The sequence below is a fragment of the Lissotriton helveticus genome, chromosome 1_1, assembly GCF_964261635.1.
Source record: "Lissotriton helveticus chromosome 1_1, aLisHel1.1, whole genome shotgun sequence".
In the NCBI taxonomy this organism is placed as follows: domain Eukaryota; kingdom Metazoa; phylum Chordata; class Amphibia; order Caudata; family Salamandridae; genus Lissotriton; species Lissotriton helveticus.
In genome coordinates this window covers 1,990,249,610-1,990,321,698 of record NC_136057.1, presented here as the reverse complement: position 1 = coordinate 1,990,321,698, position 72,089 = coordinate 1,990,249,610, and positions in this window count along the sequence as shown.

The following is a 72,089-nucleotide window of genomic DNA, read 5'->3' as shown; positions in this document are numbered from 1 at the left end:
AGACACATAGATAACCTTTTGCAGTTCAGGCAAAGGGTAAAAACTTGGCTTTTTTCCTGGGCGTGCTCTCTGGTGTCCTGTTAGTTCTACCTGACAGGAGTTACAGTTCTTTTACAGTTCTTTTACACTCAGTTTACCTCTTTATCACAGCGCCAGGTTACCCATAGGGTGTCAGCTGCGCTTTGTAAGCAACTATAATAATAATAATAATAATTACATGTACACATGTTCCTATACTTGTTGTAAGAACACCTGTCTGCTAGGAGCCACTCGTATTGTGTTAATATTAAATGCAATGGCAATTGCTTTTTACACTTACACTTGTGAGTGCAAGGACATGGACGCCAAGTTTAGGTAGCATGTTTTGTTTGTTTTCTTCTTTTTATGTTTTGTGATGTGTTTTTAGTATAAAACTATGAACAACAAAGTAACCATCGCACCAACAAGCCCAGCCCCGATGTATTGACTTTGCAAATGCTTGCCCTTTATGGGACATGGTAAGGAATTTTTATCTAAAGTACAGTACTGTCTGATACCCAGGTCCCAGTGACTGCTTTTGGGTTTACTCTTCTAGGTACCTACCATGGCTAGTTAGGCAGACCTTCCCTTGTCTGCGAGAGGGAACAGATCTCTCTGCTGGGCCTCCCCTGAGTGCAAAGAGTTATTTGCATTACGGACGTTACTATTTTGTATCTCAGTTTATCACGATTTAATGCATTGACATATGTTAGCCTTCAAATTACATTGTGGTGTCTCTTGAATTTATTTCTTCTTTGCATAGATTCTGACTGGATTAATATTTTTAAAAATACTAATTAAATTCAAATGATTGATTATTGGTTGTTGTGGAGTCACCTTCGCTAGCTTCACAAGTTTGAAATGTACTTCTCATGTTAACTCTCTTACAGTGCTTGAAGTCGACTAACAAAGGTTCCATGGAACATACGACCTGTGGGGAAATATATTTGATGATTTTACCAGAAGATTGAAGTGAAGATCCCAGCATGCCATCAACAGCAAAGCAACTCTGTATTTCATCTGAATATGTTTTAGGCATTTCTCTACTTATGAGTTGCACGCTTCAAGGGAGGGACTCTGGAATTGCCATTTTCTGTCCAGTAATTCCACTCCTGTGCCATGCAATTACAAGTTAAACAGGCTGAAACATAGAACAAGTATGCAAACACTAATTTTCTGGGTGAAATCTGCATTGTTGCCCTATTCTGGCCTGTTTAAAATTATCACTTTCCACCTGCTTTGAGCATGTGGCAAAAAGGGGGCATCAGGGCCTGTGCGGGTTGAAAGGTTGTGGTGAGCTCAGAGACTCATATGGCTAGAAGAAACTGTGGTTGCCACCCACCCCCAGTGGCTCTCATGGTCGGGAACTCCGCGTCAGGGCTAGGTCTCTGTCTCAAACGCTCCTTAGCTGGGTGTGGGGTCACTGTCTGCCTTATTGCTGTGGTGCTTAGGGAGCACCCTGCATGGTGGGGAGGAGACATTAGAAAGCCAGTAGGATTTCTTGTGTGCCTGGATGTCTTCCTTAGGACTGTGACACTTGCTGTTCATGGGGGTTCTGGGGGCCAGGCGTGGGATTGGACAGGTACCTGTTAGTCCCAGACGCTGTTTATGACCTGATTTGTTTATGCCACACTGTGGTGTGTTGGGGGTGGGTAGTGGGTGAAGTTCTGGGGGAGGTGACAGGAAAGCAGGGAGGGATTAGGACAGCTTTTTCTGTGGTGTTGTGAGGGGGCAGGCTGTGCTCATGCCTACAGCTGTGCCCTTCACATGCACCAGGCTCAAAACCAGTAAAGTTTACTGGGAACAGAATTGCATGTGTAAAGTCAGAATGTTTGCTTCTGTGCCTGGGATTATTTCATATGTAAAATTACCCGTGGCAGTTCCAGATGCAGAAACAGTGGACCACTTGTAATGTCCCTTAGGTGTGTCATACATTGATATTACTCCAAGCCACTCATAATAGCAGTGCATAGGTTTAGCTCACGTGCTGTTTTACAATGTGACGCACATTATTTCTTCTTTATGAGTCTGGGGTCGAGTGTTGGTGGAGCAAGGGCTTTGATTTTCAAATGTACTGCAACAAAATCTACTTCAATTTAATGATTTTGAAAATCATTCTATATGTAGAAATCAGCAAGAACGAAATATGAGTAATGGAAGATCCACAGAAGTAAAATAAACCCTTGTTTATATAGAATAAACTAATGCTAAAAAATGAACCCTATGTGTGACATCACTTATGGTTCATCCTTTTGGGGAGGTTAGCTCACAGAGCGAAAAACTGTTAAAGTCTAATTTTACAGCAACATTTCTCTAAATAAACCATTGGTCGGTGAAAATAATTTTGAATTGATAGGTCTGTGTGAACAGATTGTTAACTGTTTATCACTGTTGCTTTAAGAGAAAAATATATATCGTAACTTCATGAAAAATACTGTCTATTGTGAGACTAGGAACTTAGGACCCAGTTCACAAATATTAACCCAAATATTTACCTGTGACGTAGGGCCTGATTTAGATATTGTCAGGACTACCATCCTCCTTCTACTGTTGTGGTTCTAAGTACTCCGTCAAACTAACATTGGTAAGCCTGCCGTATTTAGATGTGTTATCAACACGCTGATTCCCTTTGCGGCGGCGGTTTTCTAAGCTGGCTAACAGTACTTTGTCGCTGTCAGGCAAGCATGTTTGTGCCAAACCGATTCAGTGCTGGTGATGCCCTGGCGGCGGACTCCTGACAAAGTTAGTCCATGATGGTATGGATACAGGTCAGTATTACTTATTATTATCTCACTACACATATATGTTGTGAATCTGTGAATTTGCATATATAGGTAATGCATAATGATATTCATTTTACATATAGCATTGCACACAACAACATACACACACTATTGTGTGTACACCCACAGTCACCATAAGTACAACACCCACAACCACCACCACCAAATAAATATTTCTTTAGGTGTCACTGTAGGTCACTATAGGTTTGTACAGTTTACCACGATAAGTCGTAAGATGAACACTTGTGCATGACACATACATTTTTCTTATGTAAGAACAATGCAAAAATACATGAGGTGAAACCTAATGTTAACACATGATTCATAATGAGACATGTGACACAGAAGCCTACCTAGGATTCCAGTGACAATAGGGTGGCTGGGCGTCTTAATCAAGTAACAGCAGCACCAGGAAGGACCTGGACAATGGAGTTCAAGGTGGAAACGGAAATTGGAACCCCAAAAAAGGTACATTTTCACCTCTTTTTCTTCATTTCTGCCAATCAGAGTTTGGAGGTTTCCTCGCCACAGTTGCCTCAACAGAAAGGCACATCATTATCAGCTTGTTGCGTTCTTGATGGGACTCACTCCTGACAGCAGTTTCTGCCTTTGACACCGTCGACACAGTAGGAAGATTCTTGCGGAGTGGCGGGACTCTGACTGTCTTCCCTCCAAGGACATCTAAATACAGCGGGCGTATCGCAAAGCTGGCGGACAGGAAAACTATTGGAAAAGTGACAGCTGGACCAGATCGGCCAACATCTAGATCAGGCCCTTAATCCCTAGTCCATACTGCATTCCAGAAGTCAGCAAGACTCATTGGGAGTAAGTCACACACATTGATAAGTATGTGACAAGGCAATGGGATTTTTTTGTGGTCGAGTAGGGCTGGGGATATCATTTCTCCATTTAGTTGTAATCATTGAGTAGTTTTATATTTTTGTTACTGGTGTTTTACAGTTTTTGTCTTTTGAACTATTCTGCTTTATAATTAAAATCTTTTAATAAAAAATTGCTAAACAAAATAAAGGGATTAAAGATATTCTGCTTTATATCTTTAATCCCTTTATTTTGTTTAGCAATTTTTTATTAAAAGATTTTAGATGAAAATACAAAAATACATACACATGTAAATAGATAATAAAATAAGATATGAAAATGACATAATTATACATAGGATATTTTAAATGTGGAAAAGCAAAAATATCAAATATTCAATGAGCTATAAAGCAAAAAGAGCAGAAAAGAGGAAAGCGAAAGAATGAAGGAAAGAATAAAAAAAAAAAGAGAGAATCCCAGAGTAACAAAAGAAAGGAGATAAGAAGAGGGAAGAGGTGACCGAGACAAATGAAGAGGGTTAAGGAGCATGATAAAACCAGGAAGAGTACACAAGCGCAAAAATAAAAGGAAAAATAATTAAGAAGTGATAGCAGACGTTGGGGAGGAAGGAATGGAAACAGAGTCACTATCCACCGTGGCTTCTATGAATGGGGACCATGTTTGAAGGAAAACAGAAGCCTTATCCTGTAAGTTATAAATTACACGTTCATAAGAAGCTGTTTGTACCGTGGCCACCAGCCACTCTTCCTGGGAAGGAGATAAGGGAGACTTCCAATGGCGTAATATACAGATTTTGGCCGTAGCCAAAGCAGTATGAAGAAGACGAGTTTGTGGTTTAGACAATGTCGGAAGACCTCGAAAATCATGTAAAATAATATTTGCAGAAGTAAAGGACAATGGTAATGACATAGTAGATGCCAAAGTCTTTCTAATAAAAAGCCAAAATGATTTAGTACGGGGGCATTCACAAATAATGTGTGTAATATCACAGCCAGAAGCAGAACATCTCCAGCACAAAGAGTGTGTTATCAATTTGGCATGATGTAGTTTAGATGGAGACCAGTGCCATTCATGGATGATTTTGAAAATGCAAAATTTGAGACGAGCTTCTCGGACACCTTTATGTACACCTTCCAGAATTTGATCCCATTGAGTAATGGAATATGTAACTGATAAGCGAGATTGCCACTTTAATTGAAGAGCTTTCGAGAGGGGTTGCGAAAAAAGAGGATGCAAGAAAGTTTTGTAAAGACCAGAAGTCACACCTTTAAGATTTCCCCACAGATGTAAATAAGATAAAATAGGAGATACGGCCAACAAATCGGGTGGAGAACCTAAGTGTTTTCTGATGGCGTGTTGAAGTTGTGCATATTGATGGGATTGTGTGGATGGTAAATGGAATTCCTCACTGATTTGAGAAAAAGATTTAAAGTTATTGTCATGGAATAGTTGTTCCAAAGAGTGAACACCAGCCTCCTGCCACAAAGGCCATGATATCATGCGACCATGAACACGAATAGCCGAATTGGACCATAAAGGAGCTTTGACGTGAAGCCGCAAGTTGGATTTAAGTAAGCGATGGCTTCTTTGCCAAGATTTATGCATAGCAGATAAGATAGGGTTTTTAGGGTCGGAAGAACTAGAACCACAACCATTTAAAAGGGACAGGCCAAGACTAGAAGATAATAAGTGACGTTCAAGTGGGACCCATTGAGGTATGTCTTTAGACTTGGGCAAAAAGAAGGAAAGTTGTGAAAGATGGAGGGCGAGTGAATAATGCTCTATAGAGGGAAGACCCAAGCCACCATGTAATTGGTGGGATTTGAGTTTGGCCAAGGTAATACGCGGCTTAGCCGTACCCCAGATAAAAGATTTTATTTTGGAGTCAATGGACCTTAGAATAGTCAGGGGAATGGTTAAAGGGAGCATACCTAAAACATAAAGGAAGCGCGGTAGAGTGACCATTTTAACCGCCTGAACTCGCCCCCAAAGAGATAAGCCGAGGACTTTCCATTTATCGAAATCTCGTTGCATTTGTGCAATCAACGGTGTTAAATTGTCCATAACCACATTATCCAATCCTCTGTTAATAAATACTCCTAAATATTTAAGGCGGGAAGATTGCCAGTGAAGTGGAAAACCTAAAATTGCAGATTTTGTAGTACCAATGGACATGGGCAGTGCTTCACTCTTATCCCAGTTAATCTTATAACCGGAAAAAGAAGAGAAATTATCTATGATGCGAAGAAGAGCAGGGAGAGATCGGGGGAGATCGGTAAGTGTGAGAAGAATATCATCCGCGTATAAATACATTTTTGAGTGACCAATTGGAAGAGCAACACCAACCACTGCAGTTGATTGACGTATTGCAGCAGCCAAAGGTAACATTGCCAGAAGGAAAAGGAGAGGGGAAAGAGGACAGCCTTGACGAGTACCCCGTCTGATTGGAAATGGAGTAGATAGGAAACCGCCACAGTTAACTTGAGCTGAAGGACTATCATATAGCAGACATACTTTAGCTATAAATTGGTCGCCTAAGCCAAATCGTTGCATTATGGTAAAAAGATACTCCCACTCAATACGATCGAATGCTTTTTCGGCATCCAAAGAAAGGAGTATGGCATCACTAGCAAGATTTTTAGCTGACCATAAGGCATGAGAGAGAGTACGTAAATGATTCCGAGATGAACGACCAGGAACAAAGCCTACCTGTGAATTGTGGATTAAAGAAGGTAAAACCTTACGAAGACGTGATGCAAGGATACTTGCAAGGATCTTAACATCAGAATTTAAAAGAGATATGGGGCGGTAACTACCACACAGCAGAGGATCCTTACCAGGTTTTGGTAAAACAGCTATGATGGCCTTGTTGGAAATGGAACCAAGAGAGGATTCCTCTGTGGCTTCTGCAAATGCGGCATGTAGAGTATCAACCATACTCTGACCAGTCCACTTGAAAAATTCAGGGGGGAAACCATCCTCACCTGGTGCTTTATGATGCGGTAAGGTAGCAATAGCTGAGGAAATGTCCTCCTTCGTAATAGCTCCGTCAAGCAGAGCTCTACCATCATCAGAGAGTAGTGGAAGATGAACTGTATCCAAAAAATTGGACATCTCGGACGTGTCTATTTGAGTACTTGGTGAATAGAGAGATCTGTAAAATGAAGCAAATTCATCAACGATTTCCTGCGGTCGAGTAAGCATATCACCAGAACTTGATGTAATAGCGGGAATTGCCATAGCAGCCTCCCTCTGATGCAATTGCGCAGCTAGTAGACGGCCAGCTTTTTCACCTTGCTCGTAGTGATGCCCTTTCAACCTTTGTAAGGCATATTCGGCCTTAGAAGTAAAAAGACTGTTGAGTGACATGCGTGCCTGTTCCAACAATTTACGATTTTGAAGGGTTGGTTTCGAAACATATAATTGGGAAAGTCGGCCAATATCTTTTTCCAAATCAGCCTGTTTGGCAGCATTTTTCTTGTTATATATAGCAGCGTCTCGCATAAGTTGGCCTCTGATAGTTGCCTTAGCAGCTGCCCATACCGTTCTTTTACAAGGGATTGAGTCCTCATTATTCAAAAGGTAGTCCCGTAGGTGCGACTGTAGGAGAAGCTTACCTGACGGTGTCTTATATTTATTGATGTTTAAACGCCAGGATTTGCGCCCCGGACTGGAAAGACCCAAATCAAGAGACAAGAAGATAGGGGAGTGGTCGGAAATGGCTGCTTCTAGAATTTTCGATTCTGTAACTAGCCGTACTGTATGTTGCGAAAGAAGAAAGTAGTCGAGACGGGAGAATGTACCGTGAGTAGAGGAAAAGAATGTGTATTCTTTATCCTGAGGGTGACTGAGTCTCCAGTGATCAACCAGACCAGTATCAGTAAGAATGTCACGCAAAATAGCCCTATCGGATGCATTGACGGTATCAAGGCAACCTGTTCTGTCAAGGGCAGGATCTGGAGCCAAGTTCCAATCACCTCCAATAAGAAATTGGGTAGCATTTATTTCTGTGAGGAGGCGATTGAGTCGGAGAAAAAATTGCTTTTTGGAACCTAATGGAGCGTAGACAGAACCAAGACAAATGAAAGAATTCCCAAGTTTCAACTTAACAAATACATACCGACCATCTGGGTCAGTCCATGTCTTGATAGTCGTAAAAGGAAGTGACTTTCGAAAAAGGATGGCAACGCCACATTTACGAACAGGGTTGGGATTAGTGGGGTCCGGTTTAGAAACACTGCTATGAATGACTTTACCCACCCAATCCCTGCTAAATTTACTAGATTCGATATCGTCCAAATGGGTTTCCTGCAGTAAGGCAACGTCTACATGTTTAGAATGCAAATAAGAAAGAACCTTCTTTCGTTTAATATAATGAGTGAGGCCATGAACATTCCATGAGATCACAGACAACGGATGGGTAGAAGACATGACAGTAAAATTGAACAAGAAGATGAAAGAGGAAAAAGAAAATAAATAAAAAGAGGAGGTTTGTTACTCTGGGTAAGGAGGAAGAAGAAAGAAGAAAAAGAAAAAGAAAAGTGGTTTATAAATGCAGAGCGAAGAGTGGAACAAATAAAGCAAATATGAATAGAGAGAGAGAAAGTATTAAAGATGCAAAGAAGAATATGAAAAAGAAAGAAAAGAAGAGAAAGAGAAGAAAAAAGAAACCAAGACTGTTAACTACGGGTCTGGGTGCACCTACAACAGCACCAAGGGAGGCCGGACCCCCTCCGAGCAAAGAAGAATGGGGATTCGGGGAACAAGTAATGAAACTGAATATGTATTACATAAGAAAGGAGGTGCGAGAGATAGAATGAATAGTGAGTACAGATAATAAAGCATGGAAATAAGAGCATAGGAAAATATCAGAACCTATTTTAAGAAGTATATGAAAGTATCCAAAACGAAGTGAGCACTAAAGGAAATGAATAATGTCACGTTAAGTAACATGTATAATATAATAGGGAAGGAATACATTGGAAAAAGGACCACCATAATAAAGGTAACAAATTGGAGGCAAGCCTACAAACAGAAATATACACTGAGGAGATCAAACGCATATTATAAAACCATGAAAGAACATGGAGGTAAAAACACAGTAGGGAACAAAGAACCGAAGTGATCATACCCCAAAAAGAAAGACAGCGACAGAATAGTACCTAGATGAGGGTATTAGAATGAAGAAAACACGAAAAGTATACAAACCAATAATAGCACCGAAAAAGAGGGAAAGAGATAACATGTAAAGACCGGATGGAAAACCATGAGATCATGCAATGGAAGGGAAACTGAAAGAAAATGATCAGAAACAGACTAAAGATAGAAAACAGTGAAACAAATAGACAACATTCATAAGCGAGATAATCAATAAATGGAATATTGAGTGATTACCCGAACAATAATAACATCACTATAACAGGGAGAATGGACATGCGGAAAGAAAACTACGTGTGGAAAGGTAACAGCCTAATAGTATATAAGAAACAAAATCTGAAAAATGATTAAATGACTGTAAAACTGAAAGTCACAGATTAACAGTGAATATAGAATAACAGTAAGACATAAGGCATTATATAGAACACTAAATATAAGGAGCCATGTTATACAATGCATGAAAGGCTCAGTAAACTAAACAAACAGCAAAAGCATTATGAGCAACAAATACTGCTTATAAACTCATAGAATTAGAAAACCTAGAACATAAAAGAAAATTCAGTCCTCATCAGAAGGCAACATTAGCCAAGATCATGCAAAACAATAAATACAATTATGAAACCCAGTGAATAAATAAAGAAAATGATGAAACGCATAGTAGAATTACTGTACAATAAATAATAGCTTGATAAGGAAAGAAAGAAGACTAAAGGGGGGTGAAGTAAATGAAGGAATCCCTATAGCATACAGTAAAGGAGACAAATAAGATGTAATAAAGAAACATGGGAAATAGTGTATGGGAGGGAACAAAGCTGAGAATACAAGACAGAAAAAGAGAGAGAGAGTTAGTAAGTAAAAGAAAAAAAGCATCCATAAGAAAACATGAGAGCGTGAATAGAGACAGCATAAGTATAAATGAGTAGAGCAATACAATAAAATTACATTATGCCAAAACCCAAGTATCTAACGAGGCAAATGAACAGTGTGAATCTAAACACAATAACCACAACATGTAGAAGGGCATGAACAGAAAGCGAGCCCCGCATGTAGAAAGTAATGCATATGCAACATATAGTGAGCAAAACCTAAAATGAGTAAATACAGCAAAATTTTGTTAAAAATTCACAGGGTAACAATAAGAGATAAGGCACAAAATAAAACAGTGCCACAATGCATATATTGTATAATACTATAGATCCACAGGCAAGTAAGGAAACAGGTAAAACATCAGATAATAGGAATTATCCTAATCTATAAGACAGCAAAAAGGCAACAAAATAGAAAAATCAGTCAGCATCTGAAGGCTGTTTAAGAGGTGACCTAGACTTGTTCCTTTGTGGCATGTTAGTTAGGGAGGAAACTGAATGCAATGCCGAGGCCTTATCATCCTGAGAACGAGGCAAACGGGTAATATCCCTGCCACGTTGCCGAGGGTCATTAGAGGGTTCCAAAGGAGATGCTGTAGGACCTGCCGACGACGCCTTGGACTGAGAGGTCTGAACAGAGGAGGAAGGTTGAGTGTTCATATCATCAGTCGTGATGGTATCTAAAAATTGCTGAAGAAGAGCAGGATCGTAGAAGTCTTTGGAGTCGCCATTCCTGGTTATGCGAAAACGTGCAGGTTCGAATAGACCATATTTGATGTCCAATCTGCGCAACTGAGGCCGTAGATAAAGGAACGCCTTCCTTCTTTCATTTGTCTCTTTGGAGAAGTCCGCCGCCATGTGAATAGTATGACCTTGGAATTGGAAGGAGCCACGTGAACGAGCCATTGACAAGATCTGTCGAGTGTGCTCATGTCTAAGAAAGCAAGCAATAATTGGTCTAGGTCGAGCAGAAGCATCAGAACGTGGAGGCCCTAGTCTATGAGCACGCTGTATTTCAAGAGGAGGAGTAAAGGAAACACCAGTTAGCAGAGGAAGAGTCTCACATAAAAAAAGTTTCATGTCTTGCTTTTCAACATTTTCCGGAAAACCAAAAAATCGAATATTGTCTCTACGGGTGCGATCCTCCAAATCAATGATTTTACTATGCAAAAAGAGGAGATCTTGGTCTGAACCATGGACAGTATCCAGTTGAGTTTCCATATCTGATATCTTAGAGTCAATAGCATCAATCCGTGTATGGAAGGTAGTAAGCTCAGCACGAATAGACTTAGTCTCGGTAGCTAAGGACGTCATTGTGATGTCCAGCCCCTCCAGTCTGCGATTGACACCAGAAAGCTCCAGCAGGATACGCTGCATAGTATCTGACAGAGACTTGTCGCTCTGAGATGAGGCAGCTGACGATGAGGGGGGCGATAAGGAGCCAATTCCTTTCACCATAACATTAAAATTTTGTTTCAGCACTTCAGTAAAAAGTGGCGGTTTGGGACCGCGACCCCCATTTCTGTTATTGGACATTGTAGCACACCGTTGCAAAGAAGGTCTACAAAAACGTATTGATAAGGTATTGGAGTGTGAAGCAATGATGAGACCAGGAGAACAGCAAAGAATTAAATGCAAGGAAGTGTATGCAAGAAAGCAGCGATCATCATGTGTAACAAAACGAAAAACGCAGCAAATTGAGGAAGCACTCTGATGTTACCACAAAATAATAAGCAGTGCAGAATGAAACAAATTCAAAGGAGAGCAAAATGCCATGCACACCAAAAAGTCCCCCCTCCTGGTGAAGAAAAGCATGTGAGTACAATGAAGTATTAGAGCAGCAGGGCATTCATCCAGGGCAATGTCAGAGAAAACAATTCACATGAACTAATGATATATAGCGGTGATTGTAAATGAAGGTTCAGCCCTTTTTCAGTTACCCTTCCTCTTCTTTCTCCATTAGAAGTGGAACTGGCAAAGCGTCGCAGTAGAGAAATAGGAGGTAAGAAGACTGATAGGGTCAAGTAACTCTGACTCAAATGTCATATGTGCCTCCTAAAGCGACTGGATGAAAGTGCCAAAGCCAATTAGTTAGAGTCAAGGTGGAAGGTGAAGCAGTAGTCCTGCAAATAAATCTGCCTTCAGTATTTACGTTGACTCTTCAATGAGTAATCATAACTGACTGCTGCATGTATGAGCAATGCTTAAAAACAAGAAGTTATGTAATTGCAGCCTTGCAAGCAATGCTAATCCACCTGGATACTTGCTGACATGTGACTAGAAAGAAAGGTCTGTCAAGTGTACAAATGACAGCTCCTCTTCTTCATAGTGCCGGTATTATTGAAAGACTCTGGCAGCTTAGAAAAGAAATAATCAATTAAATCCAGCGGAGGGCGCTGTTTACTGGGAAATGCAGGCAGAAGCATTAAAGAAATCAGGTTATAACCACGATGAAGCGCGCCCCCACCGTCTAAGGGGGCGCGGCCTACAACGTGAAGAGGTGCGGTCCTGTAGTTTGAAGGACGCCGCCCTCGCTGAGGAGAGGTGCGGCGTCGGATGCACGCGATCACCGCAGTGCGCGTCACAGGATCGGGCGGCTCACCATTATGCAGCTAACTCAGGGACGGAAGCCGCCTGCCAGAAAAGAGAAGTACCGCGGTAATCCCCATGGGTCACCGAAGACTGCCATCCTCAAAAAAAGGACCCATACGAGCAGGTAAGGTAAGGAGGCTCATCGGGGGTCCGTCACTCGGCGGAGCTCTCTTAATAGGCGGCCATCTTCCTGCGTGGCCAGACCACGCCCCTTTAATCCCTTTATTAATAATTTAAATTGGGTCTTTCTTGAACATGCCTAATTTGACACTGTTATTTCTCCATGTGCTTCCTGGAGGTCATGGAGTGGAGGGTGTGTGTGTGTGTGTGTGTGTGTGTGTGAGAGAGAGAGAGGGAGAATAGGCTGATTAATGTTTATTTTGTGCAACTTTTAAAAGTTATTTTTCATTTTCAGTTTAATTGATTTTGAGCATTCTCATTCCTACTTCACTAGTGAGGTTTTGGCCTGTGTGGTCACCAGTAGGTAGTTATAGTTAGGACCTAGTTTCCATAGGAAAAGCATTTTTTGATTTGCCAATATCTTTGGCGGCGGTAGATTAATCTTCGCAAAAGTTTTAAAACTTATGCAGCTCCTGTCTTGAACATTTCGGGGTGATTCATGAAGCAGGGGCTGGGAAAAAAAGGGGGGGGTCCCAAAATACGTTTTCTCCTTGTTAATTTCCATAGGAAAATTTTGTCGCAGCTACAGACTGAACTGCTGAACAGAATTATATCAAATTTGGCAGAGAGGTAGCTCTTGGTACACAGTGCACTCTTTGCTTTACATGGTGTAAATCCACTCATCAGTTCCTGAGAAATTCAAAAATAAAGAAATATCGATATTGGGTGACCTAGGTGGATCTGTGTGCCCTCCCGACCACAAGCTTCATTCTGATTGGCTGCCAACACTCCAAACCAAGAAGTGTTGGCAGCCATCTTGTGACTCGGTTGAACTGACTCACAATCAAAAGGGTAAAAAAACTATATATATAAAAAGAAGATAAGGGGGCAGTGTAGAAACACCCTGACCCCCTAGGCCTGCTCAAGGGGTCCCAAAAAAGCATTTTTTTTAAAAATAAATTCAGCGGATTCCCGACGGAATTGCTTCATTTTGTGGAGGCCCCTGGGTGGGCAGGGTCCGGGGGTAAATGTTATTAATATTTGAGGGGGCCATGTGGGCCCTCGCAGCCCTAGGGACTGCCACCTCTCCGGGGCATGAATAATAATATGTGGGGGGCATTTTTTATTTTTGGTGGGGGGCCTCGTGGGGCCCCGCAAGCCCTGGGGACTTCCACCTCCCCGGGCTTTAATGTTTAAATGCAGGAGGTCATGCCCCCGCAGCCCCGGGGATCACCAGCTCCCCGGAGTAACATAAATTGAAAGTAAGTGTGGGGGCTGCCTCCCCCTCTACTCTGTCCTGGGGACCACCCCCCTGTGTCACTAATTAAGGTATTGTGGGGGTCTGTTGAAGACCCCTGACCCCAGGGATCACCACTTCCCCAGCGCTATGTAAATGTTGGGAGGGGGGTCGCGCCCCAGGGCAGGCTCCAGCAGTGTTTCGAGGTGCCTACCCCTGGGACATTGAAGTTTGCAATGACAGGGCGGGAGCGCGGCTCCCACCCTGTCATTGCAAACACTACTTTGGTTTGTGGAAGCAAGAGCAGAAAACCTGCACTCGCTTCCACAAAGCAAAGCAGATTGCTTTTGGATTGCCGGAGGTGGGGAGCTGTCAGGGACTGCCATGGCCACCCCAGGGGATGGGGTCCCCGGGGCCACGCCGCCCCCCTCTAAAATTAAAAGTAAAGGCTGGCCAGGCCCAGGGGGATGGGGTCCCCAGGGCCAGAAGAGGTCATGGGAAGGTGGTCCATGCATCCACCTTCCTGTGTAGATAATAAAAAAACTTAAAAAGCGAGGCAATACCCTGGGGGATGGGGTCCCTGGGGCCATCATTGGCCTAGAGAGGGGGGCCCCAGGGGATGGGGTCCCTAGGGCCCACAGAATATTAAGAAAAGGGGGCCACACAGCCACCTTCTAACAAAAAAAAAGAAAAGTCGACATATTGCCGGAGGTCCCGCCCCTCCTCCCTGTACCGTTCTGCAAACGCACTTCCTGGTACCTTCTAAGCTGGGGGAGTAAGTCCTCTTGAATTCTGTTGGTCCCTGGGGCCTAACTAGCCCACCAGGTACCTCCATTAAGTCCCACACAGTGGGATTGCTGGGAGGTTGTCTGAGGCTATGCCCCTTTTTACTCCACTCTGCAAACGCTCCACTTGGTGCATTACTGAAGTGTAAGGGGGCATGGCCTCTGACCACTCTCAGCAATCCAGCTGTGTGGGGCTTACAGGAGGTAATAGGAGGGGTAGTTGGCCCCCAAGGTTTACCTTGGGATGCAACTACCCCTCCTGTTACCTCCAGTAAGTCCCACACAGTGGGATTGCTAAGAGGTCTTCGGAGGCCACGTTCCACTTTCTTCACCACTCTGCAAACGCACCTCCTGGCCCACTACGGGTTGGGGATGAAGTCCACTTTACTCCTAAGGGACTTTGGAGTGCAAATAAGCTCTCCTGGTACCTTCTGTAAGTCCTACGCAGCAGAATTCCTGAGAGCTGGTTCGAGACCCAGCACCCTTTCTGCACCACTCTGCAAAAGCGACTACTATGTTATAGTTAGAAATTAGCATTTGAAAAAGCTTAGAAATTCACCTAAAAAAACAGAGGTTTAGGGACGTTATAGTTAGTAATTAGCTTTTAAAAACCTTTTAAATTCACAGAAAAAAACATAAGTTTGAGGGACATTATAGTTATAAATTAGCATTTAACAAACCTTATAAATTCGATGAAAAGATCACAGGTTTCAGGGATTTTATAGTTAGTATTTAGCATTTAAAAAACCTTGGGTACTCACTGAAAAACACACAGGTTTCAGGGACGCTATAGTTAGAAATTAGCTTTTGAACAACCTTTGATATTCACTGAAAAAAACACAGGTTTCAGGGACGTAATAGTTAGTTGGACATATCACTAGTACAAAACCAGAGAAATTCTGCGTTATAGTTAGTTGAGCTAGCTATGACTTGCGCCCCATCAATGCACTGTTGCACAGGAGATCCCTGAGTAGCACTTGTGCTTGTCCACAATTCTCTCTCACCGGTTTCCAGAGACGTCTGTAGTTGGGTGGGATTGGCATCCTATATTTGGGTTTTATAGGTTTTTTAAGCTTGTAATGTAAAAGGTTCTTCTTTCTGTATTGACCCGCTTTTGCGCTACCGAGATATTGATTTGTTATTCAGATTTTATTATGACGGTTGCTATTGCGGTGCCTAACCGTGCTGCCATTAGTGCCCATTTGACTCAACATGGAGCTCCTAATGCAGAGGCTGATTTTATTTTTGTTGTCGACGCGGCTGCAGCTTACCACATCAAAGTGTTCTATTCTTGGGTTACATTTCCAGCGGTGAATGGAAATAATTTGTTTCATGAATATACAGTGGCGGCGATTCCTCAGAATTATCACCCTTATTGATTACTTGAAGTTGAGTTGACAGCCTGGGAGCATACCATATGGTTTAATTGCGCCCTTATTCACCCTATTTCTGTGGTCCATTTAGGCACCTTATCAGTTGATGGGACCACGTGGCCCACCTTGGCTGATCTAACACCACATCCAAATTAGCTTAACGTTCCTGTCACAGAGCAATTACATACAACGTCGATTCATATACATAGAGCTGTTATTCAGTTCTTGGCTCGTAACATTCAAGTGTCTCCGGCTGGAGCCACTGCTCAACCACCGGGACACGGTGGTAGTCTTGTCATAAGTCCCATCATGTCCTGAGAATAGCGATGATTTCCTTTACTGGTTTGCAGAAAACTTTGAGCAACTCAAAGCTGTTTTTCCCCATACTACACCTGTTGAGAAACACAGGATCCTTACAATGAGTTTACCGAGTGGTATTGTTCCTGCTTTAGCTGATTTCACCACCTGAGGGATGGTGAAATTCCAGCCCTAGAATTGGGGATGAGATTAGTGGGCATGTTCCCTATTGTCTCTGATATGATTCTAGCCAATTTCAAAGGTGAAACAGTTAGCTTGCAAGTACGTCAACGCCTTTCGGAGGTGGCGGATGTTGATCAACAGAGGCAGTTACTGATCATTATTGCAGATGCAAATACATCATTGGGTCACAATAGTTTGGGAGTAAGACCTTATCCTCCGGTACAAAGCAAACTCCCTCTAGACAAGGTGGGTCCTCCAGTCTTTCCTAAAAAGGCCAGGAATAAATATAATCAGCAGCAACAACAGAATCCTAGTTCTCATGCTGGGTCGCCAACACCGGGGTCTTCTGACCGTAGATATGATTTGCGTGGCTGCTCTAAAATAAAACAGCCAAGAGGTTACAGGTCCCTGATCACCGTTATCCTCATTCCTTTCGGGAATCATTGGAACAACAGTTTGGAGGATTGCAGACTAGGCGAGTCCACGCATACACGCTGTGACCCACAGTACCAAACAGGAGGGACCACCTCAGTACTGTGCCCCTTTTCAGAAGAAGAAAGTTGCTGCACTTACTGGAAAGTATGCCTCTGACAGTGGGAACCCTGCTCCTTGATTGGAGATGGGCGGTAACACTCCTTGACAGCGCAGTAGAAGTTACCATAGTGTGGGTGGCACTCCACTAGTGTCTGAAGGCGAAAGCAACTGTCACGTTCATTACAGTGGAAACAGCTGACAACAAGTTGCACCCCCTGATAGGCTTTATGAAATAGGCCTCCAAATTGGAGGTGATATTAAACACACAATTATGGCAGTCAACCTTACTTCTTCCTATGATATTTTGTTAGCCGAGGTTGAATGGCCTCCCCCAATTGTTCTAGCTCCTTCTAGTGGGAAAGATGTTATTCTCCTTAGTTTCTCAAGTTATGTCTCGGAGGAGGCTAAACAAGCATACACAGCAGAGTGGGCGCTAGCACTTGCCCAAGCTGTGCAGCGTAATCAGGTGGGTTGGAATATGGAGTCCACAGCACATGAGATTCCTTTACGATCTATGCCACAGCCCCAACCACAATATCCATTTAACCGTGTAGCTAAAGCTTCCATCAGTGATGTCTCGACCCAATTGGAATATCAGGGTGTAATTGAACCCTGTGTTTCATCCACGAAGAATCCTCTTTTTCCAGTATCGAAACCGGATGGCCCATATCACATAGTTTTGGATTACTGTCACCTGAACATTCATGTTCGTACCTTTGCGGTGCAGAAGATCCACAGCTCTCTCAGGTGGTCAATACCATTGTCCGTAAAAAGTATAAAATGACCCTTGATATCTCCAATGGATCACTGACAGAATATCAAGGAGCAGAATATCGAGCTGCCAGAATATCGATGGGAAAATATCGAGTGACAAAATATCGAATTCTTTCTACAAACAGGTAAGTACAAAAATATGAATCCTAAATATCGTTGTCAATAATATAGTTTGCTCAAATTTCGACTTTTTTAAATGTTCCAAAAGTAATATAAAATTATTTAAATAATAAATATAATTAAGTAAAACATACTCAAAAATACTTAAAAAACGTTAAAATTAATAAATAATAAATGTTAAAAAATAAGCATGTATATTTATTTTTTATCATATCTGTTTACTTAATAATATTAAAAATAGTTAATATTTTTAATTATACAATGTAAAAAACATAATTTAGAATATAATTACATATATATATATGTATATATATATATATATATATATATATATATATAAACCTATAATATTAATATAAAAAATGAAATATAATGTAATATAATATTAAATATAACAATAGTAAATACGTTACATAGCGTAAAGTATACAATTACTATTTCCACTCCAACAAGTGGTACAGTATAATGGTTTCATACGCAGTACTATTTCCGTATGCCCATAATGTGGATAAAAAATATTAAAAAAATAAAAAAAAAGAAAATTACCATATTGTGATAATTCTACACTGTCAAACTACTAAGGTTCCTCAATAAAGTTTGTTAAAAAATATAAGTGGTACAGTAGGGAAAGTGTTGGATAACTTGTGGATATAAATTACTATTCCCACTCCAGCGAGTGGAACAGTAGAGGGAGTGTTGGATAGCGGGTGGCTAAAAATTACTATTCCCACTACAGGGGGGAAACAGTAGGGAAAGTGTTGGATAGCGAGAGGGTAAAAATTACTGTTCCCACTCCGGTGAGTGCAACAGTAGGGAAAGTGTTGGATAGCCGGTGGGAATAATATGCTATTTCCACTCCACCGAGTGTAACAGTAGGGAAAGTGTTGGATAGCGGGAGGGTAAAAATGACTATTCCCACTCCAGGAAATGCAACAGTAGGGAAAGTGTTGGATAACTGGTGGATATAAATTACTATTCCCACTCCAGTGAGTGCAACAGTAGGGAAAGTGTTGGATAGTGGGTGGGTAAAAATTGCTATTTCCACTCCAGGAAGTGCAACAGTAGGAAAAGTGTTGGATAACGGGTGGGTAAAAATTACTATTCCAACTCCAGTGAGTGCAACAGTGAGGAAACGGTTGGATAGAGGGAGGGTAAACATTACTATTTCCACTCCAGGGAGTGCAACAGTAGGGAAAGTGTTGGATAGCGGGAAGGAATAATTTAATATTCCCACTCCAACCTGTGTAACAGTAGGGAAAGTGTTGGATAGCGTAGTGGAATCATTAAGTATACCCCTTAATTAACATTATTTAACAATTAATTTTTTTTCAAAATTAATTTACCTCCCACCATTTTCCCCATTAAACGTCACCTACAATATTGTAAAATATTAATAAATCAAAATAATTAACAATTAAATAATTAGATAAAAACAATTGACAATAACAATTAATAACCATCATATCTAAATTAAATCAAACAATTAACACAAGAAAATAACTTTAAATAAATATAATATAAAACATTATAAAAATTACATTAGAACTAAATTACTTCTTACCCTACTCCCCTATCAACTCTCAACCTACTCCTAAAAAAAGTACACAATTAACATATTTACAAATTAATTATTAATAATTAATAGCTAATTAATTACTAATTAAGAAAAATAACACACGATACATAATTACCAATTCATTATCAATTGTCATTAATCAATATCTAATTAATTACTAATTAATAAAACACAACATAATGACCAATTAATTAATAATCGTTATTAATCAGTTTATAATCACTTAATAATACATTATTTAACTTAATTAACAATATAAATTATTAATTAATAAATTAATTAATTACAATTAAATTACTTCCCACCCTATTCCCATAAAAACACACAACCCGCTACAGAATTAAATTACGCAAAATGTAATTAATATAAAATTCATTACTTGAAAAAAATTCAAACATACAAGACATAAATAGACATACTTTTAACACTTATACTAACACGTAACCCCTTGCATGCGCGGCGAATGTTCGCGCTGTGCGGGTCATTTACATTGTGGGTGGAATTTGGATGGCCCCCGGCCGCCATGAGCACATGTCCACCATGACTCTTGACGGCCGGGCGCAGTCATGAGCATGCAAAGGGTTAAAACACAAAAAAAACCATGATATTTTTAACAACTATATTATAACTGTCATTATTACAAACTTCGATATTATTATTTCTTACCTGCATTTTGATATTCTGCACCACTATATTTTTAACAGTCGACATTATGACCACTGGAAATTTTAAACTCGATATTTTGCCATATTGATATTTAAAATTTGTTATTTTGACTGTTCACCATATCCAATGAATTTTACAGTCACAATTTGGCTTCTGAAAGCCGTGTTTGGACTGCATTCAGCGCCCTTGGCTCTCACACAAGGTATACTCGATTGCTTTTGGGGTATAAGAATAGTCTTGGCGCTTTTGCATGATATTGACCCTGATGCATCTATTTGACAGATGATGAATTGATACAGCATCTTGTTCGTGTAGATCACATCATATTGTCTTTTTGCTGACTTGGGATACAAATTAAACTTTGCCATGTTGCATATTGCCTGTTTGGCAGTTCTTTTTCTTGGTTACAAACTCACCAATGAAGGTAGGGCTTTGGCCTCCCACTTTCTGGAGCAATGTGCTCAATTTCAACCTCCTTCTACTCTTAAAAAGTTACAATCTTTTGCTGGGTTTCCTGATTTTCTTACTTGATGTTTAATAAGGGGGACACGGTCCCCATTGCATATAAATATCATTTCTACACTGCGGCCGAGATGCGTTTCTCTCCTACAGAAAACATTTTTGATTTTTGATTGCTGTCCAGATGGCGATTCAGAAAGAACGCACTCTGGCTCAGGGTATACGCAGTTTCATGGTCTCTCCGGTAGCGGCTTTAGAGGCAGTTATGAAAGCTAGTGTCCTGAACTCTAAAGCTTTGCATCCACAGTGGACACAAAGGGCTAGTTCTTTCATGTTGGCTGATGTCAATGTTATCTTTTGCCCTTGTTTGCAGACACAGGAGTTCTTACAATATAAACATGTTCACCACCCTCCTCTTTCATTGTTTCCTCTTGATCAGTATGTACACTGATGGATCTCCGAGGCCAGCCTTTGGTTTTAAACATACTTACCCGGCAGCATGCGTGATTGTGGCGGAAAAATTGTTGATGGGGATTTTAAATCCTCCTTGGTGCACACACAGTCCCGTTGTGACTGCTCGGCTGAATTGGCGGAGCTACGTGCTTTGTTTTGGCTCTAGGATTTGCTGATCCAGAAATTCCTACACTTACAGTGTGTACAATTCCTTTTACTGTGTACAATCCTTCAACAACAACTTATTCTTTTGGAAACAAAATGAGTTCCGTGATTCAAAAGGCAGCGCGATTAAGTGTGAAATGCTTTGGGTTCGGGTGGCTGCTCTTAAGGAACATTTCCCATTTACACATGCTGTCCATACTTTTCGGCCATCAATGTGTGGGAGGCAAATTTGCAGTAGCCGCTTGTTATATAGCCGCAGTCACTAGGTCCATGACTAAAATTGATGATATCTTAGCAGCTATTACTGCTATGAAGGAGGGAACAGAGTTTCCCCAAGGTTTTCATTCACTTTATACATACCACTTGTCAATAGATCAAATTTTATTTGCTACTATTCCATCTGTTGGGGATCAGCTGATTCCCAACGAGGACCACAGGCTTTCTTTGATCATTGTCGCACATGGAGGTGTTGCTTCTGCACATGCTGGCGTGAATGCAACAGTTTCTTTACTACAGCAGCATTTTTGGTGGCGTGGTTTATACCAACAGACACACAAATATTTTCCTTGTTGTGACATTTCTCAACAGATTAAGCATTCTGCTGTTGCACACCCACCACATAATCAACTTTACATCTCTAGTCAGCCTTTTGGCTGTATTTATCTTGATCACTGCGGTCCGTTGACTTCTGACACTGCTTTTAAACACATCTTAGTTGCAGTGGATTTGTGCACTAGATTCCTTTGGGTTTGGCATCAATGTAGTGCTGATGATCGAACAGTCATTAAAGATTTGCATTTCTTTTTCGGGACATTTGGTTGTGGCACCTTCCATTCTGAACAAGGTCCTGTGTTTGCCCCTAAGGCTTACCAGGAGGCGATGAAGTCTCTGGGGGTGCATGTGCAATATTCTCCATACCGGCCCGAGGGCAATTCAGTTGTGGAGAAGATGAACTGTGACTTAAAGCAATCTTTGATAGCTAGACTCTTAGGCACTGGCAGGGGCTGGCTGACTCATTTGTATGGAGTCTAACATGCACTAAATAATCTCCCTAGAAGATCTCTGGGAGGGTGGACCCCATATAAAATACTCTTTGGAATTAAAATGTTTGTGTGAGACCTTGATGGTCTAAACGTTATGGCGGCTGCTGCAACGTTTGACGTAGATAATCATTGTGCTATGTTATAGGATCTACAAAAAGCTTGTGTTTCACAAGGAGGAGCCCAGTTACCTTCTTCTGCAGATCCAGTGGTACTGATTCCTGTTTCTGGCTGACTTCCTAAAGTTAGAGATCTGGTCTGTGAAAAGGTAGAGAGCAAAAATGAATTTGGTCCATCCTACCGTCCACCTGTCAGAGTCCTTCGGCATGAAAGGCACCCATACAATGATCCTGCCGCATTTACCTGGTCGCAAGGAGAATTGTTACATTTTAATCGAAAATGCCAAGTTACACCATATGCTGAATAGTATGCCTCAAAGCGTTTCACATCGAGAACTTTCACTGAACCCAATGACTTCTGTTTCTTCAGTTACTCCCTAGCAATTACAAGGGGAGATGGACACTTCAATTGATTCATTGCTAGATTTTTCTTCTACATCCACTCCTGCAGATATTCTCCTCCACTTGAAGTCATAATCGACATTCCTGAGAGTACCATACCTAAAACATTGGATGTTGCACATGCACCATTGTTTCAACTGGTGTCCAGTGGTTATTATATGGCTTGTAATAGCTTCTCCTCTGGCACATCTTTCTCGTCATCTTCTGTGCAAGAGATCCCTTCCTGTACCAGTGTCTTCATCTCCTGGTCAAAAAGACTTACTTGGTCCCACCCTGGACATATATCTGGAGGATAGTGTTTATGATGATATTCCACTTAATGTAGATCGAATTTGCAACTGTGTTTTTTCTACTCCTTAATGGCCATTATCTACTTGAACGCTCTGCTGTGAACTTTGTTGTTAGGGTTCTAGCTCCTCACACATCATCCCACATTATGAAAAGAGACCAAGCCCTTTTCAATATATCAGTATTCCCTGATGTTGATGGCATCATCTGGGATAAAGTTGCATTCGATATCCATGGCCTCAGTGGAAGTTTTGAACATTCTACACGTCTTCTGCATTTCCTTTGGAGATGTGGTCTTGTCCAACATCCAATCTGATGACTGGGGTGTTAATGCTGTCCATTCGTTTTTCTCTGATTTAAAATACTATGCTGCATTTGATACTCAAGATTTGTATTTAAATTCAGCTAATTAAGCAGATTTATTTTGTTATCAACATTATGGCCCTCATTTTTTACACAAGACAAAAACACAGAGACGCTTTATTAATTATAACCAATGTGAGCATTGCCCAACACCATTACTGGTAAGTTAGAAGAGACAACAAAGTAAATTTGTATATTTTTCTGATTATAATCTATCCGACCCACAGTCCTATTTTTATAACTAAAAGATCTAAATTTATGTTAACCTAAACTAAACTAGTTTACTCCATGTCATTCAGGAAGGATTTGTCTGCGACGGGTTGTGAGCATTGGAGGGACACAATTGATTTAAAATCGATTTGGGGTACTAAAGATTAATACAGATTGGCAAGAGCAGGACACAGAAGCTTTACATTGTGCTTGTTTTATACCATCTCACATGTTATTTTTAAATGACACCATACAACAGACTACTTGTTTGCCTTTAACAACAACCAAAAATCTGAATTTACCCTCCATTCCATCATTAGCTGCATATGGTCCATGGCAAAAACATACCAACTATACAATTGAAGACTTAGAGGTCTTATTTCAAAATGGCAAACTAAACTCTTCCAATATTGATTCCTTGGGATGGTTATTGTGGCAGACAACTTCAAATGCATGTCGATTACGTTTTCTGAATGCTACAAAGGGTTTTACTCAGAGTAGGCCTGATCCATGTTTCTCTCATTTGCATAGAGTTACCACATATTCCGTGGGTAAATGATCAGCAATGGTTGGAACATTCCACACTGTTGTCTGTGAAACAACACATTTCTCACGTATCAGGTGACATTGATTTAAATGATTTTCTTTTAGGTCCAAAAGCCAATCAAACGAAACGTTTTACATATTCAGCATATAATGAAATATGGAAACTTTCTCAGATAGAAGCTGCATTGCGCCTCTGTCAAATTGACCAGGCTAATTTGGAAAAAGTCCTTGCGGTTGTCCATAACAGAATAAAATACTGTCTTTCTGTATATATACTTTAGAGAATATTGTTTCGTCTGTCATTGATGTTGTTCAACTGGAAGTGTCTGTTTTGTGTCATGGTCAAAATCAGTTATGTTCTGTGATGCAGTTTACTTAGACACTGCAAACACTCAAAAATGAAAAGTACCATGGGATGATTTGAATGTCTCTGAACTATTTTTACCGTTTAATTTGACTGATAAACACAAATTGAAGTCCATGAAAGATGCCGCATACACGTTGTTGCATATTGAACAATTAGAACAGTGACCGTTTTCGGTGGCCGAGACGGATTCAGCTGTGTGGTTAATTCATGGGGTGTTTCACTGCCTATCTCATTTTTTCAGTTCACAACATGCATGAAACATTACCCGATTGGTAGATATGAGCCCCGTAGCAATACTATGTATTGTGGTCCTTACCTTTCGCTTACAGATGTCAACATGCAGAAAAGGATGTTTTCTTTACATGGAAAGACTGTGATTCCACAGTCAGACATTCCTTACTCTGTAAACAGGTTAAGCTACACACATCCTTTAACGTTTCAACCCCTAATCTTGCTTGTTTTTTCAAAGGTACCCCTGTGCCGGCTATTATTCCCGTATTAACTATGCTTTCTAATGGTAATTATCTCATTTTGAATAACCACGATTGCTGTGGCTTGACAGCTGGCATTCCGTATATAGGAACAGTTTCTCAAAGAGTTACGTATTGCAGCAATGTCATTTTTCCATTGTGGATAGTTCTCTTTGGCCTTCCATTCCGACTTTGAAAACAGATTTCAATAAACTAAGCAGGCTCAAAGAGCTATTGTTTCAACAAGAAGTCACTCTCACATCGTCACGCGAGACCTCTGAATTGCAGGTGGCAAGAACCGCAAGCGAGATAAACTCACTGCTAAACACAAATCTCCCACTCCATTTTGGAGAATTAATACACCAAATATTTAATGCGTCTGATACATAGGGCCTTGCTTATATTTTTAAACTCGTGGGACTCGGCCTAGTTTCTTCCTTTCAGACTACTTTATGGAGTAATTCTGACTTTTATTCATTCTATTTTTTATAGCGCCTTCGGAGGGTTTCTCCTGGTGCTCCTGTTGGTTTGTGGCGTGCTGGTTCTCCTATTACTGTTTCGCAATGGATGCTCGATCTGTGGTGCTGTCGAACCCGGTCCAGTTGCAACTGTGCCATGATTGTATGTGGCAGTTCTTTGGTTTTATGCCAGTGGGATATTTTGCCATTGATTACTAGCTGACCTTCCGCTATGCCTACTTGACATGCGTGCAACCTGTGTTTCACAGCCTCCGGTGCCTTGTTTAATGGGCCATTGGTGTTTCATTGTCCAATACCACATATGATGTCCTGGATTACAATCTGTTAATGGGTCCACTAAAGGCCCATGACCAGGTATGTGCCAGGGGTATGCATTTGGTGTGCAATCCTCTGGTTGGACCAACAGCAGACTCGAGTACCTGTGCTCTGCGACAACAACATTGACCGCAGTTTCATCGAGGTTAACACAGGTTGCCCTAAGATGCTCCTAATGGCTTCTGGATAAGAGGAGCATGTGTGTTAGTTCAACCTACTAAACTGAATGGCATGCATTTTTTTGTTGGAAGGAATGGACAACATCCTGGAATTCGTGACTTTCTGCTGAGAGGTCTTTCAGAGGCCCATACCCCTATTTTCCACCACTCTGCTTACACACATCCGGGCGCACTTCTGGTTGGGGGAGGTAGTCCACTTTACTCCTGCGGGTCCTTGGTGGCCAACTAGCCCTCCATTTACCTCCAGTAAGTCCCACACAGCTGGATTGCAAAGAGTTTCTTGAAGGCCATGCTCCCTTTCTCCACCACTCCGCAAACGCGCCTCCCGGTGCACTACTGGTTTAGGGGAAGAAGTTGAATTTATTCCTGAGGGCCTAAGGAGGCAAGGGGACTTCATCCATCAACCAGCAGTGCACCAGGAAGAGTGTTTGCAGAGTGGTGGATAAAGGGTTTTTTTCCTCCCAAGACCTCTCAGCAATCCCACTGTGTGGGACTTACTGGAGGTAACAGGGGGGCTTGTTGGCCCCCAAGGACCCTCAGCATCCAAGGGGACTTCATCCACAACAAGTAGTTAACCAGGTGGTATGTTTGTAGAGTGGTGGAGAAAGGGGGTGTGGACTCAGCAACTTGCCGGTCTGCAGGGAGGGGGGCTATGGGGCCCTACTTACCTGGGCCAATTGGTGCCCTGGGGATCCTATCCCGTGGAGGACAGGCTTTTGTGAAGGGGGCCACACGGTGCCCCTCCCCGGGCCAATTTTCACCCTCGGGACCCCATCTACTGGGGCCTAGTCTTTATTTTTTTTGTAAAGAAAAAGGGGAGGCCCCCCCAGGCAGACTTAAGCCCCGAGGACCACATCCCCAGGGCCCAGCCTTTTATTTAGATATTTTCATAAAAGAGAAGGGGTCATGTAGCCCCAACTCCCTGGATTGATTTTAGCCCCAGGTACCTCATTTCCAATTAAGGCCCAGGGACCCCATCCCCTGGCTGTTTGCCTTTATTTACATATTTTTATAATAGGGGAGGAGCCCCCTACCCAAGCTGTTTCGCCCCGGGGACCCCAACCCCTGGGGCCAGGCCTACATGCATTTCAAAAAAAGGGGAGGGGGCACAGATGGCCCCTTTCCCCTGGCCGATATTGGCCCCAGGAGCCTGGCCTCATTGTTGGAGATGGCTTCCCGCCTCCTGGGGTGCTGGCATTTCTTTGAGACCCAGGGAGCTGTTAAACATGCAGCGCCCCAGATCTCAAAGTAGTTTGTCTGTGTCCCTGCTCTCTTGACAGCGGACAGGGAAACAGATACTTGCACCACTTTCAGCAAGCAAGAGCATTTTTTCAGTTCTTACTTGGTTAAAGTTGAGCATTTGCTGTGGTTTGGCAGGAGCAGTGCTCCCACCAAGCCACAGCATTGGCCCAAGGAGGGAATCCCAGGATATTTTAGGAGCCGGCCCTGGGTGGTCGCGGTCCAGGATGGGCAAAATATAATATAAAACATTATAAAAATTACATTAGAACTAAATTACTTCTTACCCTACTCCCCTATCAACTCTCAACCTACTCCTAAAAAAAGTACACAATTAACATATTTACAAATTAATTATTAATAATTAATAGCTAATTAATTACTAATTAATAAAAAATAACACACGAAACATAATTACCAATTCATTATTATTTGTCATTAATCAATATCTAATTAATTACTAATTAATAAAACACAACATAATGACCAATTAATTATTAATCGTTATTAATCAGTTTATAATTACTTAATAATACATTATTTAACTTAATTAACAATATAAATTATTAATTAATAAATTAATTAATTACAGTTAAATTACTTCCCACCCTATTCCCATAAAAACCCACAACCCGCTACAGAATTAAATTACGCAAAATTTAATTAATATAAAATTCATTACTTGAAAAAAATTCAAACATACAAGACATAAATAGACATACTTTTAACACTTATACTAACACATAACCGCTTGCATGCGCGGCGAATGTTCGCGCTGTGCGGGTCATTTACATTGTGGGTGGAATTTGGATGAGCACATGTCCACCATGACTCTTGACGGCCGGGGGCAGTCATGAGCATGCAAAGGGTTAAAACACAAAAAAAAAACTATATTTTTAACAACTATATTATAACTGTCATTATTACAAACTTCGATATTATTATTTCTTACCTGCATTTTGATATTCTGCACCACTATATTTTTAACAGTCGACATTATGACCAGTGGAAATTTTAAACTCGATATTTTGCCATATTGATATTTAAAATTTGATATTTTGACTGTTCACCATCTCCAATGAATTTTACAGTCACAATTTGGCTTCTGGAAGCCGTGTTTGGACCGCATTCAGCGCCATTGGCTCTCACACAAGGTATACTCAATTGCTGTTGGGGTATAAGAATAGTCTTGGCGCTTTTGCATGATATTGACCCTGATGCGTCAATGACATCTATTTGACAGATGATGAATTGATACCGCATCTTGTTCGTGTAGATCACATCATATTGTCTTTTGCTGATTTGGGATACAAATTAAACTTTGTCATGTTGCATATTGCCTGTTTGGCAGTTCTTTTTCTTAGTTACAAACTCACCAATGAAGGTAGGGCTTTGGCCCCTCACTTTCTGGAGCAATGTGCTCAATTTCAACCTCCTTCTACTCTTAAAAAGTTACAATCTTTTGCTGGGGTTCCTGAATTTCAGGAGGACATACATTCCTGATTATGCCCAGAGTATCCAACCACTTTACTCTTTGATACAACCTTCTTTCTATGCTTCCTGTTGGCTTTCAGAACATACTGCGATTCTTCGATTCTTGCAGTCTGATCTGCTAGCGACCAACATGAGACAATTATACAAATGTGGTCATAAGGATTGTATCAGGAGCATTAGGTTTCACTTACTTGATGTTTAATAAGGGGGACACGGTCCCCATTGCATATAAATATAATTTGTACACTGCGGCCGAAATGCGTTTCTCTCCTACAGAAAACATTTTGATTGCTGTCCAGATGGCGATTCAGAAAGAATGCACTCTGGCTCAGGGTATACGCATTTTCATGGTCTCTCCGGTACCTGCAAAGGCAATTATGAAAGCTAGTGTCCTGAACTCTAAAGCTTTGCATCCACAGTGGACACAAAGGGCTAGTTCTTTCATGTTGGCTGATGTCAATGTTATCTTTTGCCCTTCTTTGCACACACATGAGTTCTTACAATATAAACATGTTCACCACCCTCCTCTTTCATTGTTTCCTCTTGATCAGTATGTACACTGATGGATCTCCGAGGCCAGCCTTTGGTTCTAAACATACTTACCCAGCAGCATGCGTGATTGTGGCGGAAAAATTGTTGATGGGGATTTTAAATCCTCCTTGGTGCACACACATTCCCTTGGTGACTGCTCGGCTGAATTGGCAGAGCTACGTGCTTTGTTTTGGCTCTTGTATTTGCTGATCCAGAAATTCCTACACGTACAGTGTGTACAATTCCTTTTACTGTGTACAATCCTTCAACGACAACTTATTCTTTTGGAAACAAAATGATTAATAATACATTATTTAACTTAATTAACAATATAAATTATTAAATAATAAATTAATTAATTACAATTAAATTACTTCCCACCCTATTCCCATAAAAACACACAACCCGCTACAGAATTAAATTACGCAAAATTTAATTAATATAAAATTCATTACTTGAAAAAAATTCAAACATACAAGACATAAATAGACATACTTTTAACACTTATACTAACACGTAACTCCTTGCATGCGCGGCGAATGTTCGCGCTGTGTGGGTCATTTACATTGTGGGTGGAATTTGGATGGCCCCCGGCCGTCATGAGCACATGTCCACCATGACTCTTGACGGCCGGGCGCAGTCATGAGCATGCAAAGGGTTAAAACACAAAAAAAACCATGATATTTTTAACAACTATATTATAACTGTCATTATTACAAACTTCGATATTATTATTTCTTACCTGCATTTTGATATTCTGCACCACTATATTTTTAACAGTCGACATTATGACCACTGGAAATTTTAAACTCGATATTTTGCCATATTGATATTTAAAATTTGTTATTTTGACTGTTCACCATATCCAATGAATTTTACAGTCACAATTTGGCTTCTGAAAGCCGTGTTTGGACCGCATTCAGCGCCCTTGGCTCTCACACATGGTATACTCGATTGCTTTTGGGGTATAAGAATAGTCTTGGCGCTTTTGCATGATATTGACCCTGATGCATCTATTTGACAGATGATGAATTGATACAGCATCTTGTTCGTGTAGATCACATCATATTGTCTTTTTGCTGACTTGGGATACAAATTAAACTTTGCCAAGTTGCATATTGCCTGTTTGGCAGTTCTTTTTCTTGGTTACAAACTCACCAATGAAGGTAGGGCTTTGGCCCCTCACTTTCTGGAGCAATGTGCTCAATTTCAACCTCCTTCTACTCTTAAAAAGTTACAATCTTTTGCTGGGGTTCCTGAATTTCAGGAGGACATACATTCCTGATTATGCCCAGAGTATTTAACCACTTTACTCTTTGATACAACCTTCTTTCTCTGCTTCCTGTTGGCTTTCAGAACATACTGCGATTCTTCGATTCTTGCAGTCTGATCTGCTAGCGACCAACATGAGACAATTATACAAATGTGGTCATAAGGATTGTATCAGGAGCATTAGGTTTCACTTACTTGATGTTTAATAAGGGGGACACGGTCCCCATTGCATATAAATATCATTTGTACACTGCGGCCGAGATGAGTTTCTCTCCTACAGAAAAAATTTTGATTGCTGTCCAGATGGCGATTCAGAAAGAATGCACTCTGGCTCAGGGTATACGCATTTTCATGGTCTCTCCGGTACCTGCAAAGGCAATTATGAAAGCTAGTGTCCTGAACTCTAAAGCTTTGCATCCACAGTGGACACAAAGGGCTAGTTCTTTCATGTTGGCTGATGTAAATTTTATCTTTTGCCCTTCTTTGCACACATAGGAGTTCTTACAATATAAACATGTTCACCACCCTCCTCTTTCATTGTTTCCTCTTGATCAGTATGTACACTGATGGATCTCCGAGGCCAGCCTTTGGTTCTAAACATACTTACCCAGCAGCATGCGTGATTGTGGTGGAAAAATCGTTGACGGGGATTTTAAATCCTCCTTGGTGCACACACAGTCCCTTGGTGACTGCTCGGCTGAATTGGCGGAGCTACGTGCTTTGTTTTGGCTCTTGTATTTGCTGATCCAGAAATTCCTACACTTACAGTGTGTACAATTCCTTTTACTGTGTACAATCCTTCAACAACAACTTATTCTTTTAGAAACAAAATGATTTCCGTGATTCAAAAGGCAGCGCGATTAACCGCATGCGTGCGGCATGATTCCCCCCCGTACGCTGGATTTTGCGAAAGCGCACTTTACATGACGAGCTGGGCTCGTCATGAGCGTGCGAGGAGGCTACCTCATGACGGGCCCAGCTCGTCATGAGCGTCGAAGGGGTTAAGCATAAAATGCTTTGGGTTCGGGTGGCTGCTCTTAAGGAACATTTCCCATTTACACATGCTATACATACTTTTCGGCCATCAATGTGTGGGAGGCAAATTTGCAGTAGCCGCTTGTTATAAAGCAGCAGTCACTAGGTCCATGACTAAAATTGATGATATCTTAGCAGCTATTACTGCTATGAAGGAGGGAACAAAGTTTCCCCAAGGTTTTCATTCACTATATACATACCACTTGTCAATAGATCAAATTCAATTTGCTACTATTCCATCTGTTGGGGATCGGCTGATTCCCAACGAGGACCACAGGCTTTCTTTGATCATTGCCGCACATGGAGGTGTTGCTTCTGCACATGCTGGCGTGAATGCAACAGTTTCTTTACTACAGCAGCATTTTTGGTGGCGTGGTTTATACCAACAGACACACACATATTTTCCTTGTTGTGACATTTCTCAACAGATTAGGCGTTCTGCTGTTGCACACCCACCACATAATTAGCTTTACATCTCTAGTCAGCCTTTTGGCTGTATTTATCTTGATCACTGCGGTCCGTTGACTTCTGACACTGCTTTTAAACACATCTTAGTTGCAGTGGAGTTGTGCACTAGATTCCTTTGGGTTTGGCATCAATGTAGTGCTGATGCTCGAACTGTCATTAAAGATTTGCGTTTCTTTTTCGGGACATTTGGTTGTGGCACCTTCCATTTTGAACAAGGTCCGGTGTTTGCCCCTAAGGCTTACCAGGAGGCGATAAAGTCTCTGGGGGTGCATGTGCAATATTCTCATACCGGCCCGAGGGCAATTCAGTTGTGGAGAAGATGAACTGTGACTTAAAGCAATCTTTGATAGCTAGACTCTTAGGCACTGGCAGGGGCTGGCTGACTCATTTGTATGGAGTCTAACATGCACTAAATAATCTCCCTAGAAGATCTCTGGGTGGGTGGACCCCATAAAAAATACTCTTTGGAATTAAAATGTTTGTGTGAGACCTTGATGCTCTAAACGTTGTGGCGGCTGCTGCAATGTTTGACGTAGATAATCATTGTGCTATGTTATAGGATCTACAAAAAGCTTGTGTTTCACAAGGAGGAGCCCAGTTGCCTTCTTCTGCAGATCCAGTGGTACTGATTCCTGTTTCTGGCTGACTTCCTAAAGTTAGAGATCTGGTCTGTGAAAAGGTAGAGAGCAAAAATTAATTTGGTCCATCCTACCATTCACCTGTCAGAGTCCTTGGCATGAAAGGCACCCATACAGTGATCCTGCCTCATTTACCTGGTCGCAAGGAGAATTGTTACATTTTAATCGAAAATGCCAAGTTACACCATATGCTGAATAGTATGCCTCAAAGCGTTTCACATCGAGAACTTTCACTGAACCCAATGACTTCTGTTTCTTCAGTTACTCCCTAGCAATTACAAGGGGAGATGGACACTTCAATTGATTCATTGCTAGATTTTTCTTCTACATCCACTCCTGCAGATATTCTCCTCCACTTGAAGTCATAATCGACATTTCTGAGAGTACCATACCTAAAACATTGGATGCGGCACATGCACCATTGTTTCAACTGGTGTCCAGTGGTTATTATATGTATTGTAATAGCTTCTCATCTGGCACATTTCCTCGTCATCTTCTGTGCAAGAGATCCCTACCCGTACCAGTGTCTTCATCTCCTGGTGAAAAAGACTTACTTGGTCCCACCCTGGACATATATCTGGAGGATAGTGTTTATGATGATATTCCACTTAATGTAGATCGAATTTGCAACTGTGTTTTTTCTACTCCTTAATGGCCATTATCTACCTGAACGCTCTGCTGTGAACTTTGTTGGTAGGGTTCTAGCTCCTCACACATCATCCCACATTATGAAAAGAGACCAAGCCCTTCTTAATATATCAGTATTCCCTGATGTTGATGGCATCATCTGGGATAAAGTTGCATTCGATATCCATGGCCTCAGTGGAAGTTTTGAACATTCTACACGTCTTCTGCATTTCCTTTGGAGATGTGGTCTTGTCCAACATCCAATCTGATGACTGGGATGTTAATGCTGGCCATTCGCTTTTCTCTGATTTAAAATACTATGCTGCATTTGACAATCAAGATTTGTATTTAAATTCAGCTAATTAAATTGTGGTCCTTACCTTTCGCTTACAGATGTCAACGTGCAGAAAAGGATGTTTTCTTTACATGGGAAGACTGTGATTCCACAGTCAGACATGCTTTAGAAGACAAGGGTGCTAAGCTTATCAAATTAAGGAAAGTCAATGAAATATAGGCCATAATAGGAAGCTAAATTCATCCTCTGTCCAGCCGGACAGGGTATTTATTTCAACCAAAATCAGAAACAAATATGTGAATCTTTAAAGGCACAGTCCTGTACCTTACTCGAGAAGGACAAACAATACATGGAAAAAGTTTAAAGTTTACACAGGCAAAGAAGAGCAATACTGGCCACTTTTACATCAGTGTTAAATTAAAGTTTTGCCAGTTAGTACTACAACACAACTAAAGTACAACACAATGGCTAGGTTGTGGGAGTACTAATTATAGTCGACGTTTCAATCCCTTTTTGCTCTAATTACATGGGATCATCATCAGGACAACATTGAAAAACATTTGCCTGTTTGTATTTACAATACAACAAAAACACTACGGTGGGGGAGGACCTAGGGGAGATTTAAAGACCAAGCTCTGGATACAATCCCCAAAGAACCTATAAACAACAAAAGGTACCAGAGGGTCTCAAAAAAAGGGCGCCCAGAAGTATAAAGAAGTTACCCAAGGCACCCGCACCTCTAAATTGTTACGGCACAGGAGGCTCTCAAAGGATGAGGAAATTACCCATCAGTCACCATACGGATCCGCCCTTCATCATTTGGGATTTTATCCGGACCACCCGTCTGAGAAAATCAGTGCCACAATCAGAGGTCAACCCGGTGGAAAGGGGTCCCTCAGAAAGTATAGACACTAACAGTGTGGTCTACCACTCGATGTTAATGAGTGGACTAAGAAAATGGGACTGGGGTATGCAGTGCAAGAAAAAGTGAGTGAGAAAGAAAACCAAGACAAAATGTGTATTAAAATTGGTTTAGAAAAAGCACAAGATAATATTTATTCTATGTGTGCCTTAAATACCAAGATAAAAAATATGTGCGACCTTAAGCAGTCTAATTATGTAGACTGCCTGAGGTAAGGGTGGTCGACATGTTTCTGCAATATAGGGACTATTACGTCCTTGCATTCATCAGGACCAGAACTAAACAATTAGAGCTACTGCACAACGTGAACTAATAATAAGTGAAGTGAAAAGAGTGACACAAGGAAATGTAAAACAAGTGCTCGCAGTCACCTGAATAATCCGAGTGCCCTTACAGTCTGTGTCGATCACTTGATCTGTAAGGTAGACTAGCCTCACCCCACCTGGCAGCGGCTCAGGGGAAGATGAAGCACCGCTCTATCCGTCGGTACTCCGAGGCCGGCGTCCTGGCACTCGGATTATTCAGGTGGCTGCGAGCACTTGCTTTACATTTCCTTGTGTCACTCTTTTCACTTCACTTATTATTAGTTCACGTTGTGCAGTAGCTCTAATTGTTTAGTTCTGGTCCTGATGAATGCAAGGACGTAATAGTCCCTATATTGCAGAAACATGTCGACCACCCTTACCTCAGGCAGTCTACATAATTAGACTGCTTAAGGTCGCACATATTTTTAATCTTGGTATGTAAGGCACACATAGAATAAATATTATCTTGTGCTTTTTCTAAACCAATTTTAATACACATTTTGTCTTGGTTTTCTTTCTCACTCACTTTTTCTTGCACTGCACACCCCAGTCCCATTTTCTTAGTCCACTCATTAACATCGAGTGGTAGACCACACTGTTAGTGTCTATACTTTCTGAGGGACCCCTTTCCACCGGGTTGACCTCTGATTGTGGCACTGATTTTCTCAGACGGGTGGCCCGGATAAAATCCCAAATGATGAAGGGCGGATCCGTATGGTGACTGATGGGTAATTTCCTCATCCTTTGAGAGCCTCCTGTGCCGTAACAATTTAGAGGTGCGGGTGCCTTGGGTAACTTCTTTATACTTCTGGGCGCCCTTTTTTTGAGACCCTCTGGTACCTTTTGTTGTTTGTATTTACAATACGACCGCTCATAGATAAGTGGTTCTGTAGCGCTCCTCGGCTCTTGGTGGGAGCAAGGGTGATGTCAGTGCGGCTGGTTGCCGGCACAGTTTCCAAGGGTTTTGGCTTGGCTGCAAGCTGGCAGTTTGGGTTTACATACAGGTCTGTATTAATGAAGACGCTGCATCCGCGTGGCGTGTTGGCCACGATTCCGACGGGGTTCTAGCGAACAGAAGGAACGGGGTCCTATATCCACATTTGATGTATGATAAGGGCGGTACCACCATGTGAGCAAGGCACAAGGGTGCCGAAACGTTATGTTACCGACAGGCGAATAAAGAAATCTAAAGCCGTAACTCTGGTCCGTGCTTTGTATATCTGCGCCGGCTGGGATTGCCACGCGCGGAAAATACTTTGGTTTTGAATATATATATATATATATATATATATACATATATATATATATATATATATATATATATATATATATATATATATATATATATATATATATATATATATATATATATATATATATATATATATATATATATATATTACCTACTGGCGATAGCCAGTAGGTATGTATAGTTAGGATTGGCTACCATAGGAAATCTGCAACATTCTATTGGGAATAACTTTGGCACCGGTCGAGGAATTTGCATGTAATTTTCCAAAATTTTGGCCAGCTCCGCTGCGCTCCTTCCCTGGAAGTTTCGGGGGGATTCGTGAAGTGGGGGCTGAGAAAAAAGGGGGGTCCCAAAACGTGTTTTCCCCGTGTTAATTTCCATAGGACAGTCTGACGATTCTACAGCCCGAACCGCTGAACGGAATTACACCAAACTTGGGAAAATTGTAGGGACTGGTACGCAGATGTGCCTTTGCTATGTTTGGTGAAAATTGCTCCAGTGGTTTTTATGAAAATTAACTTCAAAAACACATATATATCTATAGCAGCTCACCCTAAGCTTACTCCTAAGCTTACCGGTACGCGTACCATACGTGTACGTACACGTACGGTACGCATACGTGCGCGTACGTGCGCGTACCCCTACGTGCACGAGCTGCATGCTGATTGGCTGCCACTGTCTGTCAACACTCTAAAACAGAAATTGTGGGCAGCCATCTTGTGCCTCGGTAGAGTGAGGTACAGGAAAGCAGAAAAACAAATGTGTAGAACTCAAAAAGGGGGCAGGGTAGAAGCACCCTGACCCCCTAGGCCTGCTCAGGGGGTCCCACAAGGACCCCCAAGGCAAAAAAAAAATCAAATAAGTATGTGGGTCTAGCTAGACGCCGTACTTGTGCTGCCATCAATGTTGAAAACTCACATACTTATTTGATATTGTGACCAGACTTTACCCTGACGAGGGTTTCGCTTATTCTGTAAATAAAGGTGTAACTTCTTCGTGGAACTGATCGATAACTTCGAATTTACTAAATTATTGCACCACTTGGAACAGAGAGTCAGTGGTGTCGCCAGATTTGGAAATATAAGTGCTGCCCTGATGAAGTCTAAATGCATAAACTGCTATAATTAGACGAAACACGTGTTGGCTAGCAGTGAAAGAGATGCTGCAATGAATATTAAAGAAGAAGACTGACACCAATTTTGGAATATGATGCTTTATTTGATAGATGTTTTGTACACTGTCTGAATTTGCTCAGGATACATTGTATTTATTCTGCTAATGTGGTTTTACTACATTATTCATGACGATAGATAGACGTCAGGTTTATCCCTGGTAGTAATCCTAATAAGTTCTATTGATTACTGTTGACAATAGAGCACGAGCATATAACCTTCTATCTATCTGTTCTCATTGTGTTCTATTTGGAATAACTTTGGCGCCGGTTGACGAATCTTCGCGAAATTTTCAAAACTAATAACCAGGTCCGCTCCAATCCTGAAAGTCTATGGGTGATATGTGAAGGGGGCCGAGATAAAGGGGGTCCCAAAACGTGTTTTCCCAATGCAATTTTCCATAGGAACCTTTAGCCGCAGCTACAGCTCGAACTGCTGAATGGAATTACACCAAATTTGGCAAAGAGGTAGCCCTTGGTTCACACTCGTGCCTTTTGGTTAAATGGTGTAAATCTGTTTAGTAGTTTTTTAGATATTAAAAGAAAAATGTACATATATATCTGGGCGCAGCCTAACGACACATCTCATCGTGAGATCTGATTGGCTGTCAGCACTTCATTCAAGAAGTGTAGGCAGCCATCTTGGGACCATTATACATGATAGCGCCTCATTAAAAAGCATTGCAGTTAATAGAAGGTTTTAAGACTTTAGTTACATTATAAATCATTTGTTGATGGTACCATACTCATTTTACAAATTGTGGTGTGTGGTTTAATTTAAAAAGGAATCAAATGAGGGGGTTCATTTTGTCCTAGAATCTTTGGTTAGTGCTCTAGAAAGGAAAAATCAGGACATGTTTTAAGTGAGATCTCAAATATCTTCCTGTTATATTCCAACAGAAGCAGCCTGGTAGTTGATTCCTTTGTGTACTACTGCAGCTACCCAGAGTGTTCTAAAGAACAGCTAGAGCGCTAACAGTCTTACGTATGACAAAATTATGGCACATCTGAAGCCATCTTGATTGGAATAAACTGGGAACACTTAAAACATTTAATTCAAACAGGAACAAAATGAGGGGGTTCATTTTGTCATAGAAATTATGGTTGGTGTTTTAAAAAGAAAAATTAGGGCATGTTTTAAGAGAGATCTCAAATCCTCTTCTATTTAATTTGAAAATTCTGACATGCAGACTGAACAATCACTTTCAATACCAGCAGTAGACTTCCGGTTAACGCCCTGGTGAGCACTACCCCCTACAGTACTCAAACACCACTGCACTACCCTAAACCCTAAAACACTACCCCAGCACGACCCCCTACACTACCCAAACACATCTGTACTACCCTAAACTCTAATACACTACCACAGCACGACCCCTTACACTACCCAAACACCACTGCACTACCATAAACCCTAAAACACTACCCCATACACTACACAAACACTACTGCACTACCCTATACCCTAAAACACTACCCCCAGCACGACCCCCTACACTACACTACACAAACACCACTGCACTACCTTAAACCCTAAATCTACCCCCGGCACGACCCCTGCACTACCCATTCACCACTGCTCTACCCTAAACCCTAAACCCTAAAACACTACCCCAGCACGACCCCTACACTACCAAAACACCATTCCACTACCCTAAACCTTAAATCTACCCCAGCACGATCCTTACACTATCCAAACACCACTGTATTACCCTAAAAGACTACCCCAGCATGACCCACTACACTACACAAACACCACTGCACTACCCTAAACTCTAAACCTACCCAGCACGACCCCCTACACTACATAAAACCCCTGCAATACCCTAAACACTAAATCTACCCCCAGCACGACCCCTACACTACACAAATACACAAACACCATTGCACTATCCTAAACCCTAAAACACAACCCCCAGCATGACCCCTACATTACACAAACACCACTGCACTACCCTAAACGCTAAAACACTACCCCCAGCACGACCCCTTACACTACACAAACACCACTGCACTACCCTAAACCCGAAATCTACCGCCAGCACGACCACCTGCACTACCCATTCACCACTGCACAACCCTAAACCCTAAAACACTACCCCAACACGACCCCCTACACTACCCAAATTCCATTGCACTACCCTAAACCTTAAATCTACCCCAGCACGACCCCCTACACTACACACCACTGTGCTACCCTAAAACACTAAACCAGCACGACGCCCTATATTACACAAACACCACTGCACTGCCCTAAACCCTAAATCTACCCACAGAACGACCCCATACAATACACAAACACCATTGCACTACCCTAAACTCTAAAACACTACCCCCAGCACGACCCCCTACACTACACAAACACCATTGCACCGCCCTAAACCTGAAATCTACCCCAGCACGACCCCCTTCACTTCCCAAATACCACTGCGCTACCCTAAACCCTAAAACACTACCCCAGCATGACCCCCTACACTACCCAAACACCACTGCGCTACCCTAAACCCTAAAACACTACCCCAGCACGACCCCCTACACTACACAAATACCACTGCACTACCATAAACCCTAAAACACTACCCAGCACGACCCCCTACATGATGAGGAATTTATGCAGTGCCTCGTTTCGTATCCTCCTTTACAAACATGTCTGTTTTCAGTTTCACGGTTTCACTTTTAGCATAGTTTGTTTCCGTGCCTCTAGACTGATGAAAAGTATTTCACTTGAGCGATGTCACATAATTGAGCCCTCCATTCAGACCTATGAAAGTGCCTCAGTCCTTTTTCAAAGGTTTGTCACGGATATTTCTGCAGGCAGTTTGTGCAAATGTAGAAATTATTCATAACATGCTAAGCAGTAGCACAGTTGAACTCTGATAGATCGCTCGCCACTTAAATGGTAAGGCAGGTGTGAAAAGGGGCATGGCCTTGGAGCACCTCTCTGCAGCGCAGCTCTGTGGCGCTTACTGGAGGTACCTGGTGGGCTAGTTGGACCCCAGGGACCGTCAGGATTCAAAGGGACTTAATTCCTCAACTTAAAACGGTCCAGGGGGGGTGTTTCCACAGTGGTGAAGGAAGGGGGCGGGCCTGAGGTGATGTGGGCAAACACGCCCTGTGGCACCTTTTAAGTTGGGGAAATAATACCCTTCAATCCTGAGGGCCCCTGGGGGCCAACTAGCCCACCAGGTACCTCCAGTAAGTGCCAGAGGCCTGCATTACAGAGAGGTGGTCCACACCACGCCCCTTTTTACACCTCTGCAATGCAGCTATGTGGCGCTTACTGGAGGTACCTGGTTGGCTAGTTGGACCCCAGGGACTGTCAGGATTCAAGGGGACTTAATCTCCCAACTTATAACGGCCACAGGGCGTTTTTGCACACATGTCACCTCAGGCCCCCCCCTCCCTTCGCCACTGTGCAAACGCGCCCGTAGCGAGTTTTAAGAGGTAGTGTTGATCCCCTTGCCTTATTATGTACTAAGGCCTTACAGAGGAGGGTACGCAAGCAACCTGGGAATCATCCTGGACTCACCTATCCAAGTACAAGAAGGGTGGCGCACACTCCGGCAGAGAGTACTGGCCCTTAATATCCAATACCAATTGTCAATGAGGTACGCTCTCAGGAAGAATGCAGGCAAAGCACAGTGATGATATCCAAGTTTAATCCACACAACGCGTTTCGGCAACAGCCTTGATCAGGTGTGAAAGTGCACAAACAAACAGACACTGACTCCCCATCTCAAACTACCTTTGATCCTTTAAAAAACTGCCTCCGTAACATCGCAAGTTGGATGGATAACAACTCCCTCCAGCTTAACGCCGGTAAAACCGAGGTCTTATTTTTCCAACAGCCTGCGCCCCTGGATTCCAACTTATGGTGGCCCCTTGAACTGAGTGCGCCCCCTTTACCTAAAGATTCAGTTAAAAATCTCGGGGTAATCTGGGATTCCAACCTTTCATTCCAAAAACAAGTCCAGAAGGTATCCGCAGCCTGCTTTGCCAAGATTAGAATGGTGAAAAAGTTCATCAACTTTCTTCCGAGCCATACCAGGAAAACAATTGTTCAGGCATTGATCACCTCCCATCTGGACTAAGTCAATGGCCTGTACCTCGATCTATCCCTGGGTCTTCACCGGCGTCTCCAGACAGTCCAGAATGCTGCTGTCCGTCTGGTCTGCGGCCTCCCCCTTCGTGAACATATCACACCTCACCGGCTAAAGCTTCATTGGCTTCCCGGTCATAAAAGGGCGGAATTTAAAGCGCTTACTTTGGCCCACCGGGCAGTCAGGGGAAAGGGTTCTGCATACCTCTCCTCCTGCCTCCGTCCCTACAGCAACACTAGACTTTTTCGTTCCAGTTCTAAACACCTTCTCTCCACCCCCAGATTCAAAAAAGTACGCTCTGGGGGAAAAACATTCCAAGTCTGTGCCTCCACCCACTGGAACAAGCTTCCCTTGCCCATCCGGTCCATACAGGAAGAACTCCCCTTCCGGAGAGCTTCAAAAACCTTTCTCTTCTGTTAAGTTCCATCTGAGTCAGACATAGCTTTAGTACTCACAGAAGCGCCGGGACACCCCGTTGGGGTATCTGTGCGCTATATAAGATGCCCTAAATAAATAAATAAACTGATACAGTTTTTTTCATGATCCCACAGCAGACCAAATGAACATAGGACAATATCCTCTCTCTGCCCCACTGGCTTTGGCAGCCATCTTGGAATGATAAATGCATAAACAGAAACTCTGTATAACGTAGAGAGGTGGCCCCCAAGCCAAGGATTACGTGTCTAATGCGCGTGTGCACTGAACAAAACTGAATCAAACATGTGTTGTAACAACCAGTAACCCTGACTAGCAAATGAAAATCAGCTGCCCATTATATACATCACAGTGTAAAATGTACACAGACATAATCGAGGCTTCACAGTACAGTTGATTAGCCTAATAGCTCGAAAATAGAGTAGCAAGCAGAAGTGCATGAAATAGGAAAGACTGAGCGCAAGTACGCATGTCTACAGCAGAGTCAAATTCACGGCTTCACAGTCATGTTGATTAGCCCTAGACTAAGCGCAAGTGTGCATGCCTACAACGTAAGCATCCTAGACTCAAGTAAAAAATGACATTACAACAGGGCACAGTAGACCAATACCGGCAGGTGCCCTTATCCTAAGGACGTCAGAGTTCAAGACAATGCAATAAGTGGAACATGCACCTACCAGTGACCTGCTGGTGAGAACTGACTATAACATAAGATGTGACACATGTGCATACAAATCGGAGGAAAAGGGTAGGATGCCGATGCAGGTGAGTACGTGTGAGAGGGCCCCTTCTTTTTCTCCTGTAAGGGAAACATAAACAAAAAAAACAAATGATTAAAAACATTCAACGGCGTCAGATTGCTATTTCTTATCCATTAAAGACACAAACTAAAACTGAGAATGTCTACAGCACATCAAAATGGGTTGAAGGCAGAGGTGCATAAAAAATACAATGTATAAACCCACTGAGATACCAACAAAGCCCTGTCCTAGGAAACAGACTAACAGGTAAAGGGCTGTTTACGACCCTTCCCTTAGGTGGATGGATAATTTCTCATTGATGTTCAAATCTCCCGGACTGTTAGTTTGGAAATCTATACTATATCGGGATTCCAGCTTTCTGAGAGTGAGTAACCTGTCCCCACCTCTGGGATTCCTGGGGATGTGTTTGAGGATCAGATAACTTAAATCAGAAACATTGGAATTTTTTTTTCATAAAACTGACGTGCAACCGAGTACTTAGGGTCATTGTTAGTGACGTCTCTGAGATGTTCCACGACCCTTTTCTTGGCTGTACATGTAGTGCTGCCAATGTACCACAGCTTGCATGTACACTCTATTGCATAAATGACAAAGCTAGTACTGCACGTCAAAAACTGTGTGATTCCTTTGGAAATGCCCCTATACTCTAGAGCTCCTCTGTACTTGCTGTGTCTGCACGCCTTACAATGGCCACATGGATAAAATCCTATGAGAACAACAAAAATCTGTAGGTCTAGAATGAGACCAATAATGTTTGGACCAACATTATAGAGTGCATGGACCAGGAGATAGTCACAAATGGAAAAAGTCTCATGTGAGAGGACGGATTCCCATCACCCACCGAAGTGGCATGATTCATCATTTCGTGTGGCTTGTTTTTTGCACCGAATGGCGCTCTTGTGCTCTATGATCCGTTGTTTAATTTTGCGTGTAGTCATTCCAACATATTTCTTGGAGCAAGGGCATGTTATTAAATAAATTACTCACTCACTGTTGCAATTAGTATGCTTCGCCTGCCTCCAAGGTCTAGAAGTACCGATATCAATCTCTGTGGTATGCTTGGTCTGTGGACATGCTGTGCATGTACCACACGGGTAATGTCCCTGCACCATTGGCATGTTCCAAAGTGTGTTAGGTTCTGGTGTAATCATCCCTCTAGGTCGTGTGTGGACAATCGCGTAGATTTTTACCCCTTTTGAAAGCAAAAAGTAGTAGTGGGATCTTATTCTGCCCGACATTCAAAGTTCGCCAATGTCTGCGTACAATTTTTTAAATTAGATTGGATTTTGTGCTAAACGTGTTGACACAAGTCAGTCTTGTAAGTAATGGTTTACGCAGGGAGGGTTCTATAAGGGCTTCACGGTTGTTATTCAAAGCTGTCTTATAGGATTATTGTACCAATCTTTTGGGATATTTTCTGGCTCGGAGGTTGTGAGAGAGCACAGAGCACTGTTTCTTGCTTTGCTGTTTACTCTTATGACAACAATACCCCTTTTATGAATCCAGATACTTTTGCGATTTGGGCTTTGCTGACGGGAATAACAAGCATTGCTGAAATTTGCATGATTCAGTCTCGGGGCAGCAATAAACTACAACTCTCTATCTAGTTTGGTGTCATTTGTTGTTTCCTAAATCATGACGGCGTCTTGCGTTCTAGATGTGTTTGAGCGAGACTTCTGTCTCTGTTGTGCGTATGGCTTCCGACTTCCCCACAGGAGCGGGCTAGTTTTGGGGCATCAAAAAACTACAATTCCCTATGTAGCGTGGTGCAATTCGTAGTTTCTGAGTCATGACGGCGTCCCGCGTTTTTGATACATGACGCGTGAGACTCCCGTCTTTACTTTGTGCATGGCATTTGCCTTTTCCACAGGTGCTGGCAATTTTACTGATCTGTCCATCAATATTTAAACCGTTACCCCGGACAGGAAATCACCGCCGGTGACTCTCAGGTTCCGGTCCGGGGTAACAACAGATTAGGTAAGGGTATAGTCTGCCTTTAGTTTTAAATAGTCGTTTTTAGATACGCTATCTTTGGCTTATCAATGCCTACATTTGCCGATTTATACGTGGCTTTTACTGCCCCGATGTTGGCTTTTTTTATTAACGTTACAACTGCTGTTTCCTCCACCTTGTTACTTTTACTTTTTCACTTTCTTTGGTAAATGTTTAGGAAAAGTTTACCCTGATATTGTAAGTCTAGCTAGTTGGCTCGGCATATTCAGATAGAGCTTAATGCAGGCAGACACTTGATATTGCACTCCGTAGCATTCTATTTAGATACAACCCAAGTGTTTACATTTTATAAAACATATTTTTTATGGTAGAGTACTTCTTGACCACTATTATTAGATATGTCTGCTATATCTACAATTACTCATGGGCTAGTTTTTCTTTCCCCCTTTTTTCTACAGAGCATTGCTTCACGCCCTGAGCGGTTGCCAGGAGCGGTGAGTACCCTCCCGATTTGCAACAGGTAAGGTTCTTTTGATATTGAGTCCATCACCTTGTTTGGCCCACATTTCATTTTAATGTGTTGCTTGAGTATATTTATAGTTTAGACCAATATTTAGTTTGCACCAATAATTTTCCTATATTTCTGTTTTTTAACAAGAGTGCGACACCTATGCCTTGGTGCCATCAATTGTTGTGTACCAGTTTACGGCTGTATCGTCCAATACAAGATATGTTTATCTCATGTCACAATTAATGTGCAGTAGTTACACCTAGGTCCTGAAGAAAGCCATTATTTTGAATGGCTGAAACATGTCAACCTCATTATTAGCGTGCTCACACATCTATTGAGAGCGCCCTTGCACTTTTTAACCTTTGACACCATAGGATACTGATTAAATATAATTTTCCCCTGATAGTCAATTTTAATTCACTTATCGCTACACTGCACTACACAGTCACTACACTGCATCATGCTTCAATGATCTTAGTTGATCTAGTCTTGGATTTCATTTAAAACATCCGTGAGCTCCTCCTTTACACTAGCAAGGAGTTGTAGCTCCTTGGTTGCACTAGTGTGCAGCCGAGAGGAGATCCCAAAATGATGAAGCATGCCACTTCGGTGGGCGATGGGAATCCGTCCTCTCACATGAGACTTTTTCCATTTGTGACTATCTCCTGTTCCATGCACTCTATAATGTTGGTCTAAACATTATTGGTCTCGTTCTAGACTGGTAGATTTTTGTTGTTGTCATATTTGGATAGGGGATTTATCCGCGCAGTTCTATAAATACCCATTGGACTCCTTTTCCCCACCTGGTAATATATTATTAAAATCCTATGAGGCCATGGCTGATGGTGGTGGGATAGTGGGTGATATCATTCCTGACCACAAAATCATGAATATTTCTGTTACGTCTATATGTGATGGTAGTTCTCTCTGCTACACGTGTCCCAAGGACACAATCAGTTTTCAAAATGTCGCAGTGTCTAGAGAGTGTGTGTTTAACTTTATGTGACTCTGAATTGTGAGTGAGAATCATCCGTGTGTTGTCACTGTCATCATCTTAGGTATCGTCACTCTTGTCACGTAGTGTGTGAATTCTCTCCTCCCCTTCTACCCAATCCTAAGCTTCGTTGAGGACCCAATTGGGATACCCCTGGTCCGGAACCTGCCAATGATGTTGTCTCTCTCGTCTGTGTAAGCCTCAGTGTTGTTGCAATTCCTTTTGGCCCTCAGCAGTTCGCGATACGGTATACTCCATTTGAGTGCCTCTGGGTGGCTACTAAGGGCATGCAGGACACTTTTCCCTGCTGTGGCATTCCAAAAGAGAGAAGTGCATACCTTACCTTGTTTTATTTCTAGGCAGACATTGAGGTAGTCAGATTTGTCAGCATTAATGCTGCCAGTGAGTAAGATGTTGTATCTGTTGGTGTTGAGTTTGTCAATTAACCTCTCAGCATCACCTCTGGAACCCCTCCACATGAGGAACAAGTTATCTATGTAGCGTAGCCACATGATGACTTTCTGGAGGTCCTCTTTCAGGGTGTTGCTGTCAAAGATCTCCTACTTCTAGTGGTCCATGAATAAATTTGCAAAGCTGGGAGAAAAACAAGAACCCATAGCAGTACGATTAACCTGCCTTTAGAGGGCACCATTAACCCCTTTAAAGCTAGTAAACAAACCTCCCCAGTGCTGCGCTGTCCATTATCCAGTGCTGAACTGGACGTCCAACGGTCGTGCGCAGCACTGGGGAGGTAGTGCCCGTGACGACCGTTGGCCGACGGCAGCACTTAAGGGGTTAAAGGCAAAGATGTTATTTTTCAAGCAAAATTCAGTCATCTCTATGATCATCCTGCTATGCTCACGATATCTTAGGGGCCTGTGTTTCAGAAAGTGCTCACATGCTTCAAGACCCTGCTGATGGTCTAATATTGTGTAGAGCGAGTGCACATCTAGTACAATAAAGAGATATTCTGGGTTCCAAACCAGGTTCTCAATCTTACAGAGGAAATCTTTAGTATCCCTCAGATAGCTAGGCAATCGTGTTACAAAATCTCACAAAAAATGGTCAACATATTTTGAGATATGCTCACTAACGCTCCCAATAGACAATACAATGGGGCGTTCTGGTGAAGTAGTGCTGTCTTGGTGTAACTTCGTTAGCAGATAAAGTATACAGAGTTTGGATGGTCTCTTTTCGTATAGCAGAATTCTTCCCATTCCAGGAGGCCCTTATCCCTCCAGGTAATCAGTTTGTCCCAGATGTCAGTGATGCTTTGATTGTAGATTTCATGAATGACATGTATGTAAAATTTGGTATCAGTAAATTGGTGTAATGACTCATTAATGTAATCATCTCTGTCTAGGATAACATTGTTGCCCCCCTTATCCGCAGGGCGGATCACAATGTTGGTAGCATCATTGAGTGATTTCAGAGCCTGTCTCGGGGTGAGAGAGAGATTGTTGTAAACGTCTCTGGGTTATTTCCTGCTCTTATGTCTAAGGTCCATGAGTGCCTCAATAGCACACTCATGGAACGTATCTATGTTATTGTGTGGGAGTAGGGATACGAACGTGGATTTGACCTTGAAATCAGAGCTAGCCGCTGCCCCTTGTTCCAATTCCATGTTCTCTAGAATCTGTGTAGTGCCAATCAGATCATCCCTAGACTCGCTGTCCTGGTCTAATTCCTCCATGGTGATAAGGGTGTCTATGTCACCAATCATGAGATTCTTATTACTAGTACTGTTACTGTTCCTTCTACTTTGATTTTGACCCACTCGTTTTAACTTATGCCATTTTTTGAGTTTGAGTTTCCTCACAAATTTAAACAGATCGATTTTGGTGTCAGTGTAATTAAATGTAGAGGAAGGACAAAAAGAGAAGCCAAGGCAAAGAGTTCTTTTTTCTACATCGCTCATGGGTCTCTTAGACAGGTTGACTACAGTTCTATTTACCATGCCCATATCCATTAGTAGTTCTTGTTGGAGCATGTTTATCAGTGTCTATTTGTTTGTGCACTTTCGAACGTGATCAATGCTGTTGTCGAAACGTGTTGTGTGGATTAAACTTGGACATCATCACTGTGCTTTGCCTGCATTCTTCCTGAGAGCGTACTTCATTGACAATTGGTGTTGGATATATAAATTTTTTGACTTGCCTATAACTTTGGTGCCTTTTGACGGATCATCACAAAAAGTGCTCCAGTGATTCTTGTGGCACAAGGAACGCTTTGGAGAGATTCGTCAAGGGGGGGCTGAGAAAAAATGTGGTTGAAAAAAGGGTGCGTTTGCAATGTTAATTCCTGTTGGACCTGTCAACACAACTACAGCCTGAACTGCTAGATGGAATTACACAAAATGTGGTAGAAAACTAGATTTTGCACCACAGATTTAGCTTTTTGGTATTTGGTTGAAATCCGTTTATTTGTTTTGAGAAAATTAAGAAGAAAAATTTAGTGATATCTGGGCTGCAAAAACTTTGTGACTATTCCGCAAAGAATCGCGACGAAATAAGCCGAAAGGAATGCTGTGACCTGAAGAGAAAGCTTTGGCCACCAATTTTTGGATGGGGAATGGTTCCCAGGCTGAAACATTTTGTAATAGGTGATATAACGGGTCGGGTGGTGGTACTCTGACCCCATGTTTGACAAATGAGGGTATTGAAGACACAAGATATGTGGACAAACTGTATTTCGTGACCAAGCCTGATGTCTGTGATGATGCTACGACTGTCAGTGCAGCCCTCGTGTGACTCTGCAGGAACATCGCGAATATCACAGTGACGTTGCTAAAATTGGTAAAAATATAAAACAAATATTTATATATTTTCACACACCCACACTGACTTTTACTTAGTCACTCACACACTCAGTCACAACAGTTATGCACCCAGTGACATACCCATTCAGAAACGTATACAGCCACTCACAGTCGCACTCTGACACTGACACACCCATTTACAGACATAGTCGCAGACTCACACACCCATTCAGAGACCCTCTCCGATACTCAGATACCCACTCCCACTCCCAATCCTACTCAGACACTAAAGCACCCTCTGATATATCCATTCAGACACTAATGCACCCACAAGGAGACCCACTCAGACACTGACCCACACACTGGGAGACCCACTCAGACAATGACACACTGAATCAATGATTCACTCAGATACTGACACCCACTCACAGAACCACTGATATACATATTCACAGACAAACCCAGGTACTGCGACACCTACTTTCAGACCCACTCAAACACTGATGCACCTACTCACAGACCCACTTATGGACCCACTCAGACTGAGACACCGAGAGACACACTCAGACAGTGATAGACCCACTCACAGACAGGCACACTCTGATTCTAGTCAGACACTACTGAATCCAGTCAGAGACCAACTGAGACTCTGATGCACACACTCACAAGTCCACTCTGACATTGATGTACCCAGTGGGAGACACTTTTAGATACTCAGATACCCATTATAGTTAGGAAATAGAATTTAAAAAACCTTAGAAATTCACTGAAAAAACAGCGGTTACAGGGAAGTTATAGTTAGGCCGACATTTTGCTTGTACAAAACAAGAAATTCAGCAGGTATACTTAACTCAATCAATCAATCAATCAATCAAGGCATTTATATAGCGCGCTACTCACCCAGAGGGTCTCAAGGCGCTTGGGGGGGGGGGGGGGTCCGCTACTGCTCGAACAGCCAGGTCTTGAGCTGCTTCCTCAAGGAGAGGTGGTCCTGGGTGAGGCGAAGGTGGGTGGGGAGGGAGTTCCATGTCTTGGCGGCCAGGTAGGAGAAGGACCTTCCTCCTGTGGTGGCTCTTCGGATGCGGGGGACAGCGGCGAGGGCGTGGTTGGTCGATCGAAGCTGGCGGGTCGGAGTGTAGAAGTTGAGTCGGTTGTTGTGGTATCCTGGGCCTTGGTTGTGCAGGGCTTTGTGTGCGTGGGTGAGGAGTCGGAACGTGATTCTCTTGTTGATCGGGAGCCAGTGCAGGTCTCTCAGGTGTCCGGAGATGTGGCTGTATCGGGGGATGTCCAGGATGAGTCCTGCTGAGGCGTTCTGGATCCGCTGGAGTCTCTTCTGGAGTTTGGCAGTGGTTCCAGTGTAGAGGGAGTTGCCGTAGTCCAGTCGGCTGGTGACAAGGGCCTGGGTGACCGTTATCCTCGGTGGGAATCCACTGGAAGATCTTGCGTAGCATGCGCAGGGTGTTGAAGCATGACGAGGAGACGGCGTTGACTTGTCTGGTCATGGAGAGGGAGGAGTCCAGGATGAAGCCCAGGTTTCGTGCGTGGTCTGTTGGTTTGGGTGCGCTGCCCAGGGCAGGGGGCCACCAGGAGTCGTCCCAGGTGGAGGGCGAAGATCCCAGGATGAGGACTTCCGTCTTATCTGAGTTCAGTTTCAGGCGGCTGTTCATCATCCACTCGGCTACGTCTTTCATCCCTTCGTGTAGGTTGGCTCTGGCGGTGTCGGGGTCGTTGGTGAGGGAGAGGATCAGCTGGGTGTCGTCAGAGTAAGAGATGATGTTGAGGTTCTGCTGGCGTGCGATGGCCGCAAGGCGGCTCATGTAGACATTGAAGAGGGTGGGGCTGAGCAATGAGCCTTGGGGGACTCCGCAGATGACTTCGGTGGCCTCTGATTTGAATGGGGGGAGGCGGACTCTCTGTGTCCTTCCGGCGAGGAAGGAGGTGATCCATTCTAGTGCCTTCTCTTGGATTCCGACATTGCTGAGGCGCTGTACTAGGGTGCGGTGGCAGACAGTGTCCAATGCTGCGGAGAGGTCCAGGAGGATGAGGGCCGCTGTTTACCCGTTGTCGAGCAGGGCTCGGATGTCGTCAGTGGCGGCAATGAGGGCGGTCTCGGTGCTGTGGTTGGCCCAGAAGCCAGACTGCGAGGGGTCGAGGGATCCATTCGTCTCGAGGAAGGCGGCCAGCTGCTTGTTGACGGTCTTCTCGATGACTTTGGCCGGAAACGGGAGCAGCGAGATGGGGCGGTAATTTTTGAGTTCGGTGGGGTCCGCTGATGGTTTCTTTAGTAGAGCGCTGAGTTCGGTGTGCTTCCAGCTCTCTGGGAAGGTTGCGGTGGTGAAGGAGGTGTTGTTGACGTCCCGTAGGTGGGGTGCGATGATGGAGTCGGCCTTGTTGAAGACGTGGTGAGGGCAGGGGTCGGTTGGAGATCCGGAGTGGATGGAGTTCATCGTGCATAGGGTTTCTTCGGTGTTGATCGGGGTCCAGGCGCGGAGGGTGGTGGTGGGGGGCGCCGGTGCGGTTGTGGGGAGCGTTGACTGTGTGCTGAAGCTGTTGTGTATATCTGCGATCTTGTTGTGGAAGTAGGAGGCGAGGGAGTTGCAGAGGTCTTGCGATGGGGTGATGTTGTTGTTTCCGGCGCTGGGGTTGGAGAGCTCTTTGACGATTTTGAAGAGTTCTTTGCTGTTGTGTGCGTTGTTGTCTAGTCGCTCCTTGAATGCGGTTTTCTTGGTGGTGTGGATCAGTTGGTGGTGTTTTCGGGTGGCGAGCTTGAGGGTGGTCATGTTGTCTGGTGTTGGGTCTCTGCGCCAGGCTCTCTCGAGGGCTTGACAGTTCTTCTTGGAGCTCTTGAGATCGTCGGTGAACCATGGTGCTTTCTGACTGCCGGGTCTGCTGGGCGGGGTCCTCAGTGGGGCGAGGTCATCTGCGCAGTTGCTGATCCACCTCGTGAGGTTGTTGGCGGCCTGGCTGGGGTTCGCTGAGCAGGCGGGGGGGTCCTGGCTCAGGGATGTGACGAGCTGGTCGGCTGTGATCTTGTTCCAGCTTCTGCGTGCAACCTGTTGCTGGTGGTGGTGGATCGTGTTCTTTTGGAAGCTGAAGTGGACGCAGCTGTGGTCCGTCCAGTGGAGTCCGGTGGCGTGGCCGAAGGTGATGTCCTTGCTGGAGGAGAAGACGGGGTCGAGCGTGTGTGCGGCGTAGTGGGTGGGGGTGGTAACCAGCTGCTTGAGACCGAGGGTGGTGAGGTTGTCCAGTAAGGTGGTGGTGTTGCGGTCGTTGTTGTTCTCCAGGTGGAAGTTGAGGTCCCCGAGGAGGATGTAGTCAACGGAGGGGAGGGCGTGCGGGCTGATGAAGTCGGCGATGTCTTCGCTAAATTGTGTGCGTGGTCCCGGGGGTCTGTAGATGAGGGTGCCTCTGAGGGTGGTCTTGGGGTCGGTGTGGATCTGGAAGTGCAGGTGTTCGGCGGCTCTGAAGGCGTCGTCGATGATGGTCGTGACACGGATGGTGTTCCTGTGGATGATGGCGATGCCTCCTCTGGTCTGATTGACGCGGTCCCTCCGGGTGATCTTGTATCCGTCTGGGACGGCGATGGCGATGTTGGGTGCTGAGGAGGCGTTCATCCACGTTTCCGTGAGGAAGGCGACGTCTGGTGATGTTGTATCGAGCAGGTTCCAGAGTTCCACGGCGTGTCTGTGGACGGAGCGGGTGTTGAGGAGGATGCACTTGAGGTGGTTGCTGCTGGTTTTCGGGTTGGCGGGTGCGGGTGCCGTGCAGGTTCGGATGCAGGAGAACTTGCAGGAGTGGCAGCTGAAGGGTCCGTGTGTGCGTCTCGGGGTGGCTTGGTAGCATCCAGGGATCCGGCCGGTGTTGAGTGCGTTGAGGGCGTCGGCGTCGTAGGTCTGTCGGGGCATCTTGCATCGGCGGGGGCCCGGGGTCCTGGCACTGGGCGCGGTCCAGGCGCAGACGGGCTTACCTTTGGCGCGCCTTCGGCGCACAATCGGCGCGCCCGCTGCGCGTCAACGCTGCGCGTGCGCGCGGTCGCCATTTATGGCGAAGTGGGAGGGAGGGAGGATCAGCTGGGAGGCGGGTGCGGGGAGGGTACAGAAGAAAAAGGGGGCGTGGCCGTAAGCACGGCGGCGGGAAGCGGGGAGCGGGGCGGGTGGTCACAGGGGCAGAGGGGGACGGCGCAGGGGAGTACAGCAAGGAAAAAAATACAATACAATGGGAGACAAAAACAGATTAAACGTCAGAGGGGAAGAAAATAACAGCGAAATTAGCGCAACAGCGCCCGCTAGTGCAGCGGGGGCGAGGACGACGAGGCAGGCTCAGCGAGGCTGAGTGCAGCAGCGGGGCGGGGTGGCACACGCTACAGCTGGTGGCCGTGCGGCGCGGGGGTGTCCTGAGAACAGGTCACACTCACCTGCGCAGCACGGTCGCCATTTATGGCAAAGTGGGAGGGAGGGAGGATCAGCTGGGAGGCGGGTGCGGGGAGGGTACAGAAGAAAAAGGGGGCGTGGCCGTAAGCACGGCGGCGGGAAGCGGGGAGCGGGACGGGAGGTCACAGGGGCAGAGGGTGACGGCACAGGGGAGTACAGCGAGGAAAAAAATACAATATAATGGGAGACAAAAACAGATTAAACGTCAGAGGGGAAGAAAATAACAGAGAAAGTAGCGCAACAGCGCCCGCTAGTGCAGCGGGGGCGGGGACGACGAGGCAGGCTCAGCGAGGCTGAGTGCAGCAGCGGGGCGGGGTGGCACACGCTACAGCTGGTGGCCGTGCGGCGCGGGGGTGTCCTGAGAACACTGCCCTAACTATAACTCCCACCCAGCAATGCACTGCTTATGACCACACATATTACATTACTCATCACATGGTCAGTGACATCACTGATGACATCTCAAAGGATATCACTGATGACATCACTGACATCTCAAATTACACCACTGATAACATCAGCCACAGAACCAACACACTCCCACTTGCATCACTATCCAACATCTTATACACCCAATTCCACACAACCACTCATATATCCATTCACATACCCATACAAACACACATATATACTCCATCGCTGATCCCTAGAGGCACTCATACATCAATTCATCTATACAGCCCTAATGCAACCACTCACTTACATATACAACCACTGAAGGACCTATTCCCCGATCAATACAGCCACTCTGACATCTAGTCATGCACACATAAGGACACTTACACACCCACCCATACATTCACTCACACACAGTGGCAGCTTGCATAGGGTGTGCTGTGGGGTAGTGGGCGGGGGAGGGACAAGGTGGGGGCTAATACACTCGGACAATGATGGAAAGGAGGAAAGTAATAATTATTATCCTCTGTTCTGTTTACTACCCCCTACCCTATCCCTCCCCACCTCACTGCCTGCAGCACACCCTATGCAAGCCACCACTGCTCACATACTGAATCAGTCACCCATAGAGCTAATCACACACCTACTCACTTACCAATACAGTTACTCACACACCCTCTCAATTCCTTATAGAGTTTCAGACACATTTACTCACACATATAGATAGTCAGTGACACAAGCATACAGTGTCCAATACAATCTCTCTCACACTCATTTACTCAACTATATAACCACTCACCTATCTATTGACTCGCCACAGAACCACTAACACACCCACTCAATCACTGATCGATCCACTTACAAAGCCATTGATGTACCCCCACAGACCATCATATCCCCTCTCACTCATCCACACAGACACTTATATACCTGTGTTCTCACCCATACACTCCCTCATGCACCTTCTCATTAACCAGTTACAGCCACTGATACATTCGCTCAATCACACATACAACCACTCATCCACCCACTTTTTCACCATTGTAGCTGCATACACACCCACTCACTGAGCCATACACATACTCACACAGCTACTCACTTACTTATACACCCACTGACTCATTTATACAGTCTCTCACCTATCCACTCACTTTTCTACACATCACATACCCACCCACTGACTCACCCACAAATTAAAGACACTATTTTAGCCACTTACTTTACTGTATATATTTAACAATCATTACGTTTTAGAAAACACTCATAATTACTAGATGATGTCTTCAGTGATGTCACGTATGATATCATTTGAGATGTCATCAGTGATGTCACTGGCAATGTCATGATATAATATGTCATAATCAGCGCATTGCAGGGGCTTGAGTTATAGTTAGCTCATGTAACTATAACTGCTGAATTTCACTGGTTTTGTACAAGTGAAATTTGAGACTAACTATAACGTCAGTGAAACCTTTGGTGTTTACAGTAAATATGTGCATATGCTGCATGTGTTTGTTGGTGGCAGAGCAAAGATTTCCAGTCAGTCACTGTTTCTGTCATAGAAGCCTCCCTATTTGTTAGAATGACTTCACCTGGCATTACTTATTCTCTCTTTTTTATTGCCTTCAGGAGGATGAGACTGAGATAGACACAAGGCTTTGAATTTGCTAACACAGGAGGCCAGAAATCTCTCTGCTAAGATTTAATCAATGAAAAGTCAAAAAGATGGAACCAAAAAGCTGGTTTCTGCTAACAAAGTGGCCAGTGCAGAGAAAAAACTTTCACAACTGGAAAGATCTCAGGAATCAAACCTTCTTCTCTTTCCACCAAGGTGCACAACACACTGTACCTGCTGCAGCCTCTTTTGGGCAGAGGGACATTGGGATCATCCCTGTGTCCAGGGTGCCACCACCAAAACCAAACTCTCCTGGCCCGATTCCTGAAAGTAAGCAGACTTAGTTCTAAGTTTACTACTTTTTGGTATTCAAAAACTTAAGTACACTTACTAGGAGTAAAGTTATTAGTGGTAAAGTTACTACTAGTAAAATAACTGGTAGTATTGTTGCTAGTAGTAACTCACTTAGACTTAGGGGCATATTTACAATGAAATTGGTGAAGGGTATCGTTAAGCCTAGAAGGCTACGACACGATCTGCCACTTCCAAAACGAAGGGCTGTACCATATTCACAAGAATGTGGTGCAGTCCTGCATTTCTCCCTGAGCTGGTGCTACATTTAGCAGCCCATCACCAACGCAGGCACCCTTGCACCATAGTTCAAGGGTATCTGCGTGCAGGGGAAGATTGTTTATGTGCAGTAAGGTGTCTCTTCCTGCACATAAACAATCTTTAAATGCTATTTTGTAACATCTATGTGTGCTGCTTAATGCAGCACACATAAAAGTTGCAAAACAACATTTTTTTAAATGATTGTTTATGTACAGGAACACCTTCCAGCACATAAACAATCATAGGCAATTTGCTGTTTCTTTGTGTGCTGCATAAGGCAGCACACATGGAAATAGCAAAACGAGGAGAAATAAAGCATTTCTCCTCGTTCCGACTGTTTAAGACCAGGTTTTCCCAGTTTTAATTTTGTCCCTGCCTACTATTTACGTGCCTTTGTTAATAGGAGGCAGGTTCAAAATCAATGGGTGTTGCGGTGGAATGCCCACAGGAACACCCTTTACCCTCGCCTCCTTTCACGCTAAACACAGCATTAAACGATGCCTTATTTACAAGGCAACATTAAGCCATGTAAGTGGCTTCGGGCTGCCTTGTAAATAACACGAGACCTCTACCGCCATCACAACATCACTGAAAGTGACATTGTGGTGGCGATAGGGGCTTGTAAATATGCTCCTTAGTTCTAAGTTTACTACTGATGTCTAAGTTTGCTATTTTTTGGTATTCACAAAGGTAAGTTACTGCTTGTAATTTTATGCTAGAAATGGGGGTTTCGTTGGTAAAGGTATGCACCTTTGTCCAAGTAGGGACCCTTGCTTCAAGTCAGGCTAAGGGAGTTACACTATTACGACCTCCAACCCCGAGCTATGTGGCGTCAGGCACGGAGTCACAAGAACCCCCAAACATCAATTCCTTGGAAAACAAAGTCTACGGACGATGCATGGCCTTATGGAGGTGAGGCATCGGGGCCTAGGTCAAAGCTGATTTCCTGGTTGTCCCAGGGAAGGCGAGGCATTGTGTCCGTAAAGAGGCGATACATCAAGTCCGGGACAGGGGAAGTTAGGCGGCATTGGTGGTAAGGCATCGGTTCAGGTGAGGCGATGCGAAGTTGAACAGTTTATGAAGTCACCTTTGTCACTTATTGGCTCCTTGATAGCATTGTGCAGGCGCCGGCGGCATTGGTGTGAGTGCTGGTGTAGGGAAAGCCAATAACTGCAGGCATCAGAAGGTGTCGACTGGCATTGGAGCTCCAGTGCATCATGTACTTCACAAGAGATGCCCCCGACCTTGGTGCAGGTCATGCGGTCACTGGCGGCATCACTGATGGTGTCAGAGTTGTTTTTCTTCCTTTCCAACACCAACCACACAATTTTCAGGGCCCATGAACTTGGTTTGGTGCCCTTCTTAATGCAGCAGTCCACAGAGCGGTTCAGGCGCTGGTCAATGGGTTGCAGGTGAAGTCTTTGGAGCCTTGAGACTTCAGAACAGGAGGCCAGCACACACAGGCCCTTGGAGATGCTTCTACAAACAGTGTTACAGTAAAGTTCTTGTCTTTGTCCTCTCATTGGCAGTAGCACTAACTGCAGGACAGCCCAACACAGCATGTACATCAAAGGGGCAGCACTCCTCCTTGCAGCTCTCCAGCTCTTCTCCTTTGCAGAGGTTCCTCCTGAGTCCAGAAGTGATCTAATTATCTGGGGTTTAAAATCCAATACGTACACCCCATTTTCTCTTTGTTCTCTTTGTTGCAAAAGTTTCTGAGCCCAGTCAACACCATTTCTGCCCTCTCTGGCCGAGCTTCACTACATGAGGTGGAGACAGGATTGTGTAGAGGAGACACTGCCTATTCAGGTGCAAGTGAAAACCTGTCCCATCACTCCAAATGCAGTCAAGGTCTATTCAGCCCAGGTATGAGTAACCCAGGAAATGCAGGAAACAGCTCAACCCCTCTTGTCACTGTCTCCAATGCAAAGAATCATGCAGAACAGAAAGGATTAGAGGTCCCTCCTATTTTAACCCTAGGCAAGTCTATCAAAATGTAGAGTTTGTGTGGCACACATGAATAATTAGGTGCAAATAACCATAGTGCAGTACTGAAAGTGCCCCCTTGAGTACAGTCAGCTCAGTATAGTCTCACCACAACAAAGGTCACCATGTTCTCTGTGTGGCTGGTGCAGACACAGGAACAGCCTCATTCAAGGTAGGCAAAAGCAGGGTTTGGAAACAGGGGCTGCTGCCTGAAGTCCCCCAGTGAGCATAGGTACTGGATGCTGCAGGCACCCGCAGAAAGTATTGGAACCATTCTGGGCCACACATTGCAGGTGGGCTGTCACATGGATTGTGGTCCCACTGACACAATGGCAGCTGTGGAACATGCTTCTAGCAGTGTCAACCACCATGGGCACAGCTCTTAGTCACGCAAACATGATCTCCCACAAGCACACTTCTTAGTTACGAAGGCGAGGTCGGCCAATATTGGTCTTTTTAGGGACAACAGCCATTCCTGCTTGCAACTTATATTTAGGCGAGACTATGCCCACCCCTCCTGGGGTTCGCAGATTGTTCTCCACAGTCTTCCTTCTCCTGGTAGACCTTCTCAGCACCACAGCTTTTTCCACTCCTTTGGTATTCGCCACTCCTGGATAGCAGATTCCTTCCCCTCTCAGTGTACAGGCTGACTTTTAGGCATTTTTAGGTAGAAGAATACATTATTCCATGAAGACAAGACTTCAGGTTATGTTGCCTCATCAGGGGGTAGCTGGCTGCCAGCTATACATCACCTCTGGCTGCACAGCAGTCCTGGGAGCACTCTTCAGAGCACTCCCACTCTTGGTCAAACAGAACGTGGAACCAGAACAAGAAATGGGTAGGTTGCATCCACTTTTCTACAGTCAAAGCATACAGGATGTAGATTTCTGGTCTGCACTTTAGGGCCTGGTTATGGTGGTTCTCTTTTTAAGTTTCCTTTCTAAGCTGCTCTCCAGACACATCCTATTTATAGAATGATGATCATCATGGGAGGGTTGTGTTCAGCCAGGAGAACCACAACAAAGGCACAAAGAGGTGTGCGCTTTCTACACCTGGCCATCAACAGCCACACTGAACAATAATGAGCGGAAAGACGAAAGGCTATCTTCACCTTGAGTGTCACTTTCACCTTGAACAATAGAGACTGTATTTGCACCCTTCACCCCACCACCTGCCTAATACAATCGCAGTGTGAAGACTACTCAGTAGGTCCATTTAGCAAAATGCCTAATCAAGTTTCAAAAGGAGCCTTGTTGCCTCTGTTCCCCATTTAGTTTCTATGTCTACACTCTCTCACTTCATAAATGTTGGCAATTCTCTTCCATAGTCTGGAAAAATAACTTCACCTTTATTATGTGCACAGGAGCAGGATGGCCTCCATTACTCTGGCTCCATAATACACACAGTGCATGCACCACATAGGTTACATACACATGCATGGCTCATACTTGGCATGTTAGTGCTATATCTAGGTTAGCACATAGAAGCAGAATTTACATGACAATGCCAGTAAGCCTTCACTCCAGTAACACAAATTAAATGGTCTAGTCCTAACTATGGACTCACAGAACATACTCTACTCTACTCTACAGGCTAAACTCACAACAGGGATAGTAGTCAACTGTGATAAATATGAGAGCAAAATGGTGTGCTTCTCCAGGTCACAGAACAGGTCCAAGACCTCACTCATATCAAGGAACTGGCCCAGGCCTCTGTGTACACTCTTGATTAGTGTGAGACTTGCACCATAATCAAAATAGAGGTAACCAGATACTGTCAGTTGAGAGCTCATGTAGTGGAAAAAGATTGTCCTAACAACATAGTTAATCATTTTGTAGTTTAATATGGATATATTGTAGAGTTTTATTTTGCATTTCTGTCCAACAGATTTTCACCGTCTCATCCAACTACAGACTGTTCAAAGACAAAGATTGTCACAAGTAATGATGTATATGCCATATTACGAATAGGGAAATGGAATTCAAAGGAGGAAATACTAAAAGGGTTATTCCTTGTCCAATATTTCAATGCTTCTTCTGTCAGTTGAGCCCAGTAGTTAGAATAGGCAGAATGAAGATATTCAATGTCACCTGTTTCCCGATCCTGTCCCTTTTCCCATGCCCCAGGTCCCGAATATCATTTTCAAGGCTGAAAGTGGGTTAAGTGGAAGGTTGAGATTTGCACCTCTCCTGTATGAACCACATTACATGACAGATCACCTAACCCAAGTTATCATTTCAACCCAAGCAATTGCTCTAAAATGACTATGGGCCTTATTATGAGTATGGCAGTCCTCAGCACTGCTGTAATCGGGGTGGCTGTTCAACCACTGCCACCACTGTAGGTCTGCCCACAGTATTCTGAGTGTTGTGGTCAGACGGCTGCAGGATATCAGCCTTGTGGTGGGGGTGTGGACCCCACCGAGCGCATTACAACATGATTCTCCACTGCCCTCTCCATGGTAGGCAGCCCGACATGAAAAGGGTGGCAGAGATGCAGGTAAGGGAGTCCTGACAGGCCCCTGGCCACATCTGGACATGGAGGTGAGTGTGGAGGGCACATGCTGTGCCCCCCTACAATTGCACCTTCATTCCTGTATTGTGTGGCATAGACAACATGGTGCATGCCACACCGTGCCGGTATGTGCAGTCGGTGCTCTCATGTCAGCATTCTGCATGTTAAGCTCTCCTATGAGCCTAACATACCACCACTGTGAGACTAATGCCACACTGCCTGCCCTCCCTGGATTCAACCCGGAATCTGGCAGGTGGGTGCACTGCAGCTTTAGCGGTACTCCTTTGGGCGAAGCGGTAATGGTCCTACTGGAGGACCACCAAAGTTTCAATAAGGCCCTAGGTCTCAAACCCTAGATGTAGTAAATAAATTAAAATATCAGGTAAATCTAATGACATCTGTGAACAAGACTTTCCTATCTGATTTATTTGAAGTAAAAAAATGAATTAGGTTTAATTTTGAAGCTAGAAAGCAAAGATACAAGTTAGGATCCATTGGTTCAGAATCAAAGATCCCTGGCCCTTGGATCTCACTGCCACAGTGGAAGATCCTACGGGCCTTATTATGACTACGGCTGTACGTTTCCAGTGTGGCAGTTCAGGAACCCACAGTCTACCACCTCATTAAGATATGGGTGGTCGGACCGCATTGGAACCACTGCAGCCACCAGAGATCAGTGATCCCTGGTGGCATTGTGGCTGTCTTGAAGCCGCAATATGCTTGGTGGGCCACTCCTGCCCTAGCAAGCATATTATGAGTGTCCACCCACCACAGTTTTTGTGGCTGTGAGACCACCTTGAAAAGTGTGGCTGAGAAGAAACTGAGGTTGTCCTACAGGGTCCCCTGTTTCCTCTGGACCAGCGGATGCATGCAGGGTGTCACATGGTGTGCCCTCTTGTCTGCATGCACCCCCAGTTCCAGCAGGGCTTGGACTTAAGAGTCCAAGCCCTGTAGGAACCTGCAATGACGTTCTCATTGCAAAGCCTTTTACGGCTCTCCTATGAGCCTTTAAACAGGCACTGCCATGCACCAGCTGCCACAACGGTCCGACCTGGATTCCAGTCAGAATCTGGCAGGTGGTCTAATTATGGCTTTGGCGGTGCAGGGTGTTGGTGTGGCAGCCCGATCCCGCAAAGCCAAAGTCATAATAAAGCTCTAAGTCTCATATGCAGTCATACCCGCAAGTAAAACTGTAAGTATTAGTAGATTGCAATGATCCATTGATGTATATTGATTTTTGCCTTCTATTCGCAAATCAAGAGCATATGCAGATGTTGTATGACAGACAAGCACATGATCCTTACCTTAATAGTGACTTGGGAATCGGAAATAAGGCCGTCACAATATAATAATTTATATAACCACCTTTTATCATTTGGTAGTTGAGATTGGTGGGCCTATGGAGAAAAGGTTCATTTTCATTCTTCAAGGTTACAGATGTAAACTGAAGGGTGTACTAGTAGAGGTTGTTAATCCACCCATGAAATGTGCCGGGATTATAGAATTAGTAGTGTAGTTAGATAGTTGTTTTGCTGCATGTCACTTTTATGAATATTAAGTTAATGGCCAATGGCCTTAGTTGAGCCAACATATCAGAGAATAACATTTTTGACAGTCAAGAGCGCATGCAGTTAGGTTGGGAAACACCGCTTACAATGCTGGTAATATCACGCGGGTAGATAACAATGCGGGCGTTACATCATTCGCGTTGTTGCCATGCATGGCATTACATCGCAAGTCATTTCAATGACTTGCTCTACGAGGCGCGCAACACCAGGGAATGTGTTGGATTTTAAATCCAACACATTAACTTCTGTTGCACTAACTAGAGTAGGAATAGTAATAGTAATTTATACTATTCCTAAGTCCAGCACGCCATCTAACGCAAGTCGTAGAAACGACTTGCGATGTAAAGCCATGCGGATGATGCAACATCCGTATTATAACCTACTGCGGGGTAATGGATGGCATAGTAACGTCATACATTCCGTTAGGTGAGGTGAAGGGTCATTTCTAATGGGAAAAATGAAAGCTGACAAAGATTATGTATGAGTTGTGGCAAATTCTACATTTTATAGAAGATAATCAGGGTAAACGTAACACCCCATATAAGTAAATACCTGTAACAACACATTTAGGCTTGTTACAGGCAGTGGAAAACTGGATTCCTTAACAATGAATGCAGGTGCATTTTTGATTGGAGAAAATCAGTCAGTTACAACCAGGTTAGTTAATACCATGTAGGCATCAGTTGCTCCTTTGGTAGTTCCAATTGAAAATGGCTTGCCCAATGGACATGATCAGATTGTTTTAGGACTTTTAGAATCAAGAATCCAAGGGTACTCTGTGAATACATTAAGTATGGGCAATCTTTACAGATACCTGTGACTAAGGAAAATATTCCGGAAGAGGTTAGAATTGTAGATGGCTTAGCAATTTACTCTAGTTTTTATTGATTTTGTATTATTCAGCTCTCAAATGGATGACAGATCTCCAAACCTCTTCTCCAACCCTTGTCTCCTTTACAACTGTATAGCTACATTTCTGAATGAACATACATACATACATTTTGACCATCATTGCCAGACAGATGGGGAATTAGGGATTAACCAAGCTGCATCAATTCAGAGTCTAGCCTTTACTATACAATGACATTGGCTTAAAGTTAAATTTGAGGTCATTCTGATTTTGATCATTAACTAGAGTAAATAGCTGATTGGAGATCTGGATTCTCATTTTTTGATCTTTGGATAACAAATTAAAAAATGAATTCCAATTATCTTACAAGCAAGGACATCGAACAAACGTACAATATGTGAATCTTCCTGCTGATACAGAAGGCAAACGGAGCTGGAATGCTACCCCATTTATTCAATCTTTCCATTTTCTAATGTAGATAAAATATGGTTTTATTGCCCTGCATCTTTAGGCTTGCTGATGGGAATAGTGTATGGCCATAACTAATCAACTGCTGAAGTGCAGAAATATTTACATCATGGCTGAGCTTGAACTGCTAAAAATCTATTTGCAAATCTGGGTTGTCAGCATAGCCCTCAGAAAAAGGTAGATGGTACACATGGAGTTTTTTTTGTTTGCATGCTTTCGAATTAGACCTAGAAATTGATTTTCAATAACATTTACTTTGAACATGTTCACCAAAAATTTGACCAGGTTGCTTAGGATCAGAGCTTTCCTAAATCATATAATCTTGATCATGAAAAGTACTTTGAGGGAAAACTGAAAGCCATCTTAAAATGTAGATATTGAAATGGGCAATTTTAAATAGGAGTAACCAGATCTTCCATACTCAAATGGTGGATTGAACTGTATTAAATTGAACCATTTTGTAGTAGCTTGGCTCTGTAAACTATAGTAAGAACCCTTCTGCTTCAACACCGGAACTTAATTTAAAGATAGCGGGGAGACCAGCTATGTCAGAGGGTACATTAAAAGATCCTTTTATAATAAAACTAATATGTTTGACCATATCTGAGAAGAAATGGAATTGGAATTTAGAATTGGCAAGAACCCAGCCAACTCATCTGTGGGGAATATTTAGAAACCTTAACATCCTTCTGGTCTATTAATGTCCAAACAAAAAATACTAATATCTTAGTCTATTGCCCTAAACTACACATTCACTAAGAACAGTGATATTGCTCTTAGGCAAGACTGACCTTCTAACAATATTACAACAACCAATTAGGTTAACTTGTAAATAACCACATTTCTTGAAATATATTTTAACACTATTCAGTAAAGCATTACAGTTTAGGTATATCATATAGCCGACATGTCAGATCTTATATTCTTTCATAAAACCATAATTTCTTTTGTATATTTTAGCAATAATCATAGAAGATTTGTTGTTTTATTAATCCCCCTCCTTATAAATGAGTTTGGGTATGCCATGGTAAACCCTACATTGATAACTGAAGTGCAAGTGACCAGTGGTTCTTGAAATACATTAGCTGAGACAATGACAACTCCTGATATTGGTTGTGCCTTGCCTTCTTTTTTTGAGGATTTTCATCATATGGTTGATAAGAAAAAGACATATGATTTACCTCAACACTGAAGTTATGATTGCAAGATTGATCTGAATCCTGGAACATCTACACCTTGTAGTCACGTGTAGGCTCTTACAGAATCATAAACAGAATATTTTATGCAAAACTTAGATAAGAATCTAACTAATCAACGTACCAGACAATCACAGTCCTCAACCTCTTATTTCTGATTTTTGTGCCCAAACAATGAGATGAGTAAAAAACATTTATTGATTATGGAGCCATCAGGGGGATTACAGTTGAAAACAGGTACCCATTGCAATTGATATATGTTCCCTGAAATTAGATCGAAAAAGGAAACATTTTTGCAAACTTTATTTTAGAGGAGTGCATCATTAGGTTAGACTACTCAGTGGGTGGTGAATAGAAAACTGCATTTTACATTAAGGGCAAAATCTAGAGTTTGGCTGATAATACTCTGTTCATGACAGTGGCGGAGGACATTATGTCTGCCACCATGTTGGACTACCATACACCAAATTTAGAGATCAACTCTTGCCTAGTGGTGTTGTCCGTGCTTTGAGAGGAACCACAGCCATGGAGATTCCCATCAAGGCACATAAAGTTTGGTAGAAGGACGCCATTGGTTGTGATGGTTATCCACCAAACTATTACAAACATTTTTGTTTTTCAAAAACAAACTTGTTATGTGGAAGTTTGTTATTGAAAAAATAAAATATTATCCCCACACCTTAGGAGATTTTTCCCTGAGAGTAGGGGCCATTATTTGTTCTTTGTTGTTCCTCACTGCAAGGCATTATCTGATGGTGAGTTGCAGAAATTAAGTACATCACACCTAAAAAGGTTGCGCAGTGTAATGCCCTTCCACCGACTTCCTCTACTTCATTGGGCCATTGGAGGAAGCTTTCCATTGATAAAAGCAACAGGTGTACCCAGTCTGCCAAACTCTGAATCACTGACAACGTTGGACTATTTGAATATCTTTGACTCCGTAATGTCTTAGCTACTTTTCAGTTTTTATTTTTTCCAAACTTGATGAATGTGTATTCCATAACGTTTCGAGAGACATTTAGGATTACATTATTAGCCGACAAAGTGTTAAAATGGATGACTAGTCTTAGCAATAAAGCATTGATCTACTCTGTGTCTATGTCTGTAAATACTGTGGAGACATTTCTAGTCAGACACATAGCCAAATTTGTTTTCGCAGGGATCAATGTTCATTTTGTCAAAAACAGCTACCCAAGTCTTGAGTTATATTTAAATGTCTACTTCTTGTATAAAAAGATGCGTCATATTATTCCAAGAGAGGAGTTTTGCCCCAAAGAAATTCAACCACTGATGAGATACATCCAGTGACATATTTTTACTAAGATATTTCCCCAGGCAAAATTAAACTACACAATTCCAGAAAAAAACCTTTTAGAAATGAAGCGAGCTTTTGAGCAATGGAGAGATTGTTTATTGGGAGCCAAACATACAGAAGAGGTATACACCAACCACAGAACTATTCAGTTTTTAAAATCCACTAGGGCCAAGATTCCCAGACATTTGAGATGGACATTTGACATTTTCGGATTATAACTTTGTGATTGATTACGAACCTGGTCCATGCAGTGGTAGGGCAGATTCCTTTTTCAGGCCAAATGAACCTGACATTAAAGTAAATCTGTTTCGGAACCTCCACTGATTTTGACGAATTAAACTCAGAACAATAAGTCAATACCTTAAATTACAGTTGAAGTGAGTTGAATTCGAGTAGGCACAAAGTTACTGTCTAGTGATAAAGAAGATTAGCTCAGAGAAAAGGAAGGTAGAAAAGAGAAAGAGGGGTCATTGTATTAAGGGAAAGTTTGTTTTTACCTTCTGTGCAATTAACCCCTTCGACGCTCATGACGAGCTCAGCTCGTCATGAGGTACGCCTGTCGTACGCTCATGACAAGCTGAGCTCGTCATGAACCGCGGGTTTTTTAAAAACTCAGCGCACGGCGGGAAAATGAGCTGCACGCATGAGGTTAAGATAACAAGCTATGAGCTGTTATCATGACTGTTAGATTACTAGGAATTCTGGAATTATGAAACCAACAACATTTGAAGGATATTTTTGATAGCCAACATTTAGTACCGTTGTTAAGTAATATGTGTAGTCTTGATGTTTGTTCCTAAATTAGTAGTTCAAACATAAAACCAATCTTTCTCTTTAGAAAAATACGTATTCCTACCGTGGCACCCTGTACCTATGCATTTTATCATTACTGTTACGCAAAAGTCAAAATTGGACTTTCTTTCTTCTATTTGTTTATCATTTGACTAGGTTGGGTCATTTCATTCAATTGCATGGTTTGCCCCATTTTAAAGAATCAGCACAAAGGTGTGTACATACATGTTGTCATTCAATTATATGGTGTGCTATCAATGTGATAACATATTTTGTAAATTCATCATATATTTCTGGTCTGTATTATGTAAAAATTCAGAAATTGAAGTTTGACTTTCTACAAAATATTATCCTCAAACAGAAAGGAATATAGGACAATTGAAGAAATACATTGAAGAGTATCTGAGCACATTATTGCATGAAGAGGATTGCAGTAGGGCAATATGGATAGCCGAATTAACCTATACTAATGCTCAGCATCCTGCTTCCGAGATTCCACCTTTCTTCTGTAAATATGGACATCTGCCTATTTTATTCCCGGTAGATTTACTTTAATTCACATAATTTCTTCAAATCAGGAACATTTAACAACATTTCAGAGAATTCGAATGTCTGCAAAAGTGGTTTTAGAAAAAGCCAGGGTGAGTTCCAATTTATAGGTTGACTTAAAATAAATGGCAGCATCTATGTATAGTATAGATAAGAAAAAGTCTGTTTATTCTTAATGAATTCAAGCATGAAAAAACGTATGTTTTTTAGTCCATTTACCAGTGAACAATTTGGGACTCCTGGAATCAAAGGATTAAAATTGTTAGGGCTATGTGACCCAAACTGCGTTTATTTTGGCCTGCATATCAATCCAGATTTTTTTTAGGCGCCTGAGGGACAGTGATGTAACCCTTCACAAACCGCAAATCATGGTGAGTGCAGCATTCTTCTATCAAGATTTCAATCTCCTTTTCAGAGAATTACAATTTTATTTTCCTGCCCCCTCCTTCCTTATCTTCTTGCTTGCCATGGTGTTTTTTTAAGGGTTTTCCCAAGGCAAAACAAATTGTATGCAGCACCTCTTCTCACTCTAAGCTTAATTGGATGGCAATGAGAAGGTAGCACTTCCTGGTCAGGTGTTTGACCCTCCGGGTGTAACAACTGGACCGGGAAGTATTCCTTTTTCTTTGAGATTGCATTCTCAATTTGTGACTGCAGTTAAAATTTAGGAAACCGTAAAATGCAATTTCAAAAACTGCAGCTTGTATGATTTGCAAGTCACAACAAAAAACAGATCTCTCTAAGTGCATGCCGATTTGTGATAACCTATTTACGATTCGCAAAAAATCTCAATTAGGTAATCGCAAAATGGACCGTGCATACACGTGGCCCCATATTACTTAACATGGTTTATCTTGAGGGAGTATGACTCTACAAGATTACCTCAAAGGTAAGAGACTAGCCGAAGGGTTTTCTCATCCTGGATAATTGATTTATTGCAAGATGATTTGAATGTAGTATTTTATGTCGATGAAACATAAATCACAGATGATGAATTAATGAACACCTTCAACAGGTACGCAGGATAGTCAAAATACTTTTTAAGACAGCTTATAGGGTGAAATGTGGAAGTTCTAGCATTCACCTCTGTCTCTTGAGTGTAATCTTCTTGAATCCAACTTATCCAGTGAAGGAAAGTAACTTGCACAAGGACTTGCACCAGAGAAATGTGGGGCGCTGGCACACCCAAATGTTCTTAAACAACTGTAAGCACCAAAGGAATTTCAGTATGCTCGTATAATGTAGCTCTCATGTTTAGTGGTGAGTAAAACCCCTGTATTAGTTGATTTCCCAACATGTTGAGGTGAAGACGGGCAGGAGTATCAAACTCAAATCCATGAAGACTTGCAAAAAGGTATTATAGCATCAGCACTTTTTCAAATACGAGACAACAAGCATGATCTAGCATGAACTTTGAAATGTGCTGAGCCAGTCAGGATACACATGTATAATGTGCAATAAAGGACAGACCACACACATTGTATACAAATGACATATCTTCTTCAGCAGAAGAGCTTTCACTTCACTAAAGACCGTTCTCATACCAGCTCAGGCAACAGTCATTAGAGAATGACCCACTCTGCAAGCTAAGACAAAAATATGTCAAAGCCTAAACTATATCCAGAGACTTCCATCAAAGCAGGAATGTGAAATGCGCATACTTTACATGTGCACTGCGTGTTAAAGGCCACAAGTCAGACTATTACAGACATCCAATCTGAATACAATCCAACATTAAAAAAGCACAAATTCCTTCAATATCAGCAAACAATGTCTTTCAATTGTCTGTAATACCCATTGCAGGACTATTGTGATTTTTTTCCTAGATAGATCAGCACAACCTTCAATAGGCACTAAACAGTGATACTCGGAACAAGGTAACTGAGTGAGCCAATAGTATGCTAAAGCAAGCAATGAAATGAAATAGTGCCACATATTGGCTAAAGAACCCATGTAATGCAAAAACAGCTTGAAACAATATGGTAAGACATTCTTTCTTGAATTATACACCTTATGAAATGTTGTTTCTGTTCAGAATGTATGGAATGGATCTTCTAGAAGGGAGAACCAAGATGATCAGTCACTTCTTGGTCTATTACAGGATGTACAGTTTACTCAACAAAGCCTAAGTGAGGCCGCTATTGACCCATTCTCTGCTGTTGTGATGGACTCGTTTCCAAAGATCATAGAATTCCTGGCAGCAAGATTGGGGGAGGAGGAAGAATTTGGTCCCAACTATCGGGAGCGTGTGCCGATGCTAGCTATGAAAGGAACAGTGATCTCAGCAGCATTACACGAAAAAGAAAGGATGCTCATCAATCCATTGATAACTGTTTGTTGTGACTCATCCTCTACAGCTGACCAGTTTGCTTTGGAAGCCACTGCAAACTGTGCCATCAATGATGCTAAATCTGCCTGAGTTGGATCTACCTCTAAATGAAGAGTAACCAAGTCCAAGCACAGAAGATTGAGTTACAAACACACACTGTCTAAAAACAACACACTAAAACATCCGCACTACCATTGTTATGTAGAAAATATGCTAACTTTAATCATCATGCAAGAGCTGATTCAAAATTATCAGAGTGTGAGAATGTTGCTGTAAATTATTTATCTACAAAAGATCCTAATTGTATGCTCATAAGTCTGTAAGTGTACCCCTGAGTGTCTGGGGGAGTGGCAATATGGTGACATGTTTCATACAGTGAATCTAAGTATAACATATCACCTTTACTTCTTTTAGACTGTCACTTAGTTACTAATACTCTGCTTGTTCAGGTACCTCAGTTTACACCTAATGGTCTTAGTGAGTGGCAGTGTAATGGAAAATGTCCCTGGGAGTGAGTCAATGTACAACATAATGCCTTTGCTTCCAACAGACTGTCATACAGTCAGTGATGGCATGCTTGTACAGGTCTCTAAGTGTAACCCTGAGTGACTGGCAGCGTGGTGACACATCTCTGGAATTGAGTCTAATAACATAATAGTGCCTATGACTCCATTTAACTGCCACAGAGTTAATAACACTGTGCCTGTTCATATCTCTACAAGTACCCCTGAGTATCTGAGTGAGTGGCAGTGTGGTGGCACGTGTCTTTGGATCTAACTCTAAGTACATTGTAGTGCCTTTGCCTCTATTTGACTGTTAAAGAGTCAGTGACAGCATGCTGCTTGTTTAGGTCTCTGAGTGTATCCCTGAGTGTCTGAATAAATGGCAGGGTACTTACACATTTCTGGAAATGAGTCTAATCAGGGGCTTCCAATTTTTACAATGGTGAGAGCTACTTCTGACCAAAAAAACCCACCTTGAATTACTTCCTATTATATGTATGAGATGATGGCACAAAATGGTCAAGCCTTTTAAACACGGCCCTTAGAGTACCTAGACTTCCTGGAGACAGCACACATCATTTATGGCAGAAGAACCATATTGGGAAGGTTAATTTGTGTGGGGCCTAAGGACCAGCTTTGTCTTTTTACTCATATTTATGCACGTTGAGTGCCTCACTGGGGTATATGTTGTTTCTTTGCCATGCAGTCCATGCCATAATGATTAAAAATAGGTATAGACGGACTTCACAATGCTCCGCAAGCAAACATTTCACTAAAGCCACCCACATACCCAGGGGCAGACCTCTGGGGCAAAGATGAAAAACAAATCAATTAATGAAGAAATTGAGGAAAGAAAGAAAGAAAGAAAGAAAGCAAGAAAGAAAGAAAGAAAGAAAGAAAGAAAGAATGAAATGAAGGGAGGAAAGACAAAGGAAAGGAAGACAGAAGGAGGAAGGAGAGGAAGGCGGAAAAAATGAATGAAAAAGAGAATGTGTGGAAGCAAAATGAAGATAAAAGGAACACAGGGGAGAATGGAAGATGAGGAAAGAAAGGATGAAGGAAGGAGCGAAGGAGAAAGGAAAAAGGGAGGATGAAATCATTGAAGGCAAGGAAGGAATCAGGAAAAGAGAGAAAAGAAGAAGAGAATGCAACACAAAAGAAAGAAAGGTTAAAAGTAAGTTTTTTGATATTATTTATCAGATGTATAGTTATATGGTTAAAGCACCTTCTGCTGCGGTTCTCACTTATGCACTTCAAAAGTGGTCAAAACTTTAGGTTTTTACTATGAAATGCGTCACTCTAATTTCCGTTGACATTTTTTAAACATGTATTACCTCATTAAGGGCCAGATGTAGGTAGCCAAATACCGGTCGGTAACAGCCGAAAATACCGAATTTCGGCCGTTACCGACCGGTATTTGGATATTGAGATGTAGGTCACAAAAAATACTGATTCGGTAAATACGAGTCGGTAATTTTACCGCAATCGGTAATGTTACCGATTCGGTAATGTTACCGATTCGGTAATTTTACCGAATCGGTAATTTTACCGAATCTGTAAATAAGAAATGCTAAAAAATTCGTTTTTAGATGTAGGTAACTTCTAAAATACCGAATTTCATGAAATTCATTATTTAAGAGTCGGTATTTACCATGGATTGAAAGCAGGTGGTAACCAGGTGCAGGCCATAAAAAAGGCCCAAAATGCAACAGTGTGACCAGAATGGCAGCATTCTACATGATAGCAAGGCGGCTACAGCTACCGGCAGCAGGAGAGAGGGTCTGGAGAAGGGGGGAGCAAGTCTACAGGCAGAAGATAACACAATTTCAACTATCTGAGCCAGAGATATTGCAAAGGTACAGGCTACACGCCCACACCATCCTGGACTTGATCAGGGACCTGCACCCACTTTTGAAGCACCTAACCCCAAGGGTGCACGCCATCCCACCCCATGTGCAGGTGCTGTGTAGCCTACACCTGCTTGCATCTGGGAGTTACCAGAGTGTGATTGCTGTGGTCGGTGGGGTGTCCCAGAGCTGCCTGTCCCATTTCTTTAGGAAGTTCCTAGAGGCCATGATGAAGAGAATGTGTCATTACATCAGCTTCCCTGAAACTCATGCGGAACTGCTCAAGACCAAGACTGACTTTTATCAAATTGCACTTTTCCCACACATCATCGGCTGTATTGATGGCACCCACATCCCAATATCCCCACCTGCTGCCACAGAGTACATTTACAGAAACAGGAAGTCAACCCACACAATCAATGTACAGGTAATCTGTGATGCCAAGTACATTATCACCGACATAGTGGCCAAGTTCCCAGGAAGTACCTACTACTCCTACATCTCTCAGAACAGTGGGATCTACACACGCCTGACAGCAGGGGAATTCGGAGAAGGATACCTGCTAGGTAAAACACAGTGTGA